The following is a 50,657-nucleotide window of genomic DNA, read 5'->3' as shown; positions in this document are numbered from 1 at the left end:
GTCAAGGCAGCACCTGCCAATCCTTTTGCTGGTGCATTCAGCAAAAGTCAGCAAACCTCGAAGTACCTGCCCCAGGGCCGCAGGGTATTTCATGCCCTTTACATGCCTTTGTCTAAGGCGCTCCAGATCCTTGCTGAAAGGAGGCACCTTAAACCCCTTAAGCCTCGGCCTTTCCCGAAGAATCTTCCTCTCTCATATGATGCTACCCTATGGAATGTCGGCTTCGCTACCAACCACATCATATGCCACGAATTTTGTACCGCAGAAGCCCCCGCTATTGGGGTGAATTGTGATCGAGCTCAGCCAACCTGAGGCTATCTCAAGCTATAGCAATGACGTGTAAGCAACAACCGGGTTTCGCTCTGATATAGCAGCCCAAACTCTCGATCAAGCTGAGGCTAGAGGTAAGAACAAAGTGGGAACAGATGCTAATCCCGTTGAACAACTGCTGTGGGCAATTGAGGCTTTGAAAGCTGAGGGGTTGAATAAACAGCAAGTATTCGCAGTTATGGCTAAGACTGTGGATGATGCTTTCCCCATTCCAACCAAGGGCAGTTCAAGCCAGGCAAAAAATCGAGATAGGCCCCGTCATGCCAGAACAGTTCCTTCCACTCCTAACCCTGCATCTGGAAAAGATCAGAAAGTCAAGGCAGCACCTGCCGATCCTTTTGCTAGTGCATCCGGCAAAAGTCAGCAAACCTCGAAGTACCTGTCCCGGGGCCGCAGGGTATTTCATGCCCCTTACATGCCTTTGTCTAAGGCGCTCCAGATCCTTGCTGAAAGGGGGCACCTTAAACCCCTTGAGCCTCGGCCTTTCCTGAAGAATCTTCCTCTCTCATATGATGCTACCCTATGGAATGTCGGCTTCGCTACCAACCACATCGTATGCCGGGAATTTTGTACCGCAGGAGCCCTCACTACTAGGGTGAATTATGATCGAGCTCAGCCAACCTGAGGCTATCTCAAGCTATAGCAATGACTTGTCAGCAACAACCGGGTTTCGCTCTAATATAGCAGCCCAAACTCTCGATCAAGTTGAGGCTAGAGGTAAGAACAAAGTGGGAACAGATGTTGATCCCGTTGAACAACTACTGTGGGCAATCGAGGCTTTGAAAGCCGAGGGGTTGAATAAATAGCAAGTATTCGCAGTTGTGGCTAAGACTGTGGATGATGCTTTCCCCACTCCAACCGAGGGCAGTTCAAGCCAGGCAGAAAATCGGGATAGGCCCCGTCATGCCAGAACAGTTCCTTCCACTCCTAACCCTGCATCTGGAAAAGATTAGAAAGTCAAGGCAGCACCTGCCGATCCTTTTGCTAGTGCATTCGGCAAAAGTCAGCAAACCTCGAAGTACCTGCCCCAGGGCCGCAGGGTATTTCATGCCCTTTACATGCCTTTGTCTAAGGTGCTCCAGATCCTTGCTGAAAGGGGGCACCTTATACCTCTTGAGCCTCGGCCTTTCCTGAAGAATCTTCCTCTCTCATATGATGCTACCCTGTACTGCGCATACCACCAGCAAACCGGTCATAGCACCGATAACTGCTTCCGTCTTCGCCATGAAGTGCAGGACTTGATTGATAATGAGGTCATCCTCCCACCTACCTCAGCAAAGTTTGTCACCACTGAGCTGTTGGACTTCGAGGATACTACAAGTATGTGATCAGGGGTTGGTCCACTTGCGGGCTGCGCTCGGTGTATTTCAGATGTGGCGTTTGGCACGCACTATTTTGAGCATCTACGAATACTAATTTTTGTAGTTTCTGACTTGGGTGTTGAGTCAGTTCTGTGGTCTTGTTTTGTGTCTGTCTCTTTGTTTTGAGTTAGTCTTTCCGATTAAGGTCTGTCTTGTTTTATCGAGTCAGTCCTGTTGTACAGAAGTCAGGTGATTCCGAGGGTGTCTTCTCGGACACCATTTTGGTTTTTGTTTTGTAATTATCCTTTTGCTCTCTCTTGAGTCTGTCTCTATTGTGGGGCCAGTTGTAACCAGGAAATCAGAATGAAACGGCCGTGGTTGTCATGTTTTGTACTACTTCGAGCCTGTTGTGCCAACAGTTCAGAATGAAATGGCAGTGCATTTTCACCTGCTCTTCTATGCTTTAAATTATTACATTGACCTAAGTTTTTCAAAACTTTTTGAACACTGTGATTGAAAACGAAGAGGAAGGAATTCCTTGGGTTTTGCAAAATTTGACCAATTAAGAGAAAGAGAGGCGTGCTAAGCCCTTAATGTGCCTGTTTGGCGGAAATTATTTACAGCTTATTTCAGCTTTCAGCTTAATTTAAGCTATTTTGATGTGTTTGGTTTAGCTTATAACTTATAGCTTATAGCTTTGTGGAAGTCAGAAATCAGCTTATTCTTTGAGTGGGGCAGGAGATGCTTTAAGAATAAGCTGGAAATCAGCTTAAGCTGAAAGTTATAAGCTATAAGCTGTTTAGGCATAAGTTATAAGCACTTTCCCACAGCTCTACCAAACAGGGCTAATGAATGAGATCATGCTTGTTAGTGTGAGTACTGAAAAGGACCCTGGCTTGATCCAGATTGGTTCTACCTTGTCTTCAGCGCGAGCGATTAGTCGCTTTCTTAAAAAATTTCAAAAAATATTTTGCGTGGTCCTGCGAAGACCTGTGTGGAATCGCTCTTGAGATTGTGCAGCCTAGGATCGTTCTCAACCTCAAGACTCGACCCCTTGCTTTCAAACCTTGAACTTGCATTCAGAATGTTCAATGGTCAACCACAATGTGAGGCCTGTGTGGCCAAATTTGAAGCAGCCCTCGAACAAAAGACACTAAAGTCAGATCAAGAAGATCAAATGTCATCAAGAGAAGCTTGCAAAGCTCAATCAGAGGCACCCCTCAAACTAGGGGCAAAAGAATTTCAAATGAGCTCGAAGAGCGAGAAGTTGGGATGTTTCTCAAACTAACGAAGATCGGCAAGAATACCAAATCCTAGAAGAGAGGAAATAAGAAGGTGTCGCTAAAAGGACGACCGAGTTCCGATCCACAACACTAGGGGCAAATTCAACCCCCCATTGAATGGACTCCTACATCGTCAGTAAACAGCAGCCATTCTCTTGGATTCAGACGGATTCGAGATCTCAGAACCATTTGACATAGACCAAGTTACACTTTTACCCTTGAGAGGCTCGCTGGGTCGAAAACCTGGAAAGGCAACCCAGGCAAAAGTTAGAGCAAATGAAAAAGAAAAAAAAAGAAAAAAAAAGAAAAAAGAAAGAAAATGAATCAAAAAAAATACAAAGAATGAAAAAGAAAAAAAAGAAAAGAATTGAAAAGAAGAAAAACATAGCTCGCAAAGATGAAAACCCGGAAGGGCAGCCTTGGCAAAAGTTAGAGCACAAAAGGAGAGGTTAATACCCGAGTGTACCTTAACCGGAACTACGTAAGGCTTGATTCCCATGTTTGGGATACGTAGGCAACTTCATCCTGAAGTCCAGCCACCAACGCTTTCAAAGCGACTGTGTCCATATATTGGTTTTGACCATCTTCGTCTTCTCCGTATCCGAGAGTTTGGTTGTGATCATCACTAATGAGAACTGTTTACAGTATGCTGCGGCGTTATTCAAACAAGGGGCAACTTTCCGTTGCCATTCAGTGTGCCGCGGTGCCATTTAAACAAGGGGCAACTTTCCATTGCCATGCAGCTCTTTTCAAGCAAGGGACAATTTTCCATTGTCATGGATCCGAGGTTGCGCATCTCAAGAGTAAGTTCCGTGTTCGTTGGGCATTGACTGTTTGCAAAAATAGTTTTTGAAAATTTTTACTGAGGTTGATCAATTTCTCAAAAATTATTTCATTTTCCAAAACTGGACCATCCTCTTGGACCCAAAAAGGAAAATTTCCAGTGCTCATAGCCTGACTTTCATGATTTTCAAATAAAAAATCGAACAAGTGTGTTAATCTAACTCTCATATTGGTCAATTTGTTTTAGTAGAAAGCCAAAACAAAAAATGGTCAAAATGATAAAATAGGGGCACAGTTGAGTCAGGTGTTCTATCTTTCCCCCGTCATCAACTACTTGCCAGAAGGGCACTCTACCTGCCAAGAAAGGCATAACTGAGGTTAACAACAAAATGGCTGAAAGCTCTCAACATCCTCCAAGCAACGAGGTATCAAAGCAAGTGCGAAGCACGGATTGGAATGGATCAAGATACTCCACTCCCTTATCCGGAACATCGACTAAATGTCACCGGAGGAAATAGCCGCGAGCCGATAGTGTTGAGCTTGAACCCACAACTTTCTGTTTATCCATCAATCACCCAGGGGAGGGATAAAAAATAAGAGATTGAAGAATAGAGAGATGTGCGATGAGAGAAAAGTAAGCAAAAGGGTTTTGAGAGAAAAACCGAGCCTGAGGGCCGAGTGCTGTGAGAATCACAAATGAGAAAGGGTGGGAACAATACCCGGAGTAACTGGCTCTTTGTGAACTGAGAGATCTCTCGTCTTTGTAACACGCCTGTGTGTCACGTCTTTTGTTTTGTTTGCCCCAACTCTTGTTTTGAGTCTGTTCCGAGCGTGTCTCGTTGTGTTTAGGTTGTTCACCTTTTGTTTTCCGTTGTTGAGTCTTTTGCGTTGTGTTCAGTCGTAGGCTCAATACCCGGTTGAAAACTCTTTTTTCAAATCGTTTTGTGCTTAGAGTGCTGTGCCATTCTCTACATTTCTACAAAACATGATTTGGTTCTTTCATAAAACCGCAGGGTTCAACCCAGGTCATGTCCAAACAGGAAAACCTAGACCTATCTGAAGCTTTTTGAGTTCCGGATTGCGAAGCAGAAGAAACAGAATACTGTGTTATGGGCTATGAGTTCAGAATGAGCAGTGTTAGAATGGGCTGTGTGTTCAGAATAAGCAGTGCGTTGTATGAGCTTTGTGTATGAGTTGTATGCAGATTAAACCAAGCATTGTGTTATGAGCCGAGTGTTCAGAATGGGCAATGGGTTGTATGAGTTGTTTTGTCGTTGGCCGTTTTATTATCTGATTATTACGATGCAAGTGTTTAATTTTCAGACAAAAGGTCAATTTCCTTCATTTACATTTGTCGTGATATGATGCAATGCAATGCGATGCAATATGATGTACAAATGCAACACTTTTTCGACAAAAAAGTTTATTTCATTTCATCATCTTTCCAAGTACATAGCTTTGAAGAAAATAAAAACCTGCCTGCAGCAGTACAAGGTACTCAAGCTACTAACAAAAAGAAAAAGTAAAACAAAAAGAAAAAAAGCAACAAAAGTCTAGATCAACGTCAAATGGTCTTAGGCCTGAGGGTCTGTCCTCGTCGTCTTCCTGGACGAAGGTCCAGGAGCATCATCGTTAGCACCATCATCTGAGCCCAAGCCCGAGTCATCTCCAGTCTCCTCCTCGGAAGACTCTGCCTCCGTCTCCGCCTCTGCCTCAGACTCATCATCGTCTGGGATCGGTGCCCGAGAACTGCTCCCAATATGGGTGCGCCTCACTTTGGTGCGGGGATATACTGTGCCTCCTCGCCCTCCTCATCGAGCAGAAACAGAAGGCCCAGCTGGAGCACCTCCTGCAGTAGGAATCTGGAATGGAGACTGAAAAGCACAAATGGCAAACGCATCAATATGCTACGTAAAGCAGAGTATGAATACTGTGAGCAGTGTATCAGTATAGAATACAGTGTATGAGTACAGTGTATGAATGTTATGAGCAGTATGTCATACAAAATGCAGTGACTGAGTGCAGTGTATGAATGCTGTAAGTAATGCTGTGAATAGTCTGTGGGTTACAGTGTATCGGATGCCGTGAGGGCCGTGTATCAAGTGCTGTGTTGATAGTGCGATGCATCAGATTATGTGAAATAGTTTATGTAGAGTTTGAGCTATGGTCAGAAAAGCTTACCGGGATACTGTAAATAGCCAGCAGGTCGAGGCTCCGCTGTAGCATCCCCATCACCGAAGCAGTCAACTCCAGGGACTGGTGAGTGTACTCGGAGGAAGCCTGCAAAAGTGTTAGAAGCATCAGTATTCTGCGAAATATCAAATGAAATGAAATGAAATGACTATGCAGAGTGCAAAATGTAGAAAGTACATACTAGGAGTAAGCCATGGAATCCGACTAACTCATGATCAGCCGAAGGAGAAGCGATGGGGATCTGGTAAGTCTCCCCACCTTGCCCTTGGCATGTCATCATAATAGGCTACTTGGGCCACCTAACTCCCTGCCCTTTCCGGGACCCAGCTCCCTATCCTCTACGAGACCCACTCCCGCCTCGGGCCTGAGGTGCCCGCGATACTCCTGCCCTCGCTGCTGGTACCGCTAGTCTCTCCCTCTCAACTCGGCCAGCATCGGTCAGAGGCCGCATGATATAAGTCTGGATGAACTCTATGTAGCCGCCCTCGTCTATAAATCGCTCATAACTCCGACCGATCGTATGGCGGGTCAGCTCCGCCAAGGTGTACCTCTCGGTGTACCTCGCGTGGGTAGGAGGAGTTGCTGGAACCCGCTGCTCGGGCACACCCAAGGTCTGCCGCATGAAGCGCTCTCCAAAGTACCAAGCCCAGCAGACCGGACCCTCCAACAGAATCCTAGATCGGGCAATCTCCTAAGCGCCCTCATACTGCTCCTGAACCGCGATAGGCAATGAGGCCCACGACTGCCAGGTGATCTGCAAACAAAGTACAGTTTGTTATCTACTGTTATTGAAAATACAATGCAAAGTGAAGCTTGAATGAACTCTAAGTTAAGCATACCTCTGCGGCGGTAATGGTGTCGAAGTAGCGACGGAAGAACATGAAAGAATCCCAAGGCCTCCGCTCGCACCTCACATCGAAGCGGTGGGAAAATGGGATCATAGGGGGCATCTCCTCCTCCGGTACTGGGGCAAGCCTAGGAAAGTAGGCATATACCCACAACTGTATAGTGTGGGCTCGGGAACTTGGGTACGAGAGGGGAAGGTCCTGAAATGAGCACCCCCGCTTGCCCGATCAAAGGATCGGCCTCTACTAAGCATGATATGTTTCTTTATAAACCTCATGTGTTCTTATCCGGTTATTAGCTAACTTTACTATGCGATGCACACAAGCAAGTATAGACTAAAATCACAAGAATTGGAACGAATTCAACTTTTGTTTGGTTTCAAAAAATGGTTTGAATTTGCCACCCTCAAGTGGGCTAAAACGTGGATTTGCCACTCTCAAGTGGGCTTAAAACATGATTTTGCCACTTGGCAAAGTGGGCTTAAAATATACATTCGTTGAATCATTCCAATTCAAGCAACAAGCTTTCATCCACAGGTATTCATGCAGTTAATCAAGTAAGCACATAGCATCATGGTAAGCATGCGAAACATGGTAGCATGGCAATCGCACTCATGCGATATGCTAAAGCGTAAAACTTACAGTGTACTCCAAGTTAAAACAAAAGCTAGTTAGAAATATGCATGATCCTAACTATGTTAGATGCCTCATGGAACATATGCAATAATGCAATTAAATAGGCTCGGCTATCTAAGATGGCATATGAATGCAATAATTTGATACACGTATTCAAATAAGTATTGAAAGACGATGCAATTTGAATGATGCGCCGAGCCTCGGTGCAAGCAATATGAGCAGTATACAGATAAAGCAGTATGCAGATAAAACAGAAAGCGGTATGTGCAGTGTGTGCAATGTACAGCCAGTATAAAGCAGATTACGTGTGCGCAGTGTATGTGGTGTACAGATAATGAAAAGTAGAATTGAAAAGAGAGAAAGGGAATGTGTACCTCCCAGGCTCGCCAATAGCCTCCAAGTAACTGCCCGCTGCGACGGGACAATGAACTCATATAGCTGTAGAGAGTGGCCAAGCTGGCGCCACCCCAGTCATAGCGTCGGATCTGCGTCACGTCCACCAGTGTGCTCAGCAAGTAGAGAGCGACGGTGTTCGCCCTATCGGCGAAGAGCGTAGTCCCCAGCAAGAACATGATGAAGCCACGCACGTACTGCTCCTCCTCCTCCCAGGTAGTAGGCACCTGGATCCGGAAATGAGCCTCGAATCAAGAGTATCGCACAAATCCTGCCCGGGCAAGGGGTGGCTGAGTGCCAAGCAGGTACAGCTGAGCGGCATCCCACTTGTCCATGTCAGCATCAAAGGGGATCGGATCACCCCCTACCCTAATGCCAGTGAGCATCGAGAAGTCGAAGGGAGTCATCGTCATCTCCCCGATGGCAAAAAGGTAGAAGGAGTCGGTGGTGTCCCACCACCTCTCCACCAGAGCGGCGAGAAGGGGCCTGCTCGCAGTAAGGCGCGAGAGTCCCATGCAGAAGGTCCCGAAACTGGCCTGATCAACAATCTGACGAACTACGTCAAGCAGCCCCGTGTACCATTCCCGAGCCTCGACGTTCCCATACCCTCGGAAGACATAGGAATCTCCCTGTGATTAAAAGCAGGCAGTCGCAAAGCAATATCAGATATACAATGTTTTTGAAAGCATACAGAATGGATACAATACAGCGTGTGTGCACGTGTTCAAATTCAAGCAGGTATCGGGTGCAGGTGTGCTCGCAGTGAACTACAGCATCTGATGTATCGGTGTGTTTAAGTGGTTCAGTTACAATACAGTGTATGTGCACGTGTTCAAATTCAAGCAGGTATCGTGTGTGGGTGTGCTCGCAGTGAACTAGAGCATCTGATGTATCGGTGTGTTTAAGTGGTTTAGTGAGAAGATGGCGTGTGTGTACACGTGTTCAGATTCAAACAAACATTGGGTGCCGATGTGCTTGCAAAGAACTACAACATATGATGTATCAGTGTGTTCAAGTGGTTCAAAAAAAAATACGACGTGTGTGCACGTGTCCAGATTCAAACAGATATCAAGTGTAGGTGTGTTCACAGTGGACCACAGCATACGATATACCAGTGTATCTGAGTTAAGCAGTTAAAGAACAGTATCGATTAGCACAGTTATATGTTCTACATTGCAGAAAATGAAACAGGGAAGAGTGTACCTCAGAAGCGCCGTATGACAGATGTGACTCTGGCTCGCGCAGTAGAAGCTCCAGTGGCGCGCCTCGCGTATAGCTTCAGAAGTGGCGAAAGCTGTCAGGAGGGAGCACATGCACCGCCAGCCTGTAGGTCGCCAGATCGAACGGTCAGACGCGAAGAGGGAAAAGCTCGACCTCGGGGTCCATGTCTATCTCCGGGGAAGCCCCGCCCAATGGAAGATCGTCTGCCATGTCGAGTAGGGTGCGAAAATGGCTGGAAATGTGAAAACTGAGCGAGAATGTGAAAAGTCAACTGAAAACCCGAGAGGGCAAAAAATGGGTGGAAAAGTTGGAGTGCGGAAAAGGCACAAGAATCAAGGTAAACTCGAGGAAAACAAACCCCGAGTGGTGGAAATCGAGAAAGAGACACCGAATTTGAGATTTGTTCGGTTCAAAATGTTCGAAACGCGAAGGAGTTCGCGAATCGAATGATGAAATGGGCTCGAAAACCAAGGAAAGATGGGGATCGGAAGGAGGAAAATAACCTAGAGAGAAGGGGAAGAGATTTTCGACTAAGAAGCAAGTGAAAAAAATAGGGTTTAAGCCCTATATTTAAAGACCCGTGGCCGAAAGGACAAAACTGCCCCGATACAGGCATTTTTGGCCGGTCGGCCAAATTGTTGACCGATGACCTTGTTTTGCGGCCGGTGGATGGCCGGTGGTCTTCCCCGGTGGTCGGTGAACCTCCTATATCCTTTTTTGGGTCTTTTATGTGGTTTGGGACCTTCTTTGCTCAACACAGTGCAAAAGAGTGCATTTCCAAAGCTTAACTAGTCTCCGTTTTGACCTCGGACCGTGTCTTCTGTGTGCCATCCTCGAATGCATGCAAGGTGTATCCTTTTCGTATCCTTTTGTCTCTTGAGAGACTCAGAAATTGCTTTACATGCGTTACATTACAACGTTTTGTCGTAAACGCGCGTTGGTTATACGTCATTTCACTCGCATTGTTATGCACACACCTTGTGCGTTGTCGTGCACGCCATACTTGCATTGTTATGCATCTTCTTTAGGTCGCATCGTTATGCGCACCCCATATGCATTGTCATGCATGATCCTTGCCACGCGTTGTCATACGCACCTTACATGCATTGTTATGCCTCTTCCTTATCTCGCATTGTCATGCGCAGTTCATTTGCATTGTCATGCACTTCAAAAGACATGCGTCGTCGCGCATTTCTTTCATTTGCATTGTCATGCATTTCAAAAAAGCCGTGCATTGTCGCGCATTTGAGTTCATGTGCATTGTCATGCATTTCAAAAAAAAAAAAAAAAAAAAAAAAAACATGCATTGTTATGCGTATTTCATTTGCATTGTCATGCATCTCTCTACTGCATCATCTTCCATACATATAGCATTGTACATATTGTATATGTTGCATTGTACATACATTACATACATTCATTGTATAGATTGCATTGTACATAGTTTACATGCATTCATTGTATAGATTGCATTGTACATAGTTTACATGCATTCATTGTATATGTTGCATTGTACATAGGTTACATGCATTCATTGTATAGATTGCATTGTACATAGTTTACATGCATATATTGTATATATTGCATTATAGTATTGCATGCATTTGCTGCATTATCCATCTATGGCTTGCGCCTTTCCATGTTGAGCTTGGTCTGGTATGTGCCCATACTTTTCACGTCAAAGCACGGTTATGATATTATGTGTACGCACCTAGTGTTGTGAGTGACGGCACCGTTTTTGTGTTAGACGCAGTCTGTATGTGTCCATGCCTTTCCTAGGCAAGATACGGTTTGGCTGCATGCTTTATCTGCTCCATTCCATTGCATTTAGCTATTACATAGCATTGTACATAGTAGTTTACATGCATTTATTGTATATAGTGCATTGTACATTACATGCATATATTGTATATATTGCATTGTAGTATTGCATGCATTTGCTGCATTATCCATCTATCACTTGCGCATTTCCATGTTGAGCTTGTTTGACCCCTCTTAGGCCTTGTTTGGCCTCATTTTGTGCCTCTTTTGTAAGCCTCGGGACCACCTTGTATTGGCCTTCCCACAGTGGGATTTCAGTGGTGAGGATGGTGTTTTAAGGTCCTAAGAATAAGAGGGCCATCCCCTCTCCTTATTGTCTTCAATACTTGTCATTTTTGCCTCATGTGTGAACACCTTGATTAAGTTCATGTTGACTATGTCTTAACTGGTATTTGTGGTTCTTTTGTCATGTGATAGCACTATTTCAAGTTGGTTTAGACACACCATGCATACTTTGCATACTTGTCTTGTAATGCCATAAAATTGCCTTAACATGCTTTGTGCTTTTGAGCCTTGTTCTTAGCATGATTTTGGCTTAGCTTTGTGAAGCTTTTATGCATATTTTGGTGTGCTTAAGGTCTGATTTTGGTTGTTTGGGCCATCCATGACTTGCTTTGTATAGCTACCATGCAACCTAGCTTGTAGGCTTTAAGTATTGGATCCTCTAGCATGCTCTACTTGCATCATTTCGGTGGTTTGGCACCATTAGTTATGTCATTTCAGTCCTTGTGGCATGCTTGTATGCTTGCATTTGATGTTCCTTTAATGCTTTAAAAGGTTGATGTCTTATGCTCCATGTTTGGACCATTGTGTATGCTTCCATGTGTAGGCCATTTAGATGTCATCTAAGTGTGTTTTGGGCTTTGTCTCAACCTACATTGGGACTGTTTTGAGTCCCCTCGACCCTTTGGGACTCGCCTTGCATAGCCATGGTTTGATCCCTTAGGTTAGCCTTAGGTCTTAGGCTTGCTTGCATGCTTTGATTGCTTGATTTGGCATCATCTTCTACTTGTTTTCAGAGCCTGACATGTTGATTTAATGTCCATGTTTGTTCCTTTTAAGTGTGCTTAAAAGTCTCCTCTTTATGCTTAAGTGTTGGACCATGTTTGCATGCATGTTTGTATGTAAATTTGCCTTCATTTCTATAACATTTTGGCTACTTATTTAGACATGGCTGAGGCTTGTCCATATTAGTCTAAGTCCATCTTTTGCATGTTGCTCAAATGTTGTTACATTGCTTCATGTTTCCATGCTTTGGTTGCATCATGTCTTGCATGCTCATTTGTTTGAATATTATCACATGCTTGCATGTTTGCATGCGTGTTTGCATTCTCATGTTGCATACTTAGCTCGCATGCTTAGGTTGCATTTGGCATGCGTGTCTTGCCTCTTGAATTGATTATGATAGAGGTTGGGCCCATTGTGTGTTCATGTGCATTACATTTGACATCAAAATGTGTACTTGACTTCTTGGACCATCACGCATTGAAATGCGCGATTGGTGATCCGAGGGTCGAGTACCAAACTCCCTTGAGTCCACAACATGATGGGGAGATTGGTTGTGCAAACATTTGCTTAAAATGCATTGCCATGCCTTGTTTGCCCTCTGCTGCTATCAAAACAGGGTTTTGCAGGAGGATATGGTCGACCGACCATTCTCGGTGCCGGCCAGCCATGCATTGATGGCCGAGAGCTTCATAGATGGTCGATGACCACTTTCCCATTGCTGGTGGTGTTTCCTCTTGGCTGGTGACCTTCCACAACCTTCAGGGAGTGATGCTGAAGCATCCTTGGGACTTGTGCAATTTTCAGAGGCATAAAGCAGTGCAAACAGAGGCAGCTTGTGCATGGTGGTAGATTTCCGAGCGGAGCCGAGCACGCATGCATTGGACCCTCTTCTCGAGGTTATTTTACCGCTTTATTAGCTTAGCTAATTTGCTTAACTAGTTAAGTGGTCTATAACTATTTAATTAGCTTGTTAGTTAGTTATATTTGTATTATTCTTTTAGTCCCTCCGAGAGAAGGCGAACTGCGTAATAAGTGTGCATGTGTGTGTAAATGTCTTCCCACCCCACGTCTTTCTCCCTTTTACTTACCTGCTTTTGATGGTTAGTATTAGGGCATATTTCAATTAGCATCCTTATGCTATGCATGTATGCATCATTCATCAGTATTGCATGCACCAGACTTGGCGCATCATACTAATTGCATAGTATTTCAAATCTAACTTGAATACATGTTGTCTGTTGCATTTCACATGCCATCTATAGATTAGTCGAGTCCACTCTGAGGCCAATCTTCGGATCGGGCGAGCGGGGGTGCTCATAGCTGACCTTCCCCAATCGTACCCAAGCTCCCAAGCCGAGGCAACTTTGGTGATGACGGACACGTGGCCTTAGGCAAACGAGTCAGGGTTTCCTAAATTTTTCCAAAAATAAAATATTTAGGTGGCGACTTTGTATCTGGAAAAGCAGTCCATGTTTGGCACTTCTTTCTAAAAATCTGTTTTTCAAAACGATTTGCCGGATTTGGACTCTTTGGTGATTTATCAATCTCACATTGCACATTGTGAGATCAGATTAAGAACCGTGACAATTTGAGTCCGAACTGTAGTGAGGCCCTCGGGGCACGTCTACACCGACTAGTTGCAGTGGTCAGCCGACCACCCCAAGTGGTCTCCCAGGTGAAAAAGTGGTCGGCAGGGGGAATTGGTGGTCTCCACACTGAGAACAAGCCAATGGTGGGGTGCCGACCAGAAAAGGTGGCCCAAAGACCAAGAAAACTAGTTTCCCGACCAGAAAACCGGCTGGCGGGAAGAAAAGTGGTCTCCAAGGAGAAAAACTGGTCTCCCACCCTTGTACCACTTCCCAAACAAATAAAGTAAGGTTTGTACCCATGACAAACCAAAACGGATGCAAGACGAGGGTTCGGGAGGCAAGGTGCGCGGCCGGGTGCCTTGAAAGCTAGCTACCGAGCACCAAAAGTGGCGTATGACCACAAAAGTGGTCTCCCAGACCACAGTGTCCCTCTAGACAGAGGAAGCAAGATGTGTTCCAAAAACCGAGCCAAACGGAGAATGTTATGCGGTCCCGAGCCGAGGCGCACGGCCGAAGGTTCTGAAAATCGGAAACTAGTCTCCAAAGGGAAAAAGTGGCTTACGACCACGAAAAGTAGTCTACGACCATAGAGAGATGGTCTACAAAACCTCTCCCTCCCTCCGGGAAGAGAAAACAAGACTTGGTCCACAAACCGAGTCAAAGCACAAAGAGTCCCGAGGTCTGGAGGCAAGGCTCTCAACCAAAACTTCGAAACCTCAGAACAAGCACAACATGCACCATCACCGAGCGCTCAATCAATGACGTCTGAGTCTTAAGGTCGGTCAAAAATGGGGTGTCTACACACATGCAAAATGCAACTAAATAGGCTCGACTATCTAATCATGACATATGAATGCGACTTGATAACATGCTTTGAAACACGTATTCAAGTAAGTATTGAAATACAATGCAGTTTGAATGATGCGTCGAGCCCTGTGCATGCAAGACAAATTAATGATGCACGGATGTAAGCATAAGGATGCTAATCAAAACATGACATGCATGACCAAAACCACTTGGAACAGAGTTTAAGCATGCTAAATCAAGGCCAAAAGCATGCTGAAATAGATCTAAAACAAGCTAGAACAATGGGCCAAAACACCAAGTATGTTAGGCTAGTGAATAGTATTACACTACAAGTACCAAAACCAAGCAAGAGGTGACTCCACCAACCAAAATCAGAGTTATAACATGGCAATATAGGACCAGAAACATGCTGAGATGGTAGCCCAAAAGCTTAGACAAGCATGCATACAAATTAGCTCATGATCAAGGCATAAAGCACAACTCTCCAAAATCATTGAAAGAGTGAAACATGTGAGAGTATGACTACACTACATACACTGAAATCATGTGAAAATGAGGCCTAAGCATGCAAACAACTCAAGTAGAGCATGTTAGAGATTTTGAAGCTCAAAGCTAATCAAGGGCCTTTATACTACAACCATGCACAACAAGTCTCACATGGCCAAGACCATTTAAAACAGAGCTTAAGCATGTTAAAACATGGGTAAAAGCATGCTGGAGTGGAGCCAAAACATGCTAGAATTATAGGCTAAAACATGAAGCATGTTAGGCTAGCAAGTCGGATTACACTACAAGTGTATGAAGCATGCAAAAGGTGACCAAACCAGCCACAAACAGAGTTAAAGCATGTCAAAATAACTCCAAAAACATGCTTGAACTAAGCCATAAAAGAGTAGAAAAACAGGCTCAAGTATGAGGCCAACAAGGCATGCAAGCAAGACAAAAGGAAAAGGGGGCCACCCCCTCCTATTTTGGACCACAAGAACAACTTTTTACCATTGAAATTCCTCTGAGTTTCAGTGGTAAAAAGGCCAAGCAAGGGGAGATTCAAAAGCTTAAAGAGTTGGCTCAAGAGGCTTAACAAGCCAAAGAGCAAAAGAGGGGGACCAGCCCCCTAACCCCACAAGGTTCAAACCAACATTATAAATCCTTAAAATTAGAGTTATTAAAAGGCTAAAATCAGCCTCAAAGTAGCATGCAAAGGTGGTATAACACTTAATCAAAACAAAGCTTTAAAAGGAGTATATGCTTACCCTTGAAGAACAAGGCAAGACAGCAACTTCAGCAACAATTTTGGACCAAAACCAATTCTAGAACCTCAAAACAAGCTCCAATGGACTTCAGCTCCAAAGTGAAGGTGCTTAACTAGGTGTCTTAGTGCAAAAGTGTGAAGAAAACTCATTTTTAGACTCAATATAGCATAAATATAGAGAGAGAGAGAGAGGGAGAATTCTTGATAGAGAGGGATACTTTAGCTCTCAAAATTCTAAACCCTCAATTAGGGGGAGGAAGCTCCCCTTATATAGAGCAAACAAGCCAAAAGGCTTGCTCCATCTCTCTATACACATGTACGGAGGATGAGTTCAGTGAGCCACAACTGGCTCAAAAGATCTGAAAATATCTAAAAAAGAGAAAAAGTGGCTGCCAGCCAGTTAAGGTGGCCGGCCGGTCGCCTCCCCTAGTTGGCCGACCACTCCAAGTGGCCTACAAGGGAGAAAAGTGGCCGGCAGATACCAAAAGTGGCCAGCAGCCCTTCCCCTCCCTCAGGCAAAGGGGCAACAAGGTTTGGCCCAAAAACCCAGGCCAAAACACAAAATGTTAAGAGGCTCAAAGACAAGGCACTCAGCAGAGACCTTCGGGCGCTCGAAACAAGCATAAACATGTGCGATCATCACGTGCACAAACGATGACGTCTGAGTCTTAAGGTCAGTCAAAAATGAGGTGTCTACAGTTGCCCCTCTTTGACAGAACTCGGAAGCCATGAAATGACGGAAGTGAATGTCAAAGCCTAGCGACGACCCATTTTTTACAAGGCCAAAGACTTAGACAAACAGGCAAGATAACAAAATAGATGTGCCCACAGGCAAGGGCAAATGCAAATGACATGCACAATGCAGAACACAACTTTTGATTATGCAAAGAGGGCTATAAAGAAACATCTAGATGCAAATGTTATGCAAAGAAATGCTACAACAAACTCGTACATAAGCAAGTAAGTAAATACGCCACGCATGGGAATTACAGACCGAACTACATTTTATGCAGAAAGGATGTAAGAAAATTATGCAATCTTTACCGCGCTTCACACGGGAAAGGCCCAAAGCGATTGTCGGGAACATCTGAAGTTTCAAACAAAACACCTCCTAGTGTATCAAACGCGAAAGGAGAAGGACTGCGCAAGAAAACACAGTCGTCCGAACGCGTGTCAAACGCGAAAGGAGAAGGACATCCAAACGCGTGTCAAACGTGAGAGGTGAAGAGCATCCAAACGCATGTCAAATGCGAGAAGAGAAAGGCATCCAAATGCGTGTCAAACGTGAGAGGAGAAGATCATCCAAACGCATGTCAAACGCGAAAGGAGAAAGGTATCCAAATGCGTGTCAAACACGAGAGGAGAAGAGCATCCAAACGCATGTCAAACGCGAGAGGAGAAAGGCATCTAAACGCGTATCAAACGCGAGAGGAGAAAGGCATCCAAATGCATATCAAACGCAAGAGGAGAAAGGCATCCAAATGCATGTCAAACGTGAGAGGAAAAAGGCATCCAAACACATGTCAAACGCGAGAGGAGAAGAGCATCCAAACACCTGTCAAACGCAAGAGGAGAAAGACATCCAAATGTGTGTCAAACGCGAGAGGAGAAGAGCATCCAAACGCATGTCAAACGCGAGAGGAGAAAGGAATCCAAACGCGTGTCAAACGCGAGAGAAGAAAGGCATCCAAACGCGTGTCAAACGCGAGAGGAGAAGAGCATCCAAACGCATGTCATACGCGAGAGGCGAAAGTCATCCAAACGCGTGTCAAACGCGAGAGGAGAAGAGCATCCAAACGCATGTCAAATGCAAGAGGAGAAAGACATTCAAACGCGTGTCAAATGCGAGAGGAGAAAAGCATCCAAATGCATGTCAAACGCGAGAGGAGAAAGGCATCCAAATGCGTATCAAACGCGAGAGGAGAAGAGCAGCCAAATGCATGTCAAACGCGAGAGGAGAAAGGCATCCAAACGCGTGTCAAACACGAGAGGAGAAGAATATCCAAACGCATGTCAAACGCGAAAGGAGAAAGGCATCCAAACGCGTGTCAAACGCGAGAGGAGAAAGGGCTGTGGTGCGAACATCGGAGGGTGGTACGAACATCGGGCACTCGTTCCAATGTTTCGAACCAAACCAAGAGAGTTTGGGAGGGTAGGAATGATCTTACCTGGAGTTCCTCTGACTGAAACACATACAACATCGTTTGGTTGTGCTAGCTTCAAATGAACCATACATACAATATCGTGCCTGCACAAAGAGAAACTTTGACAGGTACAATATAGTAGAAACATATGTTTAACGTTACATCAAGGTATAATTTCAATACGAGATAAACGCGTGCATATACAATGCATGGGAGACGTGCATGACAATGCAAGCGAAGCAGTGCATAACAATGCAAATAAAATGGTGCATAACAATACAAGTGGGACAGTGCATAACAATGCAGTAGAATGGTGCATAACAAGGCATATCGATGTAATATGCTCAATGAAGAAGTGCGCGTCTTGGTGAGACCGATTTAGTTGTGACCTCCGATTTACCTATCGAAGGGGTTACCCCGTGTTAAAAAAGGATACACCTTATGTGTGTTGAAGAGCGATGATCACCGCGTACAAAGAACACAATTTCAACTTCCACGAAAGCATTTCGAATCCAACTTTGAGAATCCGTTGCATTTCTTGGAAACCAAGGACACATAATAGTCTGAAAACACTTAGAGAGAACATTGGGCACCTGCCGGCCACTTTTCAACCTTGCCGGCCAGTTTAGTGGACAGCCGGCCAATTTAAGGAAATCAGGGCAGTTTTGACCTTTTGCACACGGGTCTTTAAAAACTCAAACCCCAAACACTTTTTCTCACACACCCATTGCCGAAAACCTTCATTCTTCCTTCCTAGACCCATATTCCCCCTCAGATCCACATTTCATATGTGTATTCCAACACCCCCGCGAAGTTGATTCGCGAAAAACTTTCGATTCTCTATGTTTTGAACCAAACAAAAGTTATTTTCGGAGCCTTTTCCTCCATTTCCACCATTTGAGGTTTGTGTCCCCCAACTTTGACTTGAGTTTTCCGCCATTTTCTCGGGCTTTGAATTTTTTGACTTTTTCTCTTCCCGAGATTTGACTTTATGCATTTTCGTCCCATTTTGCTCATTCTTGTCTATCTTTCACCCTCTTTTCAGATGGCAGATGACGTACCACACGACGGGGCTCCTCCAGGGATAGAGGGAGAGCCAGAGCATGTACCGTTGCTGCCCCAAGTTCGGCCATTTGATCCAGCGGCATATCGTCCTCAGGTACACGTGCTACCACCTAGCACGGCGCGTCACTTTATCGGATTTGCGCGATGCGCGCCCGCAGATCTCCTACTACAGGAGCCAAAGTCCCATTTATCCTATGATGCCCCAGAGGTACACACTGCACTTTTACATTTTCTACGATGCACGCTACATTTCTTGTATAGGCTCGCACTTTTTGCACTGTATTTGATCTGCTCATTCTGAACACTTTCAACACTGTATTTATGCTTCTGCTTATTCTGAACACATATACTGTATCTCTACCCATTTATGAACATATTCATATTGTACACTGCTCATCCATGCAGGTTGACTCCCGCTTCACCCGCGGGTATAGGCTACCACGGTGAGGGAGTGGTACCTGGAGCTCCCTGGCGGTGTCCAGCAGATCATAGACGAGGTGGGGTTTGGCCTGTTCTGTACGGGGGTCTCGCATCTCTTCGAGCGTATGACGGTTTTTGGTACATTGGTAGAGAGATAGTGGGACACCACCAACTCTTTCCATTTCTCTATCACAGGGGATATGACTATGACCTCGTACGATTTCGCGATGTTGACAGGCCTTGAGGTGGGAGGCCAGCCGATCCCGTATAATGCCGATATGGGTGAGTGAGAGGCAGCTTGGACCTATCTATTGGGAGTACATCTGCCTATTTATCGCACATCAGGCTCCGTCCAGTATACTTGGTTCGCCGACCACTTTAGAGGGAGAGAGCCTATGACGACTGAGACTACAGAGCAGTATGCCCGTGGTTTCCTCATGTTCCTCTTCGGCACTACTCTGTTTACTGACAGGATGAACACTGTAGGGCTGTATTTGTTGAGTGCCTTGGTGGAACTGTCTCAGGTACGACATTATGATTAGGGAGGCGCCGCCCTTGCCACTCTTTATTGTTATATGAGCTCGACCTCCCGTAGGAGCGGGAACAGAGTAGGCGGCTACTGCAGAGCCTGGGAGGTATGCTTTACTTTTCAGCTTTACATTCCTGATATGCTTTCTGCTTTGCACTTTCTGCACACACTGCATACTGCACACACAGTCTCATTTCTGTTCTGCACTTGTACTTTCTGCACATTGTACCATACTCTGATTTCTGTATTATCTGTATTCTGTATTCTCATAGCCACCCTCCTACTTTTCACAGCTATGGGTATACGCCTATTTCCCAGTGCTTACACCTGAGCTGGAGGTTGAGACACCTTCTGACGTACCTTACTCACGTCGCTATGACGGCCGGTGCCAGCCGGGGGCCCGGGAGACTCTTCCCTTCCTACGCTAGTATTTTAACACAGTGAGGCCAGCAGAGGTAATTCAAAGCTCACAGTTTTTTTTTTTTTTTTTTTTGCCTTTCAGCTTTACTTCACTTTGCATATCTACTGGCAACTAATGCACTTGCTGTCTGTAAATTACATGGCAGCCTTGGGAGGCTATGCCAGAGTTTGCTCGATTCCATTTTGCTAGAGCCCGGGGTGCCTCCCGATTCTGGATCCTATTCGAGGGACTGGTGGGTCGAGCTTGGTTTCTTGGAGAGCGCTTCAGGCGCCAGACATTAGGCATGCAATTATAATCGATCCCCTTACTACCTCCACCATCCATACGGAGCACAGAGAGTATCTCCTCTCAAGAGCTCACAGATGTTATGCATGGCATGAATGCAGATCGATTCATTGGGGAGGAGGACTACACAGCTTACATCGAGGCATACCTCATGCCCTCGTTGGCAAGTGCTCGCGCTCCTACATGGAGGACAGTTACTATTGCTTCGTCGAGTAGGGCTAGAGCGGTGGTACCCCATCGATGAGCAGGTCTCGAGCATAGAGATACAGAGTTAGGGAGATGCCCACTACCAAACAAAGTACCGAATGGCCAGACTTGGCTACATCATTGACTTACTTGCTAGATCCTCATCGAGCCCGTACCGGCCAGGCGCGCGCTTGTTAGAGTTCGAGGCCGGACCCTGGTATGTACCAAACTTTACATTCTGCATATTTACTTCATTTTAATTATGCTTTATGGAATACTAATCGCTTCAATGCACTTGCAAGCACCTATTGAGTACACATGACAGGCTCTTAACTTAGTAGCTTCCTTAACTGAGATGATGCAGACGAGCTTGGACCTACTCAGCCTCTATAGGATCCTAATAATCTTTCTTCAATTTGCATTTCATGCCATGAAATTCTCTGCTAATGCATTAGCATTTACACAGTTCCTTACTACGCTGATCTGATACTTTGCAATAAAATACTACATTGATACACTGTTCCCACACACTGCTCACAGCATACACACACTGCAATCATTTACTACTTACAACACATTATCTCTTGCTTCAAATATATTGCATCTGCTATATATCGCAATCAATACCTTTTGATATACTCCTCTTTTCCAGATCCCTTTCGAGACGTCAACTCCATCAGGTGCCCCAGCAGTAGTAGCGGTAGGACCTTTAGTACCACCTCCAGCAGCACACAGCCGAGGGAGACATCGAAGGCCTACTAGACGCGGTGATGACGACAAGTCCAGTGAGGACGAGGAGGCAGCAAGTCCTCAGTCAGAGTCAGCCGATGAGGGCTCTGAGGATGAGAGCGGGGATGGCTCTGGTTCAGACAACGGTGCTGATGGCGACGATGCTCCAGAGTTCTCTCAGTCGAGGAAGAGGGCGAAGAGAGCCTCTCAGTCTTGAGTTGGATGGCACCGATTCAAATGCTTTTGTTTTTTGCTTTATTTCTCTTTTTGATTTAGTTTTTGCACATTTTTGTACAGCCTTAGGCAGTTTTATTTTCTTTAAACTTTGTACCTTTTGTAAAGAGAAACCATGATGGAATGAAAACAACTTTTTTTGTTCAAAAAGTGTTGCATTTTACATTCTAAGCATCGCATCACATCACTTTGCACAAAAATGAGATTGATGGAAATTGAACATTTGTTTATTGTAAAGTCAGGTAATGAACCAACACAACAAGCAAAACAAAACAACTTAAAGAACAACTCAATAAGCAAGACAACGACTCGATAAATAAATTGCAACAGCTCAATAAGCAAAGTTCAACAACTCGATAAGCAAAACTTAACAACTCGATAAACAAAGTTCAACAACTCAATAAACAAAAATGACAATCTTGAGCATAAATCGACAAAACCACAACAGAACGCATCCAGAGTGGAACAAAACATAGATTTTCAGCACTCCCAGCACACAGACAAATCGAGACAAACCTGCTGGGGACAAACAGTGGCTGCCGTCCACTTATAGCCATTGCCAGCCACTTTTTGCTTCTGTGAACCACTTAAGTGGCCGGCCAGCCAGTTAAGGTGGTCGGTCGGCTACTTGAACTAGCCGGCTGACCAGTAATTCTAGGAATCTCCAGATTTCTACCATATGTCCTCCACTCAATGCTCTATCTTCTATAAAGGTTCCAACTTCATGGGTTTCTCATACCAACTCCATTTTTGCTCCAAATGGAAGCATTTCTTACTCAAAACCTCACAAATTGGATTGCAAACTTGGATGGCTCGAAAAAGTTAAACTTCCAGAGTTTTGGAATAAATGCAATATTCACGTTGAGCCGTACCCCGCTGCGTTTTCCGTTCCTCCATGCCGCGACTAGGTGTTGGAATCTGGTAACTCATGTTTTTAGCTTTGGCGGACAAGAGATATGTTCCACTTTTGAAGATTTCCAAGCTTTAATGGAATCTCAGCGCGATGAAGAGATCTTGCCCTAGTTCTGTTTGGTCACATCAAAGCCTTATGATGGATGTGTGGACTTACTTTGTATGACGCTTAGTCTTTAATTCGCAACGGAGAACTGGATATTCCGAGCTTGATTCATCGGTTTTCTGATGCCGGTGACCGCGGCGACCATCTTTGGCAGAGTTTTCGGCGACACGCCCTCTACTTGTGCATGTTGTCTCATTTCTTGCTTGCCCCAGGCTCCGGAGGGTCTAGCATCTGTTTGATTGAGGTTGCCGAAGGTTTGAAGGAGGGTAAAAGCTACATTACCATGATACTAGCTAAGACACTGATGGATTTGGATGCCTTCCATCACCAGAAAACGACTAGATTTGCAGGGAGTCCACTACTGCTGCAGGTAATGTTTCCCACCCTACTTACATGTGTATTTCTCACATCACTTGGCCTTCAGGCTTGGTTTTGCTCTCAAAACCCTTCCCCAGATATGGTTGATGGACAAGTTGAGAGTGGTGGACTCCTACCCAGTATATTTAGCACACGGCTATTTCTTCCGACAACGACTAGTTGATGCCCCAAACGAGGGATGGTGCTGCGAATGGATGTGTAGCCTATCCGCTATCAACATTGTTTGGCGCTGCCCCTGGCTTGATCTGCCGATGATGAGCTACAGCATGTCTCGCCAGCCGGGCATTCAGCCGATTGGCCTGACACACTGTGTCTTCTACTTTCCATTCAGATTTCGGTGTCAGTTTGGGCATGATCAGACTTGCCTGGAAGATGGGGTAGAGTATCCTGCTACGTTTCCAGTCCAAGGCTCACATCTGGCTCGGTATGCCACAGTATGGAGGACGAGAGAACTCCTGGCTCCCGCTCCCACTTTCAGTTGTACCTTTTCTGACGAGTGCATAGCTTGGCTCGATAAAGAGGCACAAACCGGGCCTTCTTTGGTGTCCGAGGCTTGTACAAGCTCTGGGAGGAGGCGTAGGAACATTTGACTTATCCATGCCCCGAGTTTATTGCTTTATCAGTACTTTCAAGTTTTCTTTATTAGTGTAATAAAAAGCAACTTCAATTTATATTCAAGAATAGGAGAATTCTGTACTGAAATCAATGTAATTGAAGGTTGTGGGTATTGAAAATTTTCCGTTATGGCCCAAAAATGGTCTAAGTCGTAAAAATATTAATTTAAACAAAATCAACTTTTATTAAAAATTTTCAAAACTATTTTCGATATGGATCAAAACTGAACATGCCTGAGATCTATCACTGAGATGTACAACCCTGGATCCCAACAACTGGAAAGTTGCCCCTTATTTAAATAGCATTGCACTGGAGATCACAACTGAGCTCTTGAGCGCAACAAAGGCAAATATGACCAAAACAATCACATGAACACAGTTGATTTGGAAGTGTTTATAGTTGGACTTCAGAATGAAGTTGCTTACGTATCCCGAAGATGGGAATCAAGCCTTATGTAGTTTGGTTCAAGTTTAATGTGAAAATCTTTATTATGAAATATTTATATTTAATTTAAATTTTATATATCTATATACAATATGTATGATGATAATTATCTTATAATTTAATATATATTATATGAAATCATTATATGATGATTACATTTTTATAAAATTATCAAAATATTCAAAAAAAAATTAACTAAAAATATTATATATAAATATTTGAATAACACTCTTCTAAAACAATATGATTAAGTTTATGAAAAGAAATTATTATAACCATGTTTATTTTTAAATTAAATTAATATTATTTTTTTTGTAACACAGATCATAAAATAAAATATTATTAAAAAAAGATTAGTGGGTCAACTACTAATATTTAGCTCTCGTTTGGGATGAATAGCTTAGCTTTTTTGTTATTTTTATTCTCGCTAAAAAAATTGTGTTCAAGATAAATTTTAACCTTTTTTTTTTTTTGTAGTTGATTTGATAGTTATGGGAGAAAAAGTGAAATGTTTATGGTTTAGATGTAATATTTTATCATATTAGTTAATGTAATATTTTATCATATTAGTTAAATTAATATATTTTGTTTTTATTACCTAATTTAGCCAAAATAACTCATGCTAAACGAAGCCTATTATTAATCATTATAATTTGGGCACAGCTTCTCTCCAGTCCAAATTTAGACTGGACAGTGCTGTCCGGCCCTTGGGGGCTCACTACGGGTTGTGTTTCAATAATCTAAACCGTTCAATTTGTAGAACTCGTCGAGTACTATATATCTGTAAAAAATCACGTTGATCGGATATCCATAGCTATATGATCAAATCAGTTTTTTGTAAGCCGTTTATTTTGCGCCGTCCATTTTTTTTCATAAAAAACTGATTTGATCATATAGCTATCGATATCCGATCAACGTGATTTTTTATAAACATATAGTACTCGACGAGTTCTACACATTCAACGGTTTAGATTATCGAAACACGACCCGTAGTGAGCCCCCAAAGGCCGAACAGCACCGTCCAATCCAGATTTGGACTGGAGAGAAATTGTGGCCTTATAATTTATATATCATCATATAACACAATCATAACTATTAAACTATTCAATATAAACCATTTCATTAATAGTTTTAAAAAAATTACTGTGATATAAAAATATCATAAATATGTTATATATCATCATATAACACAATCATAACTATTAAACTATTTAATTTAAAAAAATTACTCTGATATAAAAATATCATAAATATGTAACTACTGCATAAATATGTAACTACTGCATTAGTGAATTAATGAGGTGATGAGGGGAAAAGTTTAGATAATTAGGTCGGGCTTGGGCAAATAGAAGAGGCGGTCACATAAGAGGGACCGATAGGAATGGCAATGGAGTGAGAGGAATAGATTTTTAATTTTTCCCCAACCCCAACCCCAACCCCAACCCCAACCCCAACCCCCGATTTATTTTAGTCTATCTCCTCCTCTTTTTGGCCGATCATCTGATTGATCTTCTTCTTCTTTTATCTGTCAATATAATATAATAATTCGAGAGTTTAGTGAAAAAGAAAACAAAGAGAAACCCTAGATCCGTTTGAAGCGTCACTATAGTATGGAGTTTTCTGGTGACGATGATGATGATGTCCTCCGTGGGTATTTCCCCGTTCGAAGCAGGAAGGTCGATTACGTTTGGGATGGATGGTGAGCCTTAGCAGTTATCTTATTTTTATTATCATTATGTTCTAGTTTCAGTTGCAACAATAATTTTTTTCAATAATAGTGATATATGTACATCCTAGATGTGAAAATATGCGGATTTGGTTCATGAAAAAGGTATTAAAAAGAGAAAAACAAAAAGAAAGAATAGGTTGGAGGTGTAAATTGAAATACTCAAATGAAAAGGTCAATGACATAGAAATAATGAATTTTAAATGGAGTTTTGGTTCAAATTCCATATGACAGAGCAGGAGAGTTTATTTGAGTCAATGCAAATGCCTACTATGGATTATGAAATATTGGGATAATCTAAGAAGCAGAGACACAAGCACGGTGTGTTTGGTTTGATTTTGGGAGATAAATTTTCAAAAAAAACTTAGGAAAAGAGTTTAGAAATTTTTTTGGTTTGTTTGGTTGTATATTTTGGAAATAGTTTTGCAGTGTGGAAATTTGGAATGATTTGATATTTTGTTGTAGTTGAGTAGATGTGTGTGAGAGAAAAAGTAATTGAGAAGGAGAGAGGAGAGAAAAAGTGATTAATTGATGTGTAGGAGATAGAAAGTGATTCTGGAATTTTTTTTTCAAAATCACTAAACCAAATAAAATTTTAAAAATTTTTCTCCAAAATTTGTTTCTCAAAAGCAAACCAAACAAGGCCACAATGTTTGTGACATGACATCGATACACCGATACAAAAATTTAAAAATAATGTAGGTCACAACATATGCAACATATATAATTTTACATACTTGTTGTATGTCATATGTGTCATATATATGAGGATAAATAAATTTAAGTCAAAGCTAATAATTTTTAAAGTCTAAAGGTGAAAAATAGGCATAAATTTAAATTGTTTTCAATATATTATTGAATTTCAAGTTATTTTATTCAAACTTGTATTGTGTTTCATGTGTCTCTAAGTGTTGAGAAGTATCTGATGAGTGTAATGTTGTGTTGGACATTGACATGACACATTACCTTCTTAGAAGTGCCCTTGGTTCTTACATGACACGTTGAGATGTACCATAGTGAGAGCATGAATTTGAGAAATGTAGAAGACTAGTGTCATTCTCTGCAATGCTATTACATAAGTTATGGCATACAAATATTAAATAGATAGAAATGGCCATAGTTGTTTCTAATTTTGTTTGCAGGGATACAATATGGAACAATTGAGAATGATGCTGAATCTAGTTATAAAATCAAAACAGAACATGAATGGTCGTGATGTTTACAATTTGTGATACCATTACAAGTTATTCCAAATTTGGTATTGGAATGTGATTTGCTCCACGTGTTTACATATTATTTCTTGTGATTATGATATTCATCGTCTGGTTTGTACAAGAAATGGAACAATTAGTTTGGATGGTGCTTTTTAAAAAATTTTTTTTTTTAGGCATTAACAGAATCTTAGTTTATGTTCAATTATTAGCTCATTGGTTTCATATTTGCTTATTTTGATTGGGTTAGTAGTTCTTGGGGAAATGACTACCCATTAAACTCATACGTATATGTCATCTCTGCTTGTTCACGAATGAGTTGGGTTGATCTATTTGTTTTGCCAATAAAGGAATGTACATAATACATATAGCTTGAAGTCAGAAAAAAGGGTTGTCATGATTCAAGACAAGTGAATTGACCTCTTGAGAGCCTTTAGTAATGTTGCACCTGAAACAATGCTTATAATTGTGGAGTTTTGAGGATTAAGTTTCACTCTTGTTCAACTGTTTTTATATACTCAATCCTAAAACAGGGATGCTGCTCTAATTGTGTCTAAACGAGAGAAGGCTCACCAAGCAGTTAATCGAGATATTTATGGTACAAACGTTCCAGAAAAAGAAGATATAGCAAGGGTATTGGTTCATTTTAGAGTGTTGAATATATTCCCTGTATGAGAATTTCATCTTCTCTCACTCACTCCCTCCCTCTCTTTCACTCTTGGTGTCTCTGACTTTTTTTAGGTGTTGTCACTTGAAGAATGTGAGATCCTTCTTGGAAAGCGAAAGGACAGTGAAATATCAAAGACTGAATGGAGAGACAGCATAACTAGACAGGTCTATTTGTTGTTGCAACCTTATCGGAAAAAGGAAGAAGATAGCCATTTGATTGACTTGGTTGGTAAATTATTCATTTTTCCATTAGTTTCTTATTAATAGTTTCGCTGCAACCTAACTTTCATTAGGTGCTTCTGACTTCTTTTATTGCTATTTTAGAGTTTTAGGAAGGGCAGGCCTAAGGATTATTACTGTGATAGAGAAAGGGAAGCCTATGAGGTATTAGAATCTTTCATCCCCCGAGCAAGCTATTGCAAGAGTAGATTGATTGCAGTTGTTATGCATGCAATATACTTTGGTTTTGATTATAAGATGGAAATATTATATTTATTTTGAATTCTAATTTATGATCATGGGGAATATTATGGTTTTGTTTCATTTTCTCTTTAGTTTTGACATTATGAAGTTCTAGATCATGATGTAATTTGATAATCACTTCTGGTAACTTATTTCTTTTCAAAAAAACATAATCAAACCAAACCTAACTAAGCCTTGTGTCACAATTATGTGGAGCAGGCCATGCAAATCCCCTTTTTTTTGCCATTCTTCGCTCTATCACAGTGTATATGCTCAATTAATTAAATAAATTCACATCTGTTCTTTACTTCCTGGTTTCATGTCAGTTGAGGTAATCCTTTCTCTCATACATTTTCATTTATGGTGATCTTATTAATATTCCTTATCATTGCATTTAAAAATATTTGTTGTACATAACCAAACTATCTTAATTTGTTTTCTTTCAACTTTATCTTTAATTGGTGCTTATTCTTGCTTTTTACGAATACATTATTTCTAAGTCTATCTTTTCTAGTCTTACTACACATCAATCTAAACATTCTCATCTACGTTCATTTTATGAATGTGTTGTTTCTTAATTTTGTCCCGTGAAACATTGCTCATCTTATAGATGTTTTATAAAGTTTCTTTCTAATTTGTTGGTATTCGTTGATCACATAACAAGTCGGTAGCACTCTCGAACCAACGTACTTTGATTCTCTGGTTTAAATCATCTCTAACCATTCCGTCTTTATTAATAAATTGATCCTAGCTTATGAAAATGTTCACTCTTTCTTTTTGCCTCTATTTTACTTCTATTGTTATCAAAGTTGCATTCCATATATTCGGTTATAGATGTATTAATTTCAACCTTTTGACTTGAGTGTTTCTCTCAAAATTTCTATTTAGGTTTAATTCCTTCCTTAAGTTTGATCCACTAAAAAAATATCATCTGGTACAACATACACCATGGGACATCATTTTTAATGTGTTTAAAAAATTCATCCATGATTTAGGCAAATAGGTGAAGACTCAAATTGACCCTTAATGCAATCCTGTAGTGCTTTAGAATCCACTTGTTATCCGGCAGGTGATCTAATTGTAATTGTAACCCAAAGTCTTTTATTGCAATAAAATACCCTTTGACAGTGAACTTTTTATCATTTACATAAATACGTGGACTGGATTGATTTTTAGTTGGCTAGTAAAGTTGGCCCCCCAACCTGAAATTGGTTGTCACTGCATCACTTAAAATTTTGAATTTTAAATTTTTAAAAAGGTTAGTCTCTTTAGTCACATTTTACATGATTCTGGACTTCACTTGTTTATTGACAACTATATTCATTGCCTCGTAGTATTACATAACATCATAAATAAATTATTATTATTATTTTGATAAATAACATCATAAAAAATTTTAGCTTCATTTCGATTAGGGTAATTTTGTAACAAGGCAATTCCAAATCTCATGTCAGAAACTGTTTTCACAGACTTTTGTACTTTGCTTGGTCTACTAGCTAATTCTCTCCAATAGAATACTCACTCACCTAGTTTCTTCTTCATCTTTACTTGGTATACTCTCTCTCCACTCTCTCTCTACATTGTTTCTCCTCACCTATGTAACATAGACACGGATACAACATGACAAAAACACATCGATACAGAAAATTTGTAAAACTAGTTTGGGTCACGTCACGCCACAAATAATTATATCTTGATATTATATTGTCTAGGAATATATTATATAGTTATCTATGAATATGCATAATATATATTAAGTTAAATAATTATTTTATAAGAAATAATCACGTATCTAGTTCTCTTGCATCAATTTTTGGACTATAGCAAACATATATATGATATATAATTATGACATTTGCCTTATCCGCCTTAGCCATCTACTAATACTTTTACGTATCTTTTTCATTTTAATTTTTGGGAAGTTTTTTAGGATTATTCTTAATAATTATCAAAGTTTTAAAAGGCTTTACTGAGGCTTGCCTCGATACTCACCTCTCCTCGCCTTGAGAGGCTAGGTAAAATAAAAGCATCAAGGCTTTGATTTTTAAGTTATACTCCCCAAAGTCTTTCACATCATAGTATGAGGCATGTGTACGTGCATATGAGGATTACAAGCTTGAAAAGGTTGCCTTAGGCTCTTGTTAAACATAGTCTAGTAGATGGTTTAAGCATATAAAGGAAAAAATTAAAAAAAGATTCCTTTTTGCAATTGTCTTCTTCTATAGTAGGAGTAAATGATCAATTAAGAAAAAATACAAAGTTAATGCTCAAGTGAGAAGTTCAATCACTAGAGTCAATAATGTCAAATTCACTTTCAATGAAAGCAAGCTTCCTTTTGTGCATTGAGATGTTCAATAACTTGAGGAGAAAAGTATTTACACTCATTTAATTTTTATTTATTTATTTACTATTTAAAATATTTTATTTATTTACTAAGTATTGAAATTTAAAATTCAAAATGCTTACGCCTCAACGCTTTAAGGTTTGTGCCTCGCCTTGGGAGAGGTCAAACACCTTGAGTTTCATAATTTATTTTATATACTTTGATAATTATAATTTTTGTTAAGGATATAAGATATTTATGTTAAGTTTTCTAACTTTGAAAATTTTATGTTAGCAAATGTCCAAAAAGTGACAAACACGCCACAAAATGAGTGTCAGACACGTCCAATATTTAGGTTTGTATTTTTAATTAAGGACAGGGAGAAGAGAGTATCAGACACTTGTTTGAGAGTGTTGGTGTCTGACATAGACATGCCACCCTTTTACATGTGTCTGAGCTTCTTGGCTTCCCACTATATATTTTTTTCTTCAATTCATTAGTGGATATACAAGATTAAAGAAACACCATTGTTTTATTTTTTTTAATCATTTAAAAAAAATTATGAAATTTGATATATTGATATTATTTATTGGATTAGCATTCATGTGCTTAAATGTGTAGTACAACCATAGTGGTTAAAATCGCGATCTGGATTGTACGATCCTGCGATCCTACATTGCTAAAATAATCTAGATCGTTGTAGTATCGGTGTTATAATAGGATCGCAAGTAGGATTGTATTGAATCGTGCAAGATTGTAGGTAAGATCGGAAGTAGGATCGTTGATTTTGTGATTTTTCACCTTATTATTAATATATATAATTCTAATTTGTATTGTTACCTTATTTTAATCGAAAGTAGGATCATACGATCCTCGAGACCCTCTCATCGAACCTAACTAGGATCCCGATTTTAACAACCTTGAGTACAACACATTGAATAATGTTAATTATTATTAGATAAATTAAAATTTATTGCAAAGTCAACACAACCCATTAAAACCCCACTTCGCCCTAGCATGGCATTCAATATTGTAGGTTTTGGCCCCTCCAATGTTGAACTCATGGCTCTACCTTGATAACATATTTTCTCTTAACATCTACCATATTATATCTCTAAGACCATTTCATAAACTTTTGCTAAATCTATGTAGAACTTGCTCTGTGTTCATCTCTATTAAATTTCTTAGTAAATATGTTGCTTTCATTGTTGATCTATAGGGCATGAATCCAAACTAATAATTCGACACTTTTATTGTAACTCTTAGGTGATGCTTATCACTCTCACAATTTCATTGTATGACTCATCAACTTAATACCTCTATAGTTATTTCAATTTTAGACATCTTTTATTTTCATATATAGGTTCTAAAATATTTTTAATTATTTGGTTACGAAACCACCTCCTTCTTCCCTAACATTTCCAAATCTCAATAGGTATATAATCTAGTCCTAATGCCTTTCTTGATTTTATATTCTTTAGTGCAAAATCCACATCAAACTTCCTTAGTTGACGATAGAACTTATATTTTTTAGTTCCATCAATGCTAACACCCTCAAATCTTGCTCCAGCTCCCGCTCTTGCTCGCGCTTGGCAATTTGGTGACTTAGGTCAGACCCATCGATAGGGCATTTTATAAATTGGTTTTCTATGTAACATACAATGTCAAAGGGGCATTTTATTATTTTTTTTGGCAATTATACAACAATATATACATATAATAATAGCGTTTGATACAAACATTTTTTTTTGGCTGTAAGGCAGCTTGTTTTCTGTGCATTAGCTTTTCAGTTTCTGAATTTATCAATTCTGTTTTTAGGCATTTCCGTCCTCAGCAATGGAAGGAGGAGATTCCAATTGGCTGTTCATGATTGCAAAGGCTGTTGCAGCATTAACCTTACAAGCGATGTCTTATGTTGGTTTCTGTACTTTGGAAAAACTACTCCCAGAGAGTGCTTACAAAATCGTTCGCGAAAGTTATTTTAATGTTGTCGTCAGATTTGTGTTGAGTGTTTTTGATATGGTAAATTCTTCCTTCATGTACGCGTGGTCAATTCTCTGTGGCTATTGGTTTTAGTAGTTTTAGCTTGCTTGGTTGTGTTTTTCCAAAAACACTTTTCAGAAAATTTTACTTTCTTGTTTTCCGTGTTTTTTTGTTTTTATTGAATTTTTTTAATATTTTAAGTAATTTTTTTTTACTTTTTGGACATACTTAAAATAATATACCTAAAAAGTAAAAAATTTGTGAAAAAAACCTTTTTAAAATTCACTAAATACCAAAAATACAAAAAAAATACGAGAATTCAGTACATTTTTTGTATTTTTATGTATTTATTAAATTTTTAAAATATTTTTTCACAATTTTTTTACTTTTTAGATACATCTAAGTAAAGTGCATCTAAAAAGGTAAAAAAAATGTTTAAAATTTTAAGAATATTCACTAAAAACAAAAAAACACGAAAACCAAAAAACTGAGTTTTCAAAAAACTTAATCCAAAAAACTTAAACCAAACACACTTATTAGGGTTCTGCATCAATATTCTGTGTTTTAATCTTTACTGCAGTCTCATCTTTATGTTGAACAACTTATGGATTTGATAGTGATTCGTTACACTGTGTGGATATGGATGAGCTTGTTTATGAATGAGTACTGATAAGAGTTTAGTCTTTAGAGTTGACAAGGCATTCTTGACTTAATGTGTGTTGATTCAAATAATGAAGTGTCTTTAAGATTGATGGAGAGATCAATTAACTATTGAAAAATAGTTTATTTAGCAAAAAAATCTGTTCAACCTAAGAGAATTACACATCTTTTAATGGGCAGATAGTGTGAAATGGTGGCAGTGATATTAAGATTAGGCATGTGTGGGTTGGTTGTTGCCAAAAGCTAGGTTGATATCCATATCATATCAACATAGAAAAAGTATGGCACGAGGTTGTCTTTTGTGATATGGTATAAAATGCTAGGGACCATGAAAGTTTACCCTAAAAATGAAGTGGATGGTGTAGATTTAAAATTAGTGGGATGTGGGCCACACTTCCAATGAATTTAGTCGATAGGTGTAGTATTCTGGATAGTTTTTCTTGGTATGTAGCATTGTTGTTTGGTGATGGGTTTGATGACGTGGCATCTCTGATGGTTGAGCAATATCAATGGTTTGACTCGGTGTTGGTAATGGTGGATATGAGGTTGAGAGGAAGAGGAGTGGTCCCAATGGTGGTGGGTTGTTTGAGGGTGTCTTTCGATTTGTCATCATGGTGGGGAGGAGATGAATGGGAATAGTGATTTTAGAAAACAATGGGCTATGTAGGTTGATGATGGAGGGGTGATTTGGTGTGACAAGCCCCAGTATTCTTGGCTAATCAATTTTGCATATTGTATGTAGATTATTTTTTGTCAAATTTTATTGGACAAGGGTAAGAACATTATATTGAAAAATAATTTGGCCTGAATTAATGTTGCCCCATCCGTTGCCTGAAGACTAAAAAGAAAGTCCATGCCCTAAAATATAATGGGCTGAGTTGGGGTAACTTATGTTCAACTGCCAGAACTGCATACCTAATCATTGCCGGTTGCTGGAGGATAATTTTTCCCTTGCTTTACACACTACTATGTGATTATTCTCTTTTACATGCATCACTCACGTATTTTGTCATCATATACGTATCTTCTATTATATTTTTATTAACCTAATTTTTGTACCTGCAGTTGTGGTGTTTCTCCTAATTTGTTTCACTTTGCACAAGCATTTATGAGGTGAATTGTTAACATGCTTCAATTGTCCTTATTTTCAATTTTTTTGGCTTATTCCAGGAAGATTTTGAGAGAATATATGAACTGATTATCGTCAAGGATGAGTGTTCAACATACTATTCAAACCTATGCCATGTAAAGATTTGTATATACAGATAACTTTCGCTTTTAAGATATTGATATGACATGAAGCCTTTTTTTTTTTCTTTTGGTTTTGTTTTTGTTGTTCACCTGTTATTTTCTTTCACTGTTAAATTCCTTTTTCCATGTGCAGGCTCACTGCGATCCTTGTGTAGCTGTTGCTGAGGGAAAGGTGAAAGTTGAAAAAATTTCCATACTAAGGGAACATGATATTTGTGACATAATACAGGCAAGATTCATTCAATCATGGGCTGGTTGTGGTCTTAATACTAGTTATTTTGTGTGTTTCTCATGTGACTAAATTGTCTTTATGTAGCAATGTGAGGGTTGTGCTGAAAACAAAGGCTTTGAGGTAATTTTTACTGTAACTTTGTTTTCTAGGTTATGAAACAATTGCAATCTTGAATGATCTTCTTGATAGTTCAATTTGGTTTGTTTGTTGATTGTATATTAAGAAATTAGTCACTTGCTTTCAATTTTCTCAATGGGTGTTTGGATGGCCTTTAGATACTAACAAATTGGGAATTTGCGGTCAGCTAGAAAGGAAGGGTTGGCTCCACAACTGTCACTGAAACTAGACACAATGTGCTTAGGCAGACACTTTTTAGAGTAATTTTACCTATCCCCCCTTTCCAATTGCAGGGGGAAAATACACTAGGCAATAGTTATGTTTGTTGGAAATAACTATTGAAAGGGGGAGCATAGGTAGAATTGAAGAGGTAGATGCTGTCGAGGTTAGTGTAGGGTTGGATAATGCTTTGAGAAGAGAGAGAAATGAGCTGAAATCAAGGATGGAGGAGGTCACTCTTAGGGAACAAATTTCTTGGGCTCAAAAGGCAAAACTAAAATGGCTCAAGGATGGAGATCTTAATTCCAAGTTCTTTCACAGGGTTGTGGATGGAAAAAGGAAAAGGAAGTTGATAAAAAGTTTAGAGGTGGGGCAAGGGATGATGGTCGATGAAGACGATCACATTATCAGCGAGATTTTTAGGTTTTATTCAAACCTTTATTCGGATTGGAGGGGGAGGAGAAGGGAGGGGGGGGGGCGTTAGTACGACCTAAGATTAAAGGTCTTGAATGGTTGCCGATTGATGAGGTAAAGACAAGGTGGTTAGAAAGGCCTTTTGAGAAATGGAAATTAAAGAGGCAGTTTTTGTATGTGAAAGAGACAAAATCCTAGGGCTAGATGGTTTTTCCATGGCAATTTTTTAAGATTGTTGGGAGGTGGTGGAGAGATTTAGTGAGAGTTTTGTAAAATTTCACGAAAAGGGGATTGTTAATTTTTGTAGAACTGCGCCATTCATATGTTTGATCCATAAAAAAGAGAATTCAATGAAACTCAATGATTTTAGACCTATAAGTTTGGTCTCATCTCTCTATAAGATTTTGGTAAAGGTACTATCAGAAAGACTAAGAGTGACTTTGGGGGATACTGTTTCTTCGGTTCAAGGAGACTTTGTTAAGGGGCGTCAGATTTTGGATGGTGCCTTGGCGGCAAATGAAGTGGTGGAGAAGTACCAAACTATGAGGAAAGGAGGGTATCATTTTCAAAGTTGATTTTAAGAACGCATATGACCATGTGGATTGGCATTTTTTGGATTTTGTAATACACAGAAAGGGTTTTGGAGAGAGATGGAGAAAATGGATTTGGGGGTGGCTGTCAACTTGTGACATGTCAATTATTGTTAATGGGGGAACTTGGGAATTCTTTTAGGGCTAGTAGAGGTTTAAGGCTGGGTGATCCTTTATTTCCTTTCCCCTTTATTCTGGTGGTAGATGTGTTGGTTGATGGCGCTAGATATTTATGTTTAGTGGAGGGGTTTGGGAGGGATAGAGTTTGTCTCATTTTCAGTATGCGGATGACACCATATTTTTTTCATCAAGGGAGGAGAGCAAGGTGGATTGCTTTTGATCTCTTTTAAGAGTTTTTGAGGTCGTTCCGAGTCTTAAGGTCAATTTGAACTAGAGCAGCGTAGTTGGTATTAATTTGCGACAAAGTCAAGTTTAGAGGTTGGCAGGCATTCTAGGGTGTTCCATTGAGAACCTTTACGGGGTAATCCTAGGAATGAGGCATTTTGGCTTCCGGTTGTTGAAAAGATATGTAAGAGATTGGAGGGTTGGAAGAGAGCTTTGCTTTCGAAAGGTTGGAGGTACACGTTGATTCATTTCATTCTGAGTGGTGAATATCTACTTTCTGTCCCTTTTCAAGATTCCGGTCAAGATTGCAAAAACAATGGAAAACTTGATGAAGGATTTCCTGTGGGAATGAAAGGATGAAGGTAAGAAGGTGCACTTGGTTAATTAGGAGATTGTTTCATTGTCTAAGGAAAAAGGGGGTCTAGCAATTTGGCAACACTGCAGGGAGGAATATTGCCGTTCTTGGTAAGTGGTTATGGAGATTTCCATTGGGGAGTGATTCATTATGGCATTCTATTATTAAAAGCAAGTATGGGGTTCAAGATGATAGTAGGTTTTCTTGAGTGGTCATTAGGGGTAATTGTCGATCCCATTGAAAATCAATCTCTCATGTTTTCCCTCTTTTTTCTAGATTTCTTTATTTGAGGGTGGGAAATGGCGAAAAAATTCATTTATGGGAGGAAATTTGGACTCGAAACTCTTCTATTGATGTGTACTTCCTGCGTCTTTATAGGTAGCAAACTCTTTATCATTCTTCCATCACTTCTTTGGCAAGTTCTGATTTGGCTTTGATTGCTTGGAACTTTAGTTTCTCAAGAAATCTTACTGAAAGGGAGGTTGGCGATTTAGCTTCTTTGTTGTTTCTTATTGACCATTTGCCTTTGGACCGTAATGCAAGTGGTAAACAGATGTGACTCTTTCATTCTTCAAGTGTCTTTTCTTGCAAATCTTTTTTTGATAAGATTATAGAGAACCCAACTGTTTCATTCTTTCCTTTTCACTAAAGAATTTGGAAGTTTTTTGCGCCTTAGTTTTTTATGTGGTCTTTGGTTCATGTAAGCATTTTGACGAATGATATTTTTTAAAAAAGGAGCCCTAATTGCTATCTTTGTCCTCAATGGTGTATTATGTGTAAGGGCAATGGGGATACTTCGAATCATCTATTTTTACACTGTCCAGTGGTTGTAAGGGCAATGGGGATACTTTGAATCATCTATTTTTACACTGTCCAGTGGCAAGGTGGATGTAGCAGCAGTTCTTTCTTTGGGTGACCTTGCATGGGTGGCTCCCAAAGCAAGCAAATCCATGCTCTTAATTGATTTTTGAGTTTTGGGCAACAATAAAAAGGCGAAGATGTTGGGGCTTTGCGCGCTGTATTCGCAATTTTTTGGGTTATCTAGCTGGAAAGAAATGTGAGAATCTTTGAAGATAAAAGTGTTGATGTAACCTCTTTTTGGGAAATGGTTAGTTTTGGCATCTTTTTCGGCTTCAGTGGCTCCCCCGTTTAAAGGGATTCCGCTTTTCTTGATCTCTAGTGATTGGAAATCAGTGTTTTCCTCCACAGATTTCTGTTTTGGAAATTAGTGTTTTGAGGTCCTTCTTGTAAACCTCTTTATTTTTTCTCTTTTTAATAGAAGTTCATTTTGTTGCTGATAAAAAAGAAAAAGAATATGTTGTTGGAGATGGATTTAGAATCGCTGCTGTCCACACAGTTTAGAATCTCTATAATTTATCTTCTCAATATGTGTAGTCATTAAGAAAAGGGATTAGTAGGGGATGCCACCTGCATTCAATTTCTCAAATTCAATGGCCGGCCAAAAGTGGCTTTTGGGTAAATTTATTTTCTCAGTTTTTCTTCTATTTATAACGTTCATGAATATTGTTAAGCAGATGAGTTTTTCTCTCGTCTTTTGAAATATGTGCATATTCCCAAAGACAATTTTTACTGTATTCTTGAATTTGAGATTTAAGGCTTTGCCTGCCTCTATGTGCTTGAGTCATATCCAGTGGGCATGGATATATTTCGGCAAAGTGGAAGAGTTCGTGTAACACAAGCTAGGACTCGATGTTGGATCATGTTCAAGGTTTTCATTAAAGCTCCTGTAACTCATGCTTTTAAAAAGGCTCTTGCAAACTTAGCTTTGAGAATGGAAAGCTGTTGTCGAATGCCGTGTCTTTCCCCTGGACACCTTTATCATTCATGGAAGTATTCTGAACAATTAAAAATTAAAAAACTTGCTTTGTTTTCATTGTTGTATACAAACAGTGTTCGAAAATTCCAAAATATTTTTTTGGTGTTTACTAAAAAGCGGGCTGTTTTTAGAAAATTTTATTGAAAACTGTGGTTGTGTTGTTGTTTACGAGGTCCACCAAACCTGGATTTAATACACAAAGGCAATTTTAGATACCAATAAAATCAATCCTTTTAGGTGGATCCGCGTCAGTAGCAGTGGTTTTATTAAAATGGGACTAGATTGGTTGATTCAACCGATTCACCGATTGATGGATTTAGGTTTTTGTCTGGATAAACAATCAATCCATTGACAACTGGTAAGAACTACGGTTGAATTGGCTACCAGTTCGAACTGGTAGCTGGGTCAAGAAAACCGGTTGAGGCAATCCAATGATCCTACCACGTGGGCCTACCAGCTACCAAGCGAAACTTCGTAAAAGTCAACATTTAGGGTGGCTCAAACACAACCCCATGGATAGTGGTCTCACTTTTAACCACTATACCACAATGTCCCTTTGTTGATATTAGGAAAACTAAGGCTGTGTTTGGTGGAGCTTTGGAAACGTGATTCTACAGCTTGGTTTAAGTATTGTGTTTGGTTAAAAATTGATTCCACACCCACTTTTGAAAACATGTCTACCCGGACGTCCGGGCGGTTGACCGCAACAGTATATTTTTTTTTTTTGGGGGGGGGGGGGAATTGGCACCTGTTATATTTTTATATTTTAAATAAAAAATATTTTCGGAATTTTTAAAATTTTTTTATGAGCTTTGAATAGAATTTTGAGTTGTGTGTTTGGTTATGAGTTGTAAGTTTTTTAATCAAACAACTTTTCTAATTTCATATGTCACATCAAAAATTCAAAACTCTTTTCAAAACTCATAACCAAACAAATTCTCTTTTCAAATCATAATTCCAAAACTCACAAAATCAAAATACAACTCTATTCTCAAATCATAATTCTAAAACTCTACCAAATGCTACCTTATATTATTTATTGCATTTTCTTTCAAACACCAAGTACAATTGATTTTTTATTATATTTTTTTGACTTCTTATTTTTGTAAATAATCAGTATATAAAATATAAATGTATAGGCAATTATATTCAATAAATATATTCATGTAAATATATATGTATCTTAAAATGTAAAAATTAATTTAAATGAATCTATCTTAATACCTTTATATTTTAGTTAAGTATAATTTTTCATATTTGTATGTCAAAATTATAATTATGACTTCATGGCTTGATTTTAGTTGAATCGGTGATCCTTGATTAGATCCGAATTCTAGTTTGGCCATTTCTGTGTTTAAGAGCATTGGTCAATAGAATCAAACAATTGTAATGCATTTTCATGTTCGTGAAGATCTTTTGATAAAATGATGTTGCGCACGTAATTTTTTTGCCCTTCAGTGGCTTCTTGGACTTTTGAATTTTCTACTAGAGCAATATCACTTTCCTTGTACTTGCAAACTCCTTGATCAATAATTTCTACTTGATTGTTACAATCCATTTGAGGAATTTCTGAAGTATCCCATAAAGGGGAGCTCAACAATGTAGTTGAATGGACAACTAGAAGAGGTAATGCTCACCTCCCAAGTTCTATCATTCGTTTTTTAAACAAATAAAATTTGTCATTTGCACAATTTTAGCGTGGTGTGACTCTACATATTTGCATCATTTGAGAGCCTTTTATATGTCATAAATTTCAGAATTGTGTGTCTTCTAGCTCATGCATGATAACAATGTGTGTTTTCCCAATCGCATGTGTGTTCTAGCTTGTGGTGTGGGTTGTATTTGTTAGCATCGTCTTGATGCTCCTTTTCTAATAAAGTTACTCTTACTCGTAAAAATAAATAAATGTGTTCTAATGCCCTAAAAATTTTGGGTCAGTTGGGAATTATTTTCACCCTTTGTAGACAGAGATGTTTTGGCAGCATTGTCATTGTCGTAATGACTTTATTGCTACTCTTAACATTGGCAAGTGTCCATATGATTGCCCGTTCTTTCCTTATTTATTTATTTTTAGATTGAGTTTTGTTATGAGGAAGTTTAATTTTGTCTTCATACCTTTTGTTGTAGGTTTATCCGTGGGCCTTTCCTTTTGACCCTGATAAGGTCTTTCCTTTCTTCAGTTTGTGTCATAATATTGTCCAAATATTATGGTTGCTACTATTTTGCACTGTTGTGAGAACTCATTCACCAATGATGGTTTACTGAATCATGCTGAGTTGATTAATAATTTTTATGGATGTAGTGGGATGATATTAGCCAGTCTGACATAATAAGTGCAATGAGGGAGGTGTTGAAGTATGTGCCTTTAAAGGTAAGAGCTTGATGTTTTTGTCTTCTTGACTAAATTCATCACTACTGCATGGCGTTTTCTTTTAAAGTTATTTTCCTCAACTTAGTTCTTCAGACTAAATGTAACAGCTGAATGATCACTCAAGTTTTGTTCTCTAAAATCATGGTTTGCTGGCCTAATCTGATGTGCTGCTAGTGCTTGTCTAATCTGATTATTTATGCTAACATGGGTCGCAGCTTCAACATGATGTGTGTCGTGCTCTTAACACTGATCATTTGTTAAAAGTAGATGAATGATCAGCATTCATTCTCATCCCACATTTTTATTTGCAAGAGTATTCAAAGGCTTCAATTTGAAGCAATTTTTTCAGTCACACTCTGGTTTCTTCATTTAAATCTTATTTTTTAATCCTATAGCACTTCCTTTTTTCTTTTTCATTTTTCATTTTTTTTTTCCTTCTTTCTTCAAGATCAATACTTGAAATGTAAATGATCAATTTCAATCAAAGGTATGTTATGTTATCCATGCATATATATTTTATATTGGACTATGTTTTTCTTTCTGAATAGGTGACCTTATTTCGTTTTATCATTATCATCATCATCATTGCTATTTTTGTGTTGGAAACCAGGAAGACTGTAAAATGCAGCTTACCTTGGAGTTGTCTCGTCCAAAATGTTATCATATTCTTGATAATTTGACTTTAGAGGCTTTGAAGGACGTCAAGATTCAAGAGTTACATAGATTTGTTGATGACGTATCATCTGATGAGTCAATAGCTGAGGATGCAAAAACCATGCTCTATGATTTTGCTAATGGCATAATCGACGGGCTCTATGTCTTGTCTGGTTTCAAAGGAGATGCGGTATTGCCATCTCTTTCTCTGTTCCCCTTTTCCTCTTAATTTATTGAGTGATGAAGTGGCGTCTCTTTATTTCCTAAGAAGCACAAACATTTATGAGAAGGTGTCCGTATCGGACATGTGTCCTAATGTGTCTATTATTTTTGGTAAATTACACTAACCTCCCTTGAGGTTTAGGGAAAATACATTGAGCCCACAAGTTTGGCCTAATTACATTGGGCTTCTTTTAGGTTTTAATTCACTTAACACTTGGCCCCATTTTTATCAATAATTGGTTAATCGCATGAATAGAAAACAATGTTGTATCTTTTAGACTTTTACATTGAAATGTATATTTTACCATGGTTATTCCTATTTGTTCACGCCATGTACATAGTTCCAGTCCTTTTAGCCTTACTAAAACCAAACTTGTGGGGTTTATTGTATTTTTCTAAACATCAAGGGTGGTTAGTGTAATTTACCCTATTGTTTTTTAAAGTTTTTTAGAACTTAACAAGTTTAACACCCTTGCGACACATGTATCATCACCTAGACAAAACATGAAACACATTTTAAGTTCAAAGAAATTAACTTAGGATCATTTATCAAAAAAAATTTAAAAAAATACTTAGGGTCAAATGATAATATAAATATAATGTGGACGTGTGCCTATTCTTTCTTTCTGGACTTTTTAGTTTTAGGATTTCTGAATCCTGAAGTTTCTAATTTATTTTGTAGTAAATCTTTCTAAATTAGATATTTGGGATTTTTTTTTGTTCTCACTTATTTCTTAGGAATAATCACACTGGCCTCCCTCAAGATTTCAGAAAAATACATCAAGCCAAACAATTTGACATAATTAGATTAACCTCCCTAAGTTTTGTATTTTCATAAAACTTACATCCATGCTGTTAGGTTAATGTTAGGATAGTAAAGCGTCTAGGTTAGGGTTCTAAGTCAAGTCTATAAGGTGATTTTTTCATTTCGTATTGGAGATCAATTTGTCTTTTAAATACAAAGTATGTTAAGGGAAAATATTAATTTTATCTATATTTTGTTACCTCTGTTTGGAGGCTAGGGTAATTATGCTACATTACGGGACTTATCATATTTTTCTTAAATGTTGAGGGAGATCAACGTAACTTGCCTAGTTTTTTAAAATATTGAATTGAATGTAAAAATGGTTTCTTATTATTTTGATATAATAAAATATAAATGAATTTGTAAATTGAAAATGAATAAATTTTTATTATTTCTATATTTGTAACAATATATAGAAAATGATGGGACTTAAAAGGCTTGGTTTGGTTTGTTATATATGTAACAATATATTGTTTGGTGAAAATTACCCACCCCTGATCTTTCATGAAAATACCCAAACACCCCCAAACATTAAAAAATAGCACAAACACCCCTACAGTTTGAAGGTGTATCAACAAGACCCTAAAACCTTACGGACATTACTAACAATACTATTTTTGCTGATCTCAGCCAAAATGATGTCTAATATATTTTATCCCCATATTACACTTCCTATGTGATTTATACCCTTCCTATATTTATAATCATAAGCACCTCCTGACATTTGATTATAGGCATCATCAAGACATTTGTCAAAATTTGGGTTTACTTAATTTTTTGAAGACAAATCGTTAATTAATTATAATAAACAATAACAAATAAATGCCAAAATTGTTGTATCTTTTCACTACACACCACCCATATACACATATATAGTCATAGGCATTGTCCAATAAGAACAGGATCAACAAATACAAATTCCTATTATCACTAAAATTCCTAAATAAAACTAATCTCTCATTAACTATTCTTCAATTTATGCTTCAACCAATTTGTTGTTTTACATATTTTCCTTAGTTCATGTCCCTATCAGTATACACATATTTGGGTTGATTCAATGTGTGGTTCATATATATTTTTATGTACTTTTGTTTGTCATTTTTCTTGCTTTTCCATTTCTCTTGTTCCAATAGCTGTAGTTATTTATTTTATTTTTATAATATAGTCAAATCATGCGTCCTAGGGTTTTTGTCGGTGCTTCATTAGATCCCTTTGCTCGTTGCATTATGTGGTCAAGTAGTTGTGATATGTCTGAATATGCATGAAGCATGTGTACATGCATTGGTATGATACGGCATGAGTAAACCAAACTTAATTTTTATTATATTAAAGAATCTGCAAATTAAAGCTTAATTTTAAAATTATTTTAAGCATAAAAAAATCCATTAAAACTCATTTTACTACTACAAAAAAGTAAAAGGTTAATTACAATTTTGGTCCCCAAAGTAGGAGTCTTGTGTCATTTTGGTCCCCATTGTTTAAATTGTGTTAGTTTAGTTTCCAATGCATAAAACTATTTCAATTTGCTCCCAATGTTAAGTTGTATCAATTTGGTCTATAATGTATAAAAAGTGTTTCAATTTATTCTCCCAATCGAACTTTGTTAATAGATGCAATTTAAACATTTGGGTACTACATTGAAACATTCTTTATACATTGGGGGCTAGATTGACTCAAATTAAACATTGACGACGGAAATTGAAACATATTTATACATTGGGGACCAGATTGACATTATTTAAGCATAGCGGATCAAAATGACACAAGGCTTATCCTTTGGGGACTAAAAATGTAATCAACCCAAAAGTAAATACGGTTCTAGTTGAAGTATGACTTAGATATATACTAGGTACCTCTGTTTGAGGCAAAAATTAAGAAAAAAAAATCCAATAAAACTAACTTCACTTAAAAGTAAAGGGTTGATTACATCTCTAGTCCCCAAAGCAGGAGTCATTTTGGTTCCTAATATTTAAATTGTGTCAATTTAGTCCCTAATGTATAAAGTGTTTCAATTTGGTCCCAATGTTTAAGTTGTATCAATCTGGTTTATAATGTATAAAAAGTGTCACAATTTAGTCTCCCAATCTAACTCTATTAATAGATATAATTTAAACATTTGGGAACTAAATTGAAATACTTTTTAGGTCAAATTACACTATTAGTCCTTGCATTTTGGTCCTTGTAATTCCAATTGACTCGATTTTAACCTTGAATTTATAATTGTCTCAATTTAGTCAATTGAATACAACTATTAGCATTTTTTAGTGGAAAATACACACATAAGTGGAATGTGTCATGATTTTAGGGTCAAAATTATAAGTTTGCTCAACTCAATAAGTTAACCTCAACCAATTCAGTGATCAATTTTTCGCCAAAAATACTAACGGAATTATCAATAGGACTAAATTGACACATAATCTAAAATTAAGGGTCAAAATTGAGTGATTTGAAAGTATAGGGACCAAAATGATACAAGGGGTAAAATTTAGGGATTAATAATGTAATTTGCGTTACGTTTTATACATTGGAGACCACATTGGCACAAATTAAACATTGAGGATTAAAATGACATAAGGCTCATGCTTTGCGGACTAAAAATGTAATCAACCCAAAAGTAAATACTATTCTAGTTAGGGCTACAAACGAACTGAGCTATTTGTGAGCTTGGCTCAACTTGACTCGACTCGTTAAGGGCTTGGCTTAGTTCAATTCGTTAAGTTAATAAACGAGCTTAAGCTTGACTTTTAGGCTCGTTTTGAGCTCGAGATTGAATAAGTTTGGCTCGTTTATTTTTATTTAAATTTAAATTTAAATTATAAAATAAATATATTATTTATATATTAAATAGTATAAAATATATATAAATAATAGCATTAATACATTATTTATATTTAAAATAATATAAATAATATTTGTATTTAAATTTTTTATTAAATAATAAATAAATATATTATTTATATATTTAAATAATGTAATTTTTAATAATAAAAAAATTAATTATCAGTCTTCAAGCTAAGCTCAAACTCAACTAATAGGGTAAATTACACTTTGCACTCTTGCACTTTGCATCAAATCCCACTTTGGCACTACACATGAAATTATGACAAAATCTCACTTTGATCCCTACACATGAAATTGTGACGGTCAACCCCCTATATTTTTGGTCAAATCTCACTTTGGTCCCTATACAAGTGTCAATATGTCCTTTTCTATTACTCAATTGTTTAAATCTTTAACATAATCTAATCATGTTACAAGAATATGATTACAACATGAGGGTAAGAGAAAAAAATCATCTACATTTTCCACCAATACACACTTTGTCCCAAAATTTACATCAAATTAGGACTATATTAGGCTAAAACAAAACGCAGATTGTGAACGATTAAGAAGATGAGCTAAAGTTTTGCATAAATTGGAATTTCGAAACTCTATTTTCACTATAACACAATCTTTTATCTATTCATTTTTCTTTCTCTTTGATTTATTTGGCACATTTTTTTATTATTTTAAAAGCTTTATTTTCTTACTTCTTCGTCCCAATTTTTAGCATACGAATATATATGTATATATATTGTATTATGTAACTCTCATGCGCTTATCACGTAGGACAAAGTATATTGGTCGGAAACATGGATGATTTTCCTCTCTTACTCTCATTTCGTATTCACATTTTTGTCACGTGATTGGATTTGGTTAAAGATTTAAAAATGAAGTTACAGAAGAAAGACGTTGACACTTGTATAGGGACCAAGGTGGGGTTTGAGCAAAAGTGCAGGGGGTTGATTGTCACGATTTCATGTGTAGGGACCAAAGTGGGATTGACCAAAGGTGCAAGGGCTTGACGGTCATGATTTCATGTGTAAGGGCCAAAGTGAGATTTGGTGCAAAGTGTAGAGGTACAAAGTGTAATTTACCCCAACTAATATTAACAAGCCGAGCTGAGCTCGAGTTGGATAATCGAGCTCGATAAACAAAAAAACCGAACTCGAGCCCAACAAAGCTCGATTCGTCTCTGTTCGTTTGCAACCCTATTCTAGTTGAGGTATAACCTGGGTATATGCTAGGTACCTTTGAGTATGACAAAAAATAAGAAAAAAAATTTGAGTACGTGTTGTCTACTTGGTACACATAGAAGTACTAGTGATAGAAGACCAAAACATTGCTGTGCATTATCTTTGCTATCTTTTGGACCATTTGGTTGGAAAGAAATGATAGAATTTTTTTGGAAAAGGAATCAGAGGTTAATGCTTTGTGGGATAGGGTGAGGCATCTTGCATTAGTTTGGGCCAGTGTATCTCCTCCTTTCAAGGACATATCTCTTTTGTTGATTACTAGGGATTGGGATACTGTTTGTTATACCTAGTGGTGGTTTGTTTTATGTTTTAGTTGGTGCTTCTTTGGATTTTAGCGCTGAGTTATTGTCTTTGTATGAGGACTTCTTGTCCTCCCCTTGTTTTCACTTTTTATTTTAATAAAATTGTTTTGTTATTGTTAAAAATAAAAAATAAAAAAATGGAAGTACTAGTGCCCAAAACATACTAGTATGACTTGTTTTTCGATGTGCCATGCTTCATAGGGTTCAATCAAGACCCTGATAACTCTTTTGAATGCTGACAACATGCCAATGCTTTTGTTTTCCTTTTTACAGTTGATCTATTTTCAGGAAGCTATCATATTTCCTATATCACGTGGGAGCTTCGGACCTTGTACAGACGAGCTTCGTGGAGTGATTAACATTGCTGATAATGAGAGAAGAATGCAATGTCAACGTTTCATCAGCGTACAACACATTTTGTTTGGCCTCTCTTTTTCAAGAGTTGGTGACAATGTGAGGATGCTCAATGACAGGCCAAGATGTTCGGGTGGATTACATTCAAAACTGTCTATGTTTAGCATTTACAAGTTATCACGCATAGCAGCCGACAGACTTGGTAAAATCTCTTATCTTTGTAATGGCCTCAATATTCCATTGAATAGTTTGTATCTTTTAAAATATGTGAATGTTACGAATCTTGTAAAATATCCTCTCCTTTATTCTAAATGGCTGTATAATTATATGTTCTATAAATTTTCGAGGCATAAAATGAAATAAACTAACATGATCAGTTGCAAACGTAGTTGAGTCATAATTATGTTTGAATTGGGTTGAAGAAACTTGATCAAGTCTGGTGGCAGGAAGAAGTAGGTTTATGCACATATTCATGTGTTATTTTAAACTTGAGCAAATTTTGCAGGTGATAAGGAGGTTGGACTTGAGCACTTGGTTCTGGCAATTTTCTTTGGAAAGCAAGAGGACGATCCTATTAAGAGGGTAAGGGCCATAATTCAATAGCTACTGTTTAATTGCCATCTATAATACCAAATTTCAGGGTTTGTCTTTATTTTTAATTGGTTACCCTTTGTAGTTAGGCTTTTCGTATTTACAATCTTATTTGAGCTTTTATGCGCCCTGGCATTTAAGTTTTGGTTTGTTATGTGTATATAAATTTTTTTACCTGAAAGACCTGTAAAGCATATTTGCTTTGTGACATTTAGCAATTAATGTTTTAATTTTTTTTTTTCCCTCGAAGGTGGAACTGGAGTACGGCAGTTCTCTGTTCTTCGACGATAATGCATTTGATCCTGAGCTTGTGGACTGTGAGAAGCAACGCCTTCTTTTGTTCTTTGGTGAAAGTATCTTACATAACGGGTATATCACAGTAGTGTATACCTCTCCCACACAAACATATGGAGAAGGGTTTCACATGCTTGTGATTTAGAAGAATACACCAGTGGTATACCCGTTACATAAAAATACTACCTCTGTTTTTTAACCTCGTGTGTTTATATTACACCAAGCTATTATATATTAAATTTACAATCTACATGTAGAATTTTATACAATTAACTTAATTTTCTCATTTTTGTTTCTTTTATTCTTCCCTTTCTCTAGGTTTGAAAAGTAGTTGCACTGAGTGTGATGCAAAAAGCTTGGAGTACTCTGCTGTTTTCAAAGAATTCTTACCGGAAAATTGTTTTGATGGGGCACTAGTGAAATGTTGCGGCCTTGTGGTCATGGAAAAATTGCACGAGGCTCTCAAGTGTGGTGGCTTGAGGTTGAGTCCAATTCGTGAGGAGAGTTAATATCACCTTTCCTTGTGTGGGCAGGCTTAAGACATTATATTCAAGTCTCTCACTTTTATTATTGTTAGATACATAATTTTGAATGCTCTTGAGAACATGGATGGATGGTTAGGCTTAATATTCTAAGACATTATAGGCAAGTCTCTCACCTTTATTATTGTTAGATGCATCATTTTGAATACAATAATACTATAAATTCATATTCAACTATTTAAAAATTATCTAAAATTATCATCTAATGGTTCAAATTTATTCTACACATGGATTTTACAATACACAAATTTGTTCTCAATCACGTATCAACATTTAGTAAATTCAGGGATTTTAAGTTTGGGTTCTCACAATTATTCTTTTGAATACCCTCGAACATTGATGGATGGTAATTTTATTATTATTATTATTACCTATTGGGAGGATTCTTAGGTATGCTTTGCATACTATATGCAAGGCATACATGGTTCTTTATACATTTTCCTTGTTTACGTTATACAAGTTTGTATTACTAGTTATACAAATTTGTGTTAGACAGATAAACACAATTAAAATAATATATTATATTATGTGTAAGTATTTTCACAAAAATATGTACTTTGGTTTTTAAAAAATTTAGAACACAAAAATGCGTAAGTGAACACAAATACGAGTAAGTTTTTGAAGAAAATTTAGATTTCAAAAAAATGGGTTAGTTTTTACAAAAATGTGTAACTGTGTTTTTGAAAATTTAGAACAATGCAAAAATGCATGTTTCCAAAAGTTTAGAACACAAAAATGCGTAAGTTTTTATAACTCTCATAAGTGATTTCACAAAAAGGCGCAAATGTGTTTTTAAAAATTTGAAACAACATAAAAATGAATAAGTTTTTACAAATTATGTAATTAATTTCACAAAATTATGTAAGTTCCACAGCTCATATAAGTGATTTCATAAAAATGTGTAATTGTGTTCTCAAAAATTTAGAATAATACAGAAATGATTAAATTTTCAAAAATCACGTAAGTGATTTTATAAAAATGCGTAAGTAAACACAAATACGAGTAAAGTCCCAAGAGAAAACTTTGATTTCATAAAAATACTAAGTTTTTACAACTCATATAAGTGAGTTTACAAAAATGCGCAAGTGTGTTTTTAAAAATTTAGAACAATACAAAAATGTGTAAGCTTTCACAAAACTGTGTAAGTATGTTCTCAAAATTTTAGAATAACACAAAAATGCGTAAATTTTCATAACTCACATAATTGATTTCATAAAAATGAGTAAGTGTGTTTCGAAAAATTTAGAACAACACAAAAATGCATAAATTTTCACAAATCAAGTGTTTTCACATAATGCGCAAATTAACACAGATACGAGTAAGTCCCAGGAGAAAACTTAGATTTCATAAAAATGCGTAAATATGTTCTCAAAAATTTAGAACAACACAAAAATACGTAAGTTTTCACAAAAATATGCAAGTGTGTTCCCAAAAATTTAGAACAACACAAAATGCATTAGTTTTCACAAATTACATAAGTGATTGCACAAAAATGTGTAATTTTGTTATCAAAAATTTAGAATAATTAAAAACGTGTAAGCTTCACAAATCACGTAAATTATTTCACAAAAATGTGTAAATGAACACAAATACGAGTAAGTTCTTGGAAAAAACTTGGATTTCTCAAAAATACGTAAGTTTCCACAACTTACATAAGTGATTTCACAAAAATGCGTAATTTTCACAAAAATGCGTAAGTTTGTTCCAAAAAATTTAGAACAACACAAAAATGTGTAAGTTTACACAAATCACGTAAATGATTTGACAAAAAAGCGTAAATGAATACAAATATGAGCAAAGTCCCTAGAGAAAACTTAGATTTCACAAAAATGTGTAAATTTTCACAACTCACGTAATTTCACAAAAATCGGTAAATGTGTTCCCAAAAATTTAAAACAACATAAAAATGCGTAAGTTTTCACAAATCACGTAAGTGATTTCACAAAAATGCGTATACGAAAGTGTGTTCCCAAAAATTTAGAACAATACAAAATGCGTTAGTTTTCATAAATCACATATGTGATTGCACAAAAATGTGTAACTATATTACCAAAAATTTAAAATAATACAAAAATGTATAAGTTTTCACAAATCACGTAAGTAATTTCACAAAAATGGGTAA

General features: G+C 38.2%; 1 protein-coding gene across 4 annotated transcripts; it reads left to right on the top strand.

Annotated features, from left to right (window-relative positions):
• The first annotated feature begins 25,282 nt into the window (after positions 1-25,282).
• On the top strand, positions 25,283-48,720 carry LOC114298496 (uncharacterized). Of its 4 annotated transcripts, none has more exons than XM_082877355.1 (15): positions 25,283-25,629; positions 27,401-27,500; positions 27,609-27,761; positions 27,861-27,920; positions 32,140-32,343; positions 34,135-34,209; positions 34,349-34,444; positions 34,532-34,567; positions 40,452-40,487; positions 40,627-40,695; positions 41,306-41,539; positions 47,028-47,310; positions 47,614-47,690; positions 47,950-48,016; positions 48,312-48,720. In XM_082877355.1, exons 1-15 carry the CDS (start codon positions 25,541-25,543, stop codon positions 48,500-48,502), a joined length of 1,770 nt encoding a protein of 589 aa, XP_082733481.1. In that variant the 5' UTR covers positions 25,283-25,540; the 3' UTR covers positions 48,503-48,720. The 4 variants fall into 4 exon arrangements, with proteins under 4 accessions (XP_082733481.1, XP_082733484.1, XP_082733482.1 ...); XM_082877356.1 differs by having other exon boundaries at positions 25,417-25,629; positions 47,043-47,310; XM_082877358.1 differs by lacking the exon at positions 41,306-41,539 and having other exon boundaries at positions 25,287-25,629.
• Positions 48,721-50,657: the final 1,937 nt, after the last annotated feature.

Source organism: Camellia sinensis, chromosome 7 (assembly GCF_055761805.1).
Source record: "Camellia sinensis isolate YWXY chromosome 7, ASM5576180v1, whole genome shotgun sequence".
Taxonomy (NCBI): Eukaryota; Viridiplantae; Streptophyta; class Magnoliopsida; order Ericales; family Theaceae; genus Camellia; species Camellia sinensis.
This window is presented reverse-complemented; position numbering and strand designations above follow the sequence as displayed.

What these genes read in the sequence shown, in the direction of transcription:
- LOC114298496 (XM_082877355.1), top strand. Translation starts at nt 25,541, where the DNA reads ATGGAGTTTTCTGGTGACGATGATGATGATGTCCTCCGTGGGTATTTC. An exon ending in TGTTGAGTGTTTTTGATATG is followed by an intron (nt 32,344 to 34,134) that starts GTAAATTCTTCC and finishes GGCTTATTCCAG; the next exon opens with GAAGATTTTGAGAGAATATA. An exon ending in TTCCTTTTGACCCTGATAAG is followed by an intron (nt 40,488 to 40,626) that starts GTCTTTCCTTTC and finishes TTATGGATGTAG; the next exon opens with TGGGATGATATTAGCCAGTC.